The 72089-nt window shown below is 39.5% G+C and overlaps 3 protein-coding genes across 3 annotated transcripts; 1 reads left to right on the forward strand and 2 right to left on the reverse strand.

The window, feature by feature from the left end:
* Nucleotides 1-17676: 17676 nt before the first annotated feature.
* Nucleotides 17677-42845, reverse strand: LOC119731577 (F-box only protein 22-like). Its single transcript, XM_038204771.1, has 2 exons — nt 42763-42845; nt 17677-18115 (listed from the first exon to the last, which is right to left on the reverse strand). The coding sequence occupies exons 1-2, from the start codon at nt 42843-42845 to the stop codon at nt 17677-17679; spliced, it is 522 nt and encodes a 173-aa protein (XP_038060699.1).
* Nucleotides 42846-47596: 4751 nt separating this feature from the next.
* Nucleotides 47597-58537, reverse strand: LOC119731586 (F-box only protein 22-like). The gene is made up of 2 exons (XM_038204782.1): nt 58527-58537; nt 47597-48035 (listed from the first exon to the last, which is right to left on the reverse strand). The coding sequence occupies exons 1-2, from the start codon at nt 58535-58537 to the stop codon at nt 47597-47599; spliced, it is 450 nt and encodes a 149-aa protein (XP_038060710.1).
* An 8738-nt stretch (nt 58538-67275) lies between these two features.
* Nucleotides 67276-67976, forward strand: LOC119746009 (complement C1q and tumor necrosis factor-related protein 9-like; the record flags this gene model as incomplete). The annotated part of the gene is made up of 2 exons (XM_038223146.1): nt 67276-67360; nt 67448-67976. Coding segments are annotated over 2 exons (573 nt in total), but the record flags the coding sequence as incomplete, so codon positions are not given.
* Between the last annotated feature and the right edge of the window lie 4113 nt (nt 67977-72089).

Genomic DNA, 72089 nt, shown 5'->3' on the forward strand with positions numbered 1-72089 from the left:
TCCTTGTTCTATGAATTTTGTACAAATCACTTTTTACTCAATACTATATAGTTGTGCGTTAAGCATGACTGGCACCGCAAGCCTGTTAAATACTGACAGACAAAACAGAGATTATCGGCGCCAATATAGTTTTTTTGTAACACCGACAAAACTGCATTCCCAATTGAAGTCACGGTGTCCTTAAATCGTCCTTACTATTAAACAGAAACACAATCACACATAATGTCACACGATAAAATGATGGTGAAGAATTTACTGAAGTCAACTTTCAAGACACAAAAAAAATCGCACTCGGTTTCCAAACGAAAACTCAAGAAATAACTGTTGAATATGAAGAGGTATTGCTTGCCAATAGAAATAATATAACAACAAAACAAATTAGTGTGTTAAGCACGAAAAATACAAGACAAATTTAAGTCAATGTTCATAAGTCATAAACAATACCCTGTTTGTGGAGACAATAATTCAAGAAACATTTAAATTATATCTCTTGATAGGTCGTGATAGATAACACAACCCTTTGGAATGTGAAGAGGAATCAGGAAGCATCAAACAATAAAATTATACTCATCCAGAAAACGTAGTGTGTTTAACGCAAAAAATAACTGGCAATTTTTAGTCAACTTTCACCAGGCAAAAACAACACACTCGGTTTCCAAAAGATAACTGAAGAAATATCTGTTGCATTAAATTAGAATGTATTCCGGGATCCCTTTGCCTGCAGCTTTCCAGCAACTTTGAAGCAATTTAGATTTTGTGTTTTATCCTCAATGAAAAAAAAGACAAGGGGTAAAGCCTTATTTTTTTTAAATTCAATTAGGCCAAAACAATTAATTTTCTCCAAAACAATTAATGCAAACATTCCTTAGAAAGTAGGAGAAGCTTCGTTCAACATTCAAAGAACCATTTTTGTTTTAATATCAACCACATATAGCCTTATATGGTTAGGAATTATTTTGTTTCCCCTCTTTTTCCTGCGCAATTTTATCAAAAGAAAAGAAACGTTTTCTGATTTTGCAATCTACCTGAAACGAAGGCAAGGGCGGATCCAGAAGACAATTTGGGGGGGGCAAAAAAAATTTGGTCCCCCCAAAAAGTAGGTCAAAAAATTACGGCGTGGGTTCGGGGCCCGCTTAAGGGCCCTGAAGATTTTTTGGATTCTAGATGCTCTGTGGTGCGATCTGAGGCAATTTCTGACCACTTTAACCAATGTTTTTTTTAGGAAAAGATGGTGGTGTACTCATTGCCTGCCTTTATTGCGATTATTTTTTTTTTGGGGGGGGGGGGGGCATGGCCCCCTTTGCCCCCCCTGGATCCGCCCTTGAACGAAGGCTGGTCATTTTGTTCGTTGTGCAATTTTCCAAACGACATAGACACATTGGTTGCGCAATGCATTCCAAACGACGAGGATACGTCTTGAGACCATGATCATGTGCACCAAGTATAAAACATTTTATACGAATTTTAATAAGAATGTCTTTTATTTCATGTCACTACCACTAGAGCGGGTATGTAAACATGCATTTGGGAACAGTGCCCTCAATAGTCAGGTAGCGTCTAGCCCAACCCCCTCCACCCCAGCTTTTCAAACTTGCCTAGTTGGTGGTTCCGCAAATATTAACAAGAGATTCCCGCTGCTGGTCAAGAGGCCTAACTGTAGCCTTTTCACAAGGTCACCCTGACTAGCGCCGGTAGTTAACTGAGTGGCGACACAGCGAGGCGTTTTGAAGGGAGACTAGACACACGTCGAGTGAGCTGCAAGCGAGGTTTCCAAATCCCAGCTTCATTCCAATACTGGATCCAGCTCTATTGCAAAACTGCATGTCCGAAGCCGGTATACGGAACGAAACCGGAGTTTGGGAAACCCCGGTCTGTCTCTTGACTTCGGTCGTTTTGTAAACATAGACTTCGTGCCCGGCTTCGGAACAAGGCCATGTAAGGCCCCTAATCAGACAAGCGGCTTTGTCATTTTGTTTTCTCACTGGTATTGGGGGGGGGGGGGGGGGGGGGAAAGTTGGGGGTATGTGGTCGTTCAACTATCCCCCCCCCCCCCTCATCGTCGCTACGTCATTGCTTCAAAGATTATTATAAATTGTGGTGGTTCGCAATAATTACAGAATGGCACATTCTGGTGTGATTTGTTTGTCCGGATATCACCAGGGCTAGTTCAGGGTGAATCGTACGCGTTATGCGGAGGCCACCAACTAGCAAATGTAGGAAATCTGGTCGTTCCATACAAGCCTTTCTCGTTGATATGGGGGGATCTTAAATCATTGTACATGCTATATTGGAACTGTATCATTACTTTAGGTAGTGAATGTTTGCTTTTTATGTCCATCATCACCGGTCATACATTGAACATTTCTGAATGAATCAAGAGGGAGATATTCAAGTGTAAAAAAACCTTTTTCACATTTAGAAGGCTACAATTATACACGGGCCGTATATGATGCGTAAAGTTCATGGAAGTTTATTTAACTGTATTTATTTCCTCAAAGTCCCAATCAAGGAGCAAAGTCTACCTCAGGGGCATAACTACGGGGGACACGGGGCACATGTACCCCCACCCCCAGTGGAAGCTGCCCCCCCCCCCCCGCTCCGCTCCATTTTGAAAACCTGAATTAAAACATTCACTGTTGTAATGATACTTTAGTTTTGCATTTAGTGCAGCCTTTGAAAAAAATAACGCACCCCAGGTGCCCTACCCAAGTTAAACCCAAGTTTCTCCGCTGGCTGGAGTACGATTTAATTCCTCATATAATCCCGGATATATCCACGCAATTTAATAGACTGAAGCGCCAACTGTACATTGAATGAATCACGGCCAGTGTATACGTCACTTGTCTATCCACCAATCACAGTTTGTCGGTGACAAGTCGGTGACCACAAGTCGGTGACCACAAATGAGTGGTCTGTGACTGACAGGTTGCGCGTGTCAATCACAAATTCCATGTTTGGATGTGTCACCGACATCCATACAATATCCACCAATAAGAAGCGGCCATTTCAATGTCGGTGACTAGTTTTTTATGGTGAGTATATATAGCCTCAACGACATTAACATTGCTCTCGTATCATTAATATGAAGCGAGTCGGTGATGTGTGATTGACAGCGCATAGGGGCCATGCAATCACAAACCAGGTCCGAGTTTTTAGTCACTGCTCAGGAAATCGATGGCACTATTTAAGACATGTGGGGCCGTCCACCCCTCACAGCAAACATAGCTTATCGCCATCTTCGGACGACAACCAGAGAGAGAACTGATGACAACAAGAACTCGGTGAGTGTTTAAAACAATCATTTTTCCTCGGAAGAAATTTGTTGTCTTTTGCACAATGTGTTTGAATCAATGCGGGATTCAGATTTTGTTGAATGTTGCTGATTCAATGATTTTTCAAACAACGAGCTCGGTAGTAGGCTTGATATTTCCCCGTCTTTGTGCGTGTTTGTAAAATGTGGTAGCTTGAGGACTGATTTTTTTTTTTTAATAAGAACAAATGTTCAATTTCTTTTTTTACTATGACTCTGATACACGTTTGCTAGCAGCAAAGCCAGCGTGCTAATTCCGATCCAGAAGTTGTGCCTTTTCCCAACGACTACTTTGGAGTTCATAAAGTATCTCGATTATTTACAAATGTGTTTGAAATTAACTTGTTCAGACGGGCTTTGTTTGTGCATAACATGCACTAAACAAAGCCCGTCTGAAAGAGTTAATTTCAAATACTTTTGTAAATTATCGAGCTATTTTATTTCAGCTCTTAATGTAAACAGTTGTTGCGGATGCAGACCACGGTTTTGCGAGTTCAAATTTCAAGGTAATAAAAATGAGGAATTCCTGTAAGGCAATATTTCCGCTACTACTTGCATTGTGCACTCTCAAAAATATATTGTCCAAATACTGACTGGTTTCTTTACTCTTTGAAAAAAAATCGTTTGGATTCTTGTAAAGTCACATGGACTTTTGAATTTTTATTTAGGTTCGACTGTTAGGTTGGACTGTTTTCTGACCGCAGTTTATCGCAAGTTCCCTGCTGTGATTCAGAACAGTAAAGATTTATCATTATACCTGCTTATTTAAAATAATATTTCAGAGGGACTACAAATCGGTGTTTCACATTTCGGTTTCAAAAACAAATCTCGCAAAACCTGGATTCGTTATAACCTGGCCAATATTTTTGGCATGATCAAGCACACTCTTATTTTTTGCCTCCTTTTTTTCCTATTGACTTTATCATTTCAATTTTCAAACATGAAATCCTAGTGCAATGTACTCACATTATTTCCGGATATCACTCAAACTCAATCTGGATGAAAAGTTATGCGGAAGTTGGTCACGGAAGAACGTATACAGGTATCCGGACATCTCAAAATACCGGTCTTATTTGTGTTATTATCAATGTGGATATTCTCAGTACCTTTGAACTTTGTTGTTGAACTGTGTCATTTCGCTGCAGTTCACAGTGCGCCATTCCGGTTTCATCAAGTTACTTTTAAGCATCGCAGGATGAAAGTGTCACTGGTCAGAATAGACTAGAGGGCGCAAATACAAACGCACTGGATCATGATGATGCACACAATTTTATACAAGTTCAATAGCTGGATTCATTTTGTAGAATTCATGGATAGATTTGGTTTTTGGAGAACGCATTTGAGATAAATAGTCAACCCAAATTACATTTTCAACTGTACGGACTTTTTTTGGCGGTATTGTGCTTGTGGAATTCAGCTATGCCTCCCCACCAGACTCCAAGTTATCTCCTAGAGGATTTTTAATGACTCATATTTTTGTTGGTATTTTTTTTCAGCCAGCAATTCGTTCGAGTGTTGAGGAGTGCTTCCGCGATAGAAATCAAGAACTGTGCTTAGGTGAGTGTCTGTTTGACATTTTTTTCATTCAAGCATCGTAATAAAGCGGTGATTTGGTGGGAGACTGTATCTCATTTTTCTATTCATTTACATGTATAAAGTTTTTGGTCACAGTTATAAACAGAAAACGTCATTCGAAAAAAAAAGAAGTGTACAAATCTACACTCACTGTACAACTGTGCCTTACATTTTGGCCAATCGCTGCTATGAACAAACCTTTTTGAACCGTAGCCTTTTTGTTCGTGGTCTTTGAATCGACATGCGATTCAGTTTCAAACTAACTTCCGTTCGATGACGTCACAATGCTGAATTGTCGCCAAGACGTTTGTGGTAATTCAAAGAATGTCTATGGCTGCAGACCAGCAAATAAACTGCCATGGACCTCAGTGATAAATACCCCACTTGTAAAGATCAGGACAAATACTCACAGCTCACCAAGGTGTTTGAAACACCCTTCGAATTAAAGCTTATTTCATCATCTTTCATTGTCTGTTCAATGTTAGCGGGATAATCCGATGACCTTTTTGGAACAAAAATTCCACCCAAATATGATGACCCTGTAGTCCTGTAGCCCATCGCCCAAGGCACAATCTGCCACTTCACAAAACAATGAACACTCATAGATCAGATTTATTAGGACAAAAGATATTGCTCAAACAGGGGCGGATCCAGGAATTTTTGTAGGGGGCGGGTCAGGCTCCTAAAAAAAAATATGTCAGATTGTTGTGACAGGCGAATGGGTTATTATTATTACTATAATTGTGATATATTTTTGTGTGTGTTTCACAGCGGTGGCGAACCCCCCCCCCCCCCGGATCCGCGCCTGTCGAACTATTTTGTCAAATTTTGACCTGGTATGATTGTAATTTGATGTATGAAGACGTCATGATGACGTCGCTAAAATATCCACATTTTCACACTAAGGTTCATGTTTATACCAGGTTTCATCCTTCTGCGGCTTCTCTTTGCATTTTAAATTCACCTAAATTTGACCTACCGGTAACCCCGGTAGGAAAGGTCAGACGACTTTACCTTCGAATATCAAAAATGTTTATCAATGTATAGCCAATCAGATTTCAAAGTGTGAACATGATTGTTCATTTTGTTCATGAGTTTTTGCAGTGAAATCGATTGTAATAAGATACCCAAGACGTCATTATGACGTCAGAGTATACAAAAGGTACACCAGTGTTGATGTTCGTTCAAGGTTTGAAGTGTATACCATGTACTGTACGGTTCAGTAGAAAAGTCGCAGATAGTTATTGTCAGAAAAAATAAACAAGAAAGAAAGAAAGAAATTTCTGAACATTTCCAACCAATGATCGGGTAGTACCCGATCACCCAAATATATCAGGGTTTTGTTGTTCAGAATGAGGAATTCCTGTCTGACATTATTGCCGCCTCTACTTTCATTTCGCACGCTTCAAACTAAATTATTGTTCACATACTGACTGGTTTAGTTTTTGATAAAGTTGAAATCTTGTCACTATATGGATAGCACACTGCACATTCACGGAAAGTTGTATTGTCAAAACAAAGGCTATCAGGTAGGACATTTCTGATTGCAGTTTTGAGAAGAGTTTAAAACATCAAGTTCAGTGCTGATTTCAGAATAGTTTCAACTGATTGTGATTAATGCTAAAACAAATTCACGCACTTTTAATACTTAAAAAAAAGTTTATGTCTTTGGTTTAAAGAAGACATATTGCGAAAGCTCCATCCTTTATAAATAACCTCACCCATAAAATCAGTATGATCAACCACCCCTTATTTTCTTCCTCATTTTGCCATTTAAATTTCATCACTTTGATTTTAAAACATGAAATCCCGGTGCGATGTACTCACATTGTTTCCCGGCAATCACTGAAACTAATTCAGGATCAACAGTTATGGGGAAGTTGGTCACGGAAGAACGTTTATCAGGAAATCCGGACATCAAAAACATGCCTGTCTTATTTTGTGTTATTGCTCAAGCAGTACCCTTTCAACTTTGTCATTTCGCTAGAGTTCACAGTGCGCTTTGATCATCAAGTTACATTCAGGCATTGCAGGATGAACGTGTCACTGAATATAGAGGGCGCAAATACAAACAGACCGGATCGTGATGATGCACACAGTTTGATACAAGTTCAAATTGCTTTATTTAACTGGATGAATTTGTAGAAATCCTGTATAGAGTTGATGTTTGTACAAATTACTCAGGCTTTCTGTTCGCCTGAAGAGATTGAAGCAAAGCTCTCGATGAATTCACTCATGTATTTGCATGTAGGGTTCCACTCAGCATTCCACTGAGATTCTGTTGGATACTTGGACAAACAGCGATATTGGTATTTGGCTTATTTTTCGAAAGTTGATTGGTACAGATTTTCACAAATTTGACAAATGTTGTGAGACACGTTTCAGTTGACAAACAGATGGTGGCTTATAGCCAAATCGGTGCGCTGATTTCCCATCCGGAAAATAAATCTGTATGTAATGACTGTAACTTGACTGCGGTAGTCCAGCTGCAATGTTTCCGCCACTACTTCCTTGGTATGAGATCGATTTCCCTCATTAATGCAGAAACTGTATGCTCATTGTGATTCCTATAACCACAAGTTCAAGCAACTTTGAACCAGTTAGAGGAACAAAGGAGCAATTGCTCACAATCTTAAGTATGATGCAGCACAACTAACTTTTGAACTTTTAGCTCAGTTGATGCTATTCATTATTTTGACCTAAACAGATAAATTAAAGGGATTTTTTTTTTGGTTCTTGTCACTGAATTTCGTTGCCCACCGGCACACTATTTCGAAAACGTCTTCAGCTTTTTAAGACGATAATCTTGTCTGATATAACACTATACATTCACGAAATAATTTAGTGTCAAAAACAAGGTTGTTCAGATTCGACTGGTTTTGAATCAAATTTTGGATCCATTTTTTTTCAAGAGCTCATTACATCAATATAGGTATGATCAACCACCCCCTTATTTTCCGCCTAGTTTTTTCCTGTTTAATTTATCATTTTAATATTTAAACATGAAATCCTGATGCGATGTACTCACATTGTATTCCGGCAATCACTCAAACTAATTCAGGATGAAGAGTTATGGGGAAGTTGGTCACGGAAGAACGTTTATCAGGAAATCCTGACAACTCAAACGTGCCTGTCTTATTTTGTGTTATCATTTATGTGGATACTCAGTACCCTTTGAACTTTGTTGTTAAATTGTGTCATTTCGCTAGAGTTCACAGTGCGCCATTCCGGTTTGATCATCAAGTTATATTCAATCACTGCAGAATGAACGTGTCACTGAATATAGAGGGCGCAAATACAAACAGACCGAATCGTGATGATGCACACAGTTTCATTCAAGTTCAAACTGCTTTCTCTAGTTGGATTCATTTGTAGAAATCATTTATAGCGTTGATGTCAGTACAAATTATTCGTCCCTTCTGTTCTGCTGTCAAGAGCGGATCCAGAACACCATTTTTTTTGGGGGGGGGGGAGCCCAAAAATAATTTTGTCCCCCCAAAGTGGGTCCAAAATATTACGGCGTGAGGTTTAGGGCCCGCTTAAGGGCCCCGAATGTTTTTTTCTTCTTTTGTTTGATTCTAAATGCTCTGTGGTGCGATCTCAGGCAGTTTTTGAACACTTTAACCAAATTTTTTGAGTACACAAATAATGAAAAAAAATATGGGACATTATTCAGTTAACAAACAGATGGTGGCTGATGCTAATAGCCAAACCGGTGCGCTGATATCCGATCCGAAAGATAATTATTTTTTTTTAACGACCGTACCTTGACTGCGGTGTCCACCTGATTTCCGCCACTACTTCCTTGGTATGAGATCGATTTTTCTTGATAATGCAGAAAATGTATGCTCATTGTGATTCCCACAATCTCAAATGCAAGCAATTTTGAAAAGCATAGGATCATTTGCTTTTGATGCATTTTTTTTCGTGAGAAGCAACAAAATGGCTTAAAAACTAAGAAGGTCGCAACTAACTTGTTAAAGTTTCAGCTCAGTGGATACTATCATTGAGAAAAGTAGAGAAAACGTATGCACTCTTTTGTTGGATCTCGTAACTTGATTCCGTTGCTTTATAACACCTTAAACTATTTTTTTTTAAATTTTAAAAACACCTTCAAAGTTTTCAAAGGATATATCAGGCGAAATAATTTCACCGGGTATTTCACCAGCATTGCAAGGTTTCTGTCATCAAATCGCCATATATGTACTTTTCCGAGCAGTTGCAAATGATCCTACGTGGCCTTAAATTCTTTTTGCATACAGTTTTCTCTCAGAAAATCTGGGTATTTGCTTTGGTAGTTACTGCGTTTGATTCGAAAATATTAAATCCTTCAAAGAAGACATGAATATTGTTGCTCGTGCGTGGGTCTGTTCAGGGCCGTTGCATGCAGGACGCATATATATAACAATCCAGATCACATTTCGCCCGACAGAGATTTTGATCTGGGGGTGTTTTACTTGTGAAATTCAGCTATGCCTCCCCCAACAGCCCCCAAGATATCTCCCAGCGGATTCTCAATGACTCATTTTCGTTGGTATTATTTCCAGCTCCCAATCTGCTGAGTGCTGAGGATTCCCTTCGTGATAGAATTCAAGAACGTTACATCGAGGTGAGTGTCTGTTATTTGACACTTTCCTCACTTAATCATCAGAACAGAGCAGTGATTTTGGTGGAAGACTGTATTTTTTTCTCTATATTTATACACCTTTTGGTCAAAATTTTAACAGAAAACATCGCTCGAGTGATATTCCCTCCGCAGAACTACGCCAGACATTTTGGCCTGCAGTCTTTGCAAATTCCTCGTTAACTCATCAGGGTGCCTCGAACTTATAGCGGAAACGCGCTGAAATTTCCTTCACATTTTTTTTATGGACGTATATCAGTTTGTCAAAAAAGGGAACTAAGATGAAAACAAATATTGATCACACCAATATTTAGTTGCTGTGTAATCAGATTCTTTGGAATTTGTCTTCTTTTATTTATTTTTTAAATCGGAATGTCCTAATTCTTTCTTGAGTCACGTTGTAATTCGTTTGTTTTTGTTTATCACCTTATTGATTCTATCAGGACCGGGGAAGGGGCAAGATGTGTGCCCCCTACCCCTAAAAATACTACAGCTCCGGAACGCTTTGCCCTATCGGAATGCAATTTAGTGACCTTTCCTAACTTTTCTTGGCGGGTGAAATAAAAAGAAAATCGATTCGATGGGTTGCCATGGTTGCCTTGACCCCTCATACGCCACTGTTATATAACAAAGAAAACATTCTTTGAACAATGATTCCTCCAATCTCATGTTTTTGGGGTTTTTTTCCTGCAAATCTGACGGCGGATTGTCATTAATTTTAGACTACTTCTCCTGTTTATCAAACCTCAATATTTTTCTCTACTCGAGTCCCGTTTTTAAAAACTATTTTATTGAAAAACAAATTCTCACCTGATTTGTTTCAGTTTCATGCTTTGTTTCTGTACAGAATGAAGATCTGCGTGGCAACCGTTCTTTCAATCGCCCTCCTTCTGGGTAACTCCGTCAACCTCCGAGCTTCCGTTACTGGGCCAGTTCCCTCGGACGGTGATGGTCCTACGTCTCAGGCGTGTCCGATGTGCTGCCAGGGGGCGGCTGCAATTCCCGGCATACCAGGTCTGCCTGGGTCCCTGGGTCAGCCAGGGTCAAAGGGCGAGCCAGGTCAAAAGGGTGATATTGGACCGATTGGACCTATGGGTGAGCGTGGAGCAGCTGGGCCTCAATGGGACGAAGGCATAGGCCAGCCCGGAAAAATAGGTCCAAGAGGTGTCCCAGGTGTTGTAGGGCCAACGGGGGAAACTGGTGTCAAAGGTCAAAAGGGTGAGCCAGGGGAGACACCAGACGACTCCAACCAGCGGGTAGCATTCACCGTGGTGAGGACGAGCCCCTCGGATACCTCTACGAGTTACGACACCCGTTTGCCCTTCCAGGAGACCGAGACGCTTCTGCCGGGTACCAGCTTCGATCTCGAGACCGGCATGTTCACGTGTGGTGTGCCGGGCACCTACGTGTTCATGTTTTCTGTGTATAAGTATCCCGGCACCCTGAACGTTCATCTCCGGAAGAACGGCGACGTGGTTGTCTCTGGCCATAGCACTGATCCAAGTCACTATGAGCAGGTGTCTGGGAGCGCGGTGGTGGTTCTGCAGCGTGGAGATACGATGTATCTCACAATGTACGGTAGGGCGAATAGTAATTCCAATCACTACACCTCATTCAGTGGCTTCCTCCTTTACCCCGAATAAACAAATCCAACACATAAAGATACACTAGCATATCGTGTTGCTGATTTTTTTAAGCGCTTTCCATTTTGCCGAAACAATAACTAAGGCCGAATAAAAAATACCCATGTTTCTCGTCCGGGTTTTTGAAAAAAAGGAGGAAGCGGGGCTTTTTATTTTTTGTTTGTTTCAAGATGGCCGCCAATTAAACATTTCCTGCAACTGTTGGTGTTTCCACTTTTCAAAGACACTTTTTAAATGAAAGATAAGTTGGACAAGAGAACTGAACATATTTACAGTGTCATTTAGACTTGTATTGGTCTACAATTTATTTTCCCATGAATTTGTGGACATTTTCGGTGTTTTTTACTGCATTTTTCAAAAATAAAAAATAATAAAAAAATCCAGGCGACCTTCAAAAAGGAAGCGGGCGGGGACGAGAAACATGTTTTTTTTTTTTTACTTCGCCTAATGAATTAAAAGCAATAATTTTCCATGCCACAAAAATAAAACAACATTTTTGGCATTGCGCATGCGCATATCTGTATACAATAGATAACTTTTTTGGAGTGCATGTATTTAGCTTTATGTGCGAGTATTGCATGAGATAATAGTGAAATGTGCGCTTTAAGTTTGTTGACAATGATACTGTGTTGTATCCGCCGTAGAGTGATGCATTTTTAATGGAATATTTTTCTTAAAAGCAAGATAGTTATTTTTTTCTTCAAAACAAAACCACGTTTGCAATAAAGCAGTGCCATCAGAATGTTTACAACTAAAACAAAATGTTAACGATAAACGAACCTTCCTGGAATTATTTAGGCCAAATTGCCGACCGCCAACTGTTTATTTCCATATTAGGCCAAAAATATCACATAATTTTGTTCCTGAAAATAAGTGCGATTTTTTTGTGTTATTGGGTAATTAATTAATAAAATGAGGTTGATTAAACAGAATACCTATATATAGGTATCCTAACGTAAACAAATAAAGTTTTAAAAGACATACCGACAAACAAACAAAATATTTGCCTGCCTACCTACCTGGATAATTTTAGGGCTTACTGTAAACACACACATTTTTTTCTTTGCCTTATGTTCCCTGTATGCCCAGCACGGATGATGTCAATTAAATCAATCCCATGCATGTATCAATTTTTATTTCATGTCACGAAAAAAGTCTCGAGGGATTGAATCAGATTTTCTTATAGACTTAATGCTTGGCATTTGGATTAACAATTGTTTGAAATAATCTAATGCTATTCACAGCAATTAGAATACACTGGTTTTTATTAAAAATTGCATTTATTTTAAACGTTATAATATGTGAAAATTATGTATAAGTAACAATTGACTGGCTATGAAAACAGTATGCATAAAACCTCATTCTGAGGATTACCAAAAGTACCACCATTGTTGATAAATACTTTTTTTTTTTTGCTTGGCTTCGTTATGAAAAAAAAACCATGATTTTAATTACTTTCAGTTGAAACAGAAACGTGCCCACAGTAATGAAAAAAGTGGAGTTGGCTGTTGTTTTTAAAGCCTGTAAAAATGCGACAAGTGTTTCTTGATTAAAAGACTCAAAATTATTTGCAGACTTTTATTGTTCTTAATCAGTATTACTTGATTGCATTCAAGAAACTCACTTTAAAAACATCAGTGAAAGTGTGAGCCCGTTAGATGGTAAAGAAACAATCTCAACGAAATCAATTAACACAAAGCACAAATTCTATTAAAGTGAGGAGGGTCTTTCAACTGGCAAAAATTGTCCTTTGTCCTTAAGCTGCCATCAGATGGGATCACTTTATGGTATTTCATGTGAAATTCTTTGTATTGACTTTTATTTGGATACCATATTTGGTCAGGAGATGCAATTAAGTCCCCTGCTGACAGCATATCCTTGGATAAGGATATGTCTCCAGCCAGCACATGTACATGTAAGCTGCACAAGTACGCTTCCTGGGAATAGGTAGACTCCTGCAAGGAATCAAAGAAAAGGTTATAATGGACCCTTCCTGCATGTCAATCAACAGTGCACATTGGCCAATCAGATCACCACTTTTGATCAGGTGACCGCAGTAGCTCAGTCAGACTGGGTCACAAGCACTGTTGGATCTATTGCTCACCCCGCCCCCATTTTTTTGCACCAGTTGTTAACACCCCCCAGATTATTTTGTAAAGAGTGCCCTTTTTACACAAGTGACCTTTTAGTTTTTACACAAGTGTCCTTAGTTTTGCATAATAAAAGTTTCTTGTTTCACCAGCAGCTTTTTAAGAATTTTTAGAATTGTACAACACGCGTGTTGTACGCACATGTGTGTGCATGTAATGCAGAGCATGTGCATACATGTGGTGCAAAAGTTAGCAATTGCTGCATCACATAAAAATAACATGTACAGTGAACATGCACGGTTTTAACATGTTGGTCTGGATTTGACGCATGAGGGCGCGTTGTGGTACGGTGTGTACAGTGTACGTATGCGTATATGCGCACATTTAGATACAGAGCGCAACCCAGACTTGGCCAAGTCTAGGGAATTTCCAACACTACAAGAAATTTGTGATTGACAGTAAGAAATTAAAGCTTTTGCAAAAGTGTAAATAATCAGTTACAGAGGATTACTTCTGTGCTTACAGGGATAGCGCAGATTTTCTGTGCTAGCATGCTGAAAGCCCAGAATGAGGATCATAAGCACAGAATTGTGTGCTTAAACCATGAAATTGAGTCTATTGAGTTAGTAGTGGCTTTGTGTAACTTACATGACAATGAGCTGAGCCTTCTGAGAATGTTGGAGAAGCAATTCACGGATCTGTCTCTGTCTGTTGGTCTGAAAGTAAAAAAAAAAAAAAGATTTTAGGTGGAAAATGGACTGGTATATTGATGTTTAATATGTCGATTGCCACTTGGCAAATTAAATGAACTGAGAGTTGTTCAATTTGCATTGAAAGTGATCAATTCTCATTTTTGAAAAATCACCCACCAGAATGTCAAAGGTTGGACACAATTAACAGATGTTGCAAGATTGGACTTAATATCACAAAAACCAGGGACTAACGTAAAGTGGATACTGGGAAGAGCTTTAAGTGTATTGTCTCCATGCATGGACAAAAGAGGGCGCTTTATAGCCGAACAAGCAGAAGCCGAAATGAAGGACAGTACACTGGTTCACTCACGCTGGCTACCGTGTATATAATGTATGGGTACCAGCATTTACAAGCCACGATGGCGCCCTCGCTTAAAGTTTCCGCTGTATGGGGGTGTTTGAGCGCAAGAAGGAGATTCTACCTTCTCTTTGAGAGTAGTGACTCCTCCTTGCTGATCTTCCAAGAAAACTTCTCCGTGGTCTCTACTACTTCCTCATCCAGCATCCAGGGTTTACAGCTCCTTGAACCGTCTCAAGCTCTCCCCGCCGGGAAGGGGGGGGGGAGGCAAGGTGCCCCCTGCCCCCCCCTCCTCTCTCTGGATACGCCACTGCTGCATGGTGAAGTATTGAATTTTATGTTTTTCAAGTTGAGACAAACGAAAAGTGTCGCTGAGATTTGTAACAGCATTGAAACGCTTAATATGGCCTGATAATGTGGCCAGGTGTGCTTCAATGTGACCGTGCAGTTTCTAAAACTCCGCGCAGGCCACAAAATCCCCACAAACCGCGTTTGATGTGGCGGTACTTGTGGAGCCGTTGACGGTTCAATTTCAACGGGACACACTGAAAACACAGCACAACTTATCAATGTTGATACAAAACACTCACAACTTACAAGTGTTTTTAATGCAATCTATAAAAATGCACCTTCGTGTCCCATTTAAACCTATTTTCAATTTTTGTTTTGCGATTTTTCAAGGGTATTTTGGTTAATTTTTGTTTATGCTGTTGTGAATTTTCATATTCATGAACAAAAGTGTGATGTCATTACAAGCAATAAACCACAATGTCACAGCTACGTCAGCACCAAATGTTGCCAGAATTTGGGATATGTAATCGCTGTCATCTTTTGTTTTCTTTTCTTTGGTGATTTGTTGATGTGTCAGTACATGGCAGTAAGCCAATGAGCAAACTTTCTCACAAATGTTTTTCATGAACAAAGTTTTGGGTTCAAAACTGAAAAAGTGTCTTCCTTATAATTATGACATCACAGCAACAGTGCCCTCAGTTGTCTGGAAAAGCATGGACAATGTTAAAGAAGTGCACTTTATAATAAAATTAACCAAAAAGGGATCTCAAATAATTTCCATATATTTAAGAGGAGTGGAAAGTTGCACAAAATATGTTCCTTAGAACAATTCACTTCATGGAACTTTTAAGTAAAAGTATTGCTGCACGATTCTGAAAAAAAAAGTCGGACAACAGCATTTTCAAACTAATGGGCGGAGGTGATTCAACAGCTGTTTCATGAACGAACAAAATCATACACAAACAGCCGTTGTAAATACTGTTATTATTATCCTCGTCCAAGATGTTTAGGTTTAAAATGTTGCGCAGCTCTGCCAAGTTTTGTGAATCGTTTTGTTAAGTTTATTGCGCAGCTGTGCTATTGTGTACGTCCTACGCATGGCATAAGTTACGCACTGTTTCGTGAAATGGACTGCTGGGTGCAGACCAGTAAATCGGTCCGAAATTGCCTGCGCCGGCCAAATCACGATTTGCATCCCTCAAAATCTTCGGTATTTGAGCATGCTGTGGGCCATGAACTTGAGGGTTTGTAAAAAATATGGGTGGAAACCGTGCACAGGACTGGGATCTTGCAGTTCTGTGTAATTTTGATGTAATTTGGACCCTAAAAGCGCTCTACTTTGCAATGGAGTGTAGGCATCGTTTTTCAAAATGGCGATGGGCTTCAGGACTATTTTCAGGGGTGATCATCTTCAGATAGAAATTTCTCCTAAAAGTCATCAGTTGACCCCCCAAAAATTGAAAAGAAAATGAAAGATGATGAAATAAGCTTTAATTTGATGTGTGTCTCGAACACCTTGGAGAGTTGTGAGTATTTTTCCCGAATTTTTGAAGTGGGAGCATTTACCATTGGGGTCTATGGAAGTTTATTTACTGGTCTGCTACTATAGTTTCAAAATGGCGCCTTCCACCGTTTGTTGTCAAATGTTTGCGGAGTGTTTTTTTTTTCAGGGGGCGAAACCTGGGGGGGGGGGGCAGAGTTTTAAAAGGGGTCACCAATGGCGGTTCCGCGACAAATGCGCCCAAAATCTGAATAGGGCCGATGGACCGTCCTCCGATCACAGCAATTTCGAGCGAACAAGGGGGGGGGGGGAATTTGGGGTCGGAAGGAGCAAAAACTCAATTAACGCCCGTTGGGGGCGCCCTACAGTAAGGTAGCCGCAAACAGAGGGCTTGTTTTCAGGCCAGAAATAGCGGTCAGAAATTTTTTTCTCGCAATTTTTTGATGAAATATGAGTCATCCATCCTTCCTCGTGCCGTACAAGTGGTTTGGAGAAATTTTTCAAAACCTCGCTTCTTTATAGTTTCAAAATGGCGCCTTCCACCGTTTGTTGTCAAATGTTTGCGGAGTGTTTTTTTTTTTTTTTCAGGGGGGGGGCGGAACCTGGGGAGGGGGCAGAGTTTCAAAAGGGGTCACCAATGGCGGTTCCGCGACAAATGCGCCCAAAATCTGAATAGGACCGATGGACCGTCCTCCGATCACAGCAATTTCGAGCGAACAAGGGGGGGGGGGGGGGGTAATTTGGGGTCGGAAGGAGCAAAAACTCAATTAACGCCCGTTGGGGGCGCCCTACAGTAAGGTAGCCGCAAACAGAGGGCTTGTTTTCAGGCCAAAAATCGCAGTCAGAATTTTGTTTTCTCGCAATTTTTTGATGAAATATGAGTCATCCATCCTTCCTCGTGCCGTACAAGTGGTTTGGAGAAATTTTTCAAAACCTCGCTTCTTTATAGGGTGCAGACCAATAAATCGGTCCGAAATTGCCTGCGCCGGCCAAATCACGATTTGCATCCCTCAAAATCTTCGGTATTTGAGCATGCTGTGGGCCATGAACTTGAGGGTTTGTAAAAAATATGGGTGGAAACCGTGCACAGAACTGGGATCTTGCAGTTCTGTGTAATTTTGATGTAATTTGGACCCTAAAAGCGCTTTACTTTGCAATGGAGTGTAGGCATCGTTTTTTCAAAATGGCGATGGGCTTCAGGACTTTTTTCAGGGGTGATCATCTTCAGATGGAAATTTCTCCTAAAAGTCATCAGTTGACCCCCAAAAATTGAAGAGAAAATGAAAGATGATGAAATAAGCTTTAATTTGATGTGTGTCTCGAACACCTTGGAGAGTTGTGAATATTTTTCCCGAATTTTTGAAGTGGGAGCATTTACCAATGGGGTCTATGGAAGTTTATTTACTGGTCTGCTACCTGCTGGTCCTTCCTTAATCACTCCCTGTTTGTAGCCAAGCGAGGGGGCACTTCCGCACAGAGTCCATAGTAACAGTGTCTCAAGTCTGGAGAGTTTAAAGTTCAAATGTCAACAAGACAGTGGACCAGTTATTTCAAGTGCAAATTAAAGAGATCACTCACTAATGCCTCACTGTTCAGCCAAATGACAGCAAGCATACTACACAAGTGAACGACTTCTCCAAATTCTGCAGTTTCTTCAGCGCATTCCTGCGCCTGAGGTCTGCCGAGTCTCGGTCTGCACTCTCCTGCACCGATCTCCCAAGGGTGAAGTTATCACAGCCGTACTCCCCGCCCCCAAAGAACCCCACAAGGGGCGTGTCGGGAAAGACCTCGTGAAAGGCTCCACTTTCCACATCCTCGGCCTGGTAGAAATGGCGCCCTCTCCCAACGCAGCTGAACAAGAAAGCCAGGCTGTGTTTCGCTGGCAATCCCAACTTCTTGAGTTCCTGGAATTTCGAGCGAGCTTTGTCCCTGGTGGTGACGCTGTTACCAAGAACCACAAATGCTGCCCTCACGTTGGGTCCGGAGAATCTGACTGTCAGACAACTGGGCAGTTTCTTGGAGTTTGTTCCCCTGAAAAGAATGCAATTTGACATTATTTAATCCAGCAATACCCATGATGATACTAACCATGGTCGGCTACCGTATATCTGGAATCTGCAAAGTATGTCTCTCCAGAAACATGTTCTAAGTGAGACATGTCCAAGTCTGCATGTTTGACGTTGTTTTTGTTTTCTTTTCTGGTCCCAGAGAGCCAGCTTATAGTCCTCTTTTTGTAACTCACTGACTGACTGTCACTTATGAGCCGGGCAGTGCTATTGTATAGGATTACCCCGTAACCCCAATGACTTTCCAAAATCCGGCCCATTGTGCAGATTGATGCATGAAAAGACTTCTAGTATAAAATAGCCATTCCAACCAACCTCTTGAAAATTGGACGACCAACTTTCTGCCTATGGACAGATTCAGTTGTTTGGAATGACTCCAGAGGCTAGTCAATGGAAATTTAATGCATGTTGTCATTTGAAACCAAGATCCATTTGGAGGTCAGTGAAAAACTATGCCTGAGTTAGTATATTAAAATATTAGGTTGCATTTGAATTGTAGTTTTTTACTCCTCAGTTCTTTTCACTTCAATTTTTAATCAGTTTATTCTTGATTTGCATATTACTGATTGCTTTTCCTATCTGATCAAAATTTATGGCTTTGTAAAAGGTTAAAAACAGAGCAAGAGTGCAACAGCTTTTAAAATGATTGAGAAGTCTATGTTTTTTAATAACAGGATCATTGTACTTATACAAATCTGTAAACAAGTCACAATACTGAATGGCAATATTTAATTGATGTATTTCTTTGAAACACTCCATTTGTAATAGATAAATTTAATGTTTAAAAACAATACCTTTAAAGTCGAAATCCACCTGTGACCTTCAGGCTATTGTACAAGTGAAGAGCTCATTTGCAAAAACGGTTATATGATCCATTTTTTTTCACCTTTTGAGAAACTGTGCTTAAAAACAACATAGAACATTACTTGTGCACAAATGTGGACTGCCCATTACATAATGTCAAACTCTTGTCTATTTGTATTTGAAAAGTAATTTTAGGTGTTCAGGGAAAATATTATGTTTTCTTTTTAAATTTTGTAAAATTGGCTCTTATCTGCTTTTGCAAATGTACTCTTCAAATGCTTTGCCTGCTCGACTTACAAATGAAAAACTATCAAGAAAACACATTGCATTGATTTGAAATTGCGTCTAATAATTTTTCTGGATATAGGACTCAACAATTCGAAAATCGACGGGAACCATTAAAGAATAAATTTAATATGATTTCAAGAAAAACAGTGTACTTATCGCAAAAAATTCAACTCGAATTCGAGTCACTTTAAGTGGGACAAAAATAAAGCACTCTTTGTGGCGACGATAACTCCAGACAAAAAAATTGCACTGATTTGAAATTGCGTCCCATAATTGACTGTGATATATGACACAATTATTTGAAATTCGACAGAAACTGTTGAAGAAAAAAATTAATACAACAAAAATCCAAAAGGACAGTGCGCAAGACCACTCCCTTACATTTTGCCAACATCAATTTCTTCCAACAGAGGGCGCGCTACACAAGTACTGGTCACCACCGTAAAGACTTCTGTCAACGTGGATCACGATCTGCCCAAACGAAGTCGGCATTTAGTGAACACTTAAACACACTTTGTGGAGAAGATAACTCAAGAACAATACAGCGCACTGAATTGAAAATTCGTTCAAAAATTATTCGGAATATAGGACACAACTGGTTTGAAAATCGACGGGAACCATTGAAGAATAAATAATATGATTTAAGGAAATACTGTGTACTAATCGCGACAAATTCAACTCGAATTTGAGTCACTTTTATTGGAACAAAAAATAGCACTCTTTGTGGAGACGATAACTCAAGAACAACGCAGTGCACTTAATTGAAATTTCGTTCCCTAATTGTTCGGGGTATAGGTCACAAATGGTTTGAAAATCGACGGGAACCATTACAGAATAAATTTAATATGATTTAAAGAAATACAGCGTACTAATTGCGAAAAATTCAATTCGAATTCGAGTCACTTTTAATGGAACAAAAATAAAGCACGCTTTGTGGAGACGATAACTCGAGGACAACACAGCGCACTGATTTGAAATTGTGTCCCATAATTGACTGTGATATACGACACAATATATTTGAAATTCGACAGAAACCGTTGAAGAAAAAAAAATTAATACAACAAAAACCAAAAGGACGGTGTGTAAGAGGACCCCCGTACATTTTATCAACATCAATTTCCTCCAAAAGAGGGCGCGCTACACAAGTACTGGTAAAGACTTCTGTCAACGTGGATCACGATCTGCCCAAACGAAGTCGGCATTTAGTGAACACTTAAACACACTTTGTGGAGACGATAACTCAAGAACAACGCAACGCACCGAATTGAAATTTCGTTCAATAATTGTTCGGAATATAGGACACAAATGGTTTGAAAATCGACAGGAACCATTGAAGAATAGATTAAATATGATTTAAAGAAATACAGTGTACTAATCGCAAAAAATTCAATTCGAATTCGAGTCACTTTCAATGGAACAAAAAATAGCACTCTTTGTGGAGACGATAACTCAAAAACAACGCAGTGCACTGAATTGAAATTTTGTTCAATAATTGTTTGGGATATAGGACACTAATGGTTTGAAAATCGACGGGAACCATTGAAGAATAAATATAATATGATTTAATGAAATACAGTGTACTAATCGCGATAAATTCAATTCGAATTCGAGTCACCTTTATTGGAACAAAAAACAACACTCATTGTGGAGACGATAACTCAAGAACAACGCAGTGCACTGAATTGAAATTTTGTTCAATATTTGTTCGGAGTATAGGACACAAATGGTTTGAAAATCAACGGGAACCATCAAAGAATACAGTTAATATGATTTAAAGAAATAAGCGTACTAATCGCGAAAAATTCGATTCCAATTCGAGTCACTTTTGACAAAAATAAAGCACTCTTTGAGGAGACCGGGAGACGATAACTCAAGAAAAAACACATTGCACTGATTTGAAATTGCGTCCCATAATTGACTGTGATATACGACACTGAAATTCGACAGAAATCGTTGAAGAAAAAAAAATAAAGAACAAAACAAAAACTACAGTATAAGGAGGGCTCTCCCGTACATTTTTACAAACAGCAATATCTTCCAAAAGAGGGCGCGCTACAAAAATACTGGTCGCCACCATAAAGACTTCTGTCGACGTGGCTCACGATCTGCCCAAACAAAGTCGGCATGAAGTGAAAAAAAATCAAACACAATCAGTTGTCCAAGCTTAATTCAATGCGTCACTTAAGTTTTGAGATGTCCAGCTGGACTATCGTTTCTGTGCAAAAGTGAGGAAATGTTCTGTTTGGACTGTAACTGCAGCCTATTGGCAGGTTTTTCTCATTGTTGACACAAGACACTGTTGAGGGAGAGAAAAACAATATTTTGTCTCAATCTTCTGTCTTGTTTGTCTACGTTTTCATGACCAATTATCTGGCCAGAATTCAATGTGTCACCTAATTTTTGAGATAACGTGGCTACCTTGACTATCGTTTCTATGCAAAAGTGAGCGGGATTTTCTCCGACACTGTTGAGGGAGAGAAAAACAATATTTTGCCTCAATATTCTGTCTTGTTTTTTTCATGACCAATTATCTGGCTAGAATTCAATTCAATGCGTCACTTAATTTTTGCGTCACTTAATTTAATTAACATTATTGGATTTAGGGATAACAGTTTTCAGCCATTTCCAATTGGTTAATTATCAACGTTAAAAATGCGCTGCACAAACACAAGAATAGCTGCCTTAAATTTGAAACAATGTCCGAAAGCAGGTTTTTTGGTCACCACAACATTTGTTTGTCTTATTAATAATTTATAGAGTGAATAAAAAGTCTATTGACTCACTTTATCGAGCTGTCTGCTGCGCTAGTCGGACAATAATGGAAAGTATCATCAAACAACAGGCGGCGCCCTTCACAATTAACGGTGTCAAGTGACAATCTCATAACCCATTAATTCCCCGCATTATCTAAGCAAAAGAAAAACGGATCACGAAACCCACTTCCCAATTCCCTAAGCAAAAAGAAAAACGGATAACAAAACCAATTCCCATTTCCTAAGCAAAAAGAAAAACGGATGACGGACTTCGAATTCAAAATCCATTCTCGACAGCAAAACGGATAACGAATAACGATTCCCACTTTCCTATTCTACAGCCAAACGGAAAACGAATAACGATTCTCAAGAGGAAGATCAAATAAGACAACGAAAATCAAGTCAGAAGAGAGGAAAATCAAGTAAGAAGTGGAAAATCACGTCAGAGTAAGAAGAGGAAATCAAGTTACAACAAGTGGTGGTAAGGTTAAGGTACGGTTGTAAGGGGAGATGGGACGCCGTTTTAGAAGAGGAAAATCAAGCACGAATCAAGTCAGCAGAGCAAAATCAAGTTAGAAGAGGAAAATCAAGTGAGAAGAGGAAGATCAAGTCAGAAGAGGAAAATCAAATTAGAAGAGGAAAATCACTTTCCAAGAGGAACATTAAGTTACAATTAGAAAATCAAGTCAGACAAGGAAAATCAAGCCCCAAGAACAACATCAAGTTAGACAAGGAAAATCGAATTACAAGTGGTGGTAAGGGAAGGCTGTAAGGGAAGATGGGAGGCCGTTTCAGAAGAAGAAAATCAAGCACAAATCAAGTCAGAAGAGGAAAATCAAGTTTAAAGAGGAAAGTCATATCAAAAGAAAAAAAATCAAGCCCCAAGAGGAAGATCCAATCAGGCAACAAAAATCAAGTCAGAAGAGAGGAAAATCAAGTAAGAAGTGGAAAATCACGTCAGTGTAAGAAGAGGAAATCAAGTTACAACAAGTGGTGGTAAGGTACGGCTGTAAGGGGAGATGGGAGGCCGTTTTAGAAGAGGAAAATCAAGCACGAATTAAGTCAGAAGAGGAAAATCAAGTTAGAAGAAGAAAATCAAGTGAGAAGAGGAAGATCAAGTCAGAAGAGGAAAATCACGTCGGAGTAAGAAGAGGAAATCAAGTTACAACAGTGGTGGTAAGGTACTTTTGTAAGGGGAGATGGGAAGCCGTTTTAAAAGAGGAAAATCAAGCACGAATCAAGTCAGAAGAGGAAAATCAAGTGAGAAGAGGAAAATCAAGTGAGAAGAGGAAGAACAAGTCAGAAGAGGAAAATCAAGTTAGAAGAAGAAAATCAAGTGAGATGAAGAAGAACAAGTCAGAAGAGGAAAATCAAGTTAGAAGAGGAAAATCACTTTCCAAGAGGAACATTAAGTAACAAGTGAAAAATCAAGTCAGACGAGGAAAATCAAGTTACAAGAGGAAAATCAAGCCCCAAGAGGAAGATTAAGTTTCCAGAGGAAGATCAAGTAAGAAGATGAAGTTACAACAATGTGTGGTAAGGGACGGCTGTAAGGGGAGATGGGAGGCCGTTTCAGAAGAGGAAAGTCAAGCACGAATCAAGTCAGAAGAGTACAATCAAGTTAGAAGAGAAAACTCAAGTTAGAGAAGAGGAAGATCAAGTATGAAGTGGAAAATCACGTCAGAGGAAGCAGTTGAAATCAAGTTACAACAAGTGGTGGTAAGGTACGGCTGTAAGGGGATATGGGACGCCGTTTTAGAAGAGGAAAATCAAGCACGAATCAAGTCAGAAGAGGAAAATCAAGTGAGAAGAAGAAAATCAAGTGAGAAGAGGAACATCAAGTTACAATTGGAAAATCAAGTAAGACGAGAAAAATCAAGTTACAAGAGGAAGATTAAGTTTCAAGAGGGAGATCAAGTAAGAAGATGAAATCAAGTTACAACAATGTGTGGTAAGGGACGGATGTAAGGGGAGATGGGAGGCCGTTTCAGAAGAGGAAAGTTAAGCACGAATCAAGTCAGAAGAGGAACATCAAGTGAGAAGAGGAAAATCAATGGACAAGAGTAGTTCAAGTCAGAAAAGGAAAATCAAGTTAGAAGAGGAAAATCAAGTGAGAAGAGGAAAATCAAGTCAGAAGAGGAAAATCAAGTTAGGAGAGGAAAATCACTTTCCAAGAGGAACATTAAGTAACAAGTGAAAAATCAAGTCCGACCAGGAAAATCAAGTAACAAGAGGAATATCAAGCCCCAAGAGGAAGCTTAAGTTTCAAGAAGAAGATCAAGTAAGAAGAGGAAAATCAAGTTACAACAATTGGAGATAAGGGACGGCTGTTAGGGGAGTTGGGAGGCCGTTAGAGAAGAGGAAAATCAAGCACGAATCAAGTCAGAAGAGTACAATCAAGTTAGAAGAGAAAAATCAATTTACAAGAAGAAGATCAAGTAAGAAACGGAAAATCACGTCAGAGTAAGAAGAGGAAATCAAGTTACAACAATTGGTGGTAAGGTACGGCTGTAAGGGGAGATGGGACGCCGTTTGAGAAGAGGAAAATCAAGCACGAGTCAAGTCAGAAGAAGAAAATCAAGTGAGAAAAGATCAAGTGAGAAGAGGAAAATCAAATGAGAAGAGGAAAATCACTTTCCAAGAGGAACATTAAGTTACAAGTTGAAAATCAAGTCAGACAGGGAAAATCAAGTTACAAGAGGAAAATTAAGCCCCAAGAGGAAGATTAAGTTACAAAAGAAAATTCAAGTAAGAAGTGGAAAATCACGTCAGAGTAAGAAGCTACAACAATTGGTGGTAAAGCGACGGCTGTAAGGGGAGATGGGAGGCCGTTTCAGAAGAGGAAAGTCAAGCACGAATCAAGTCAGAAGAGTACAATCAAGTTAGAAGAGAAAAATCAAGTGAGAAGAGGAAGAACAAGTCAGAAGAGAAAAATCAAGTTAGAAGAGAAAAATCACTTTCCAACTGGAACATTAAGTAACAAGTACAAGTGACGTATACACTGGCCGTGATTCATTCAATGTACAGTTGGCGCTTCAGTCTATTAAATTATGTGGATATATCCGGGATTATATGAGGAATTAAATCGTACTCCAGCCAGCGGAGAAACTTGGGTTTAACTTGGGTAGGGCACCTGGGGTGCGTTATTTTTTTCAAAGGCTGCACTAAATGCAAAACTAAAGTATCATTACAACAGTGAATGTTTTAATTCAGGTTTTCAAAATGGAGCGGAGCGGGGGGGGGGGGGGGCAGCTTCCACTGGGGGTGGGGGTACATGTGCCCCGTGTCCCCCGTAGTTATGCCCCTGAGGTAGGCTTTGCTCCTTGATTGGGACTTTGAGGAAATAAAATACAGTTAAATAAACTTCCATGAACTTTACGCATCATATACGGCCCCTGTATAATTGTAGCCTTCTAAATGTGAAAAAGGTTTTTTACACTTGAATATCTCCCTCTTGAATATTCATTCAGAAATGTTCCATGTATGACCGGTGATGATGGACCTAAAAAGCAAACGTTCACTACCTAAAGTAATGATACAGTTCCAAAATAGCATGTACAGTGATTTAAGATCCCCCCATATCAACGAGAAAGGCTTGTATGGAACGACCAGATTTCCTACATTTGCTAGTTGGTGGCCTCCGCATAACGCGTACGATTCATCCTGAACTAGCCCTGGTGATATCCGGACAAACAAATCACTCCAGAATTTGCCATTCTGTATTGCGAACCACCACGATTTATAATAATCTTTGAAGCAATGACGTAGCGACGATGAGGGTGGGGGATAGTTGAACGACCACATACCCCCAACTTCCCCTCCCCCCCCCCCCCCCCAATACCAGTGAAAAAACAAAATGACAAAGCCGCTTGTCTGATTAGGGGCCTTACGTGGCCTTGTTCCGAAGCCGGGCACGAAGTCTATGTTTGCAAAACGACCGAAGTCAAGAGACAGACCGGGGTTTCCCAAACTCCGGTTTCGTTCCGCATACCGGCTTCGGACATACAGTTTTGCAATAGAGCTGGATACAGTATTTGAATGAAGCTGGGATTTGGAAACCTCGCTTGCAGCACTCGACGTGTGTCTAGTCTCCGTTCAAAACGCCTCGCTGTTTCGCCACTCGGTAACTACCGGCGCTAGTCAGGGTGACCTTGTGAAAAGGCTACCGTTAGGCCTCTTGACCAGCAGCGGGAATCTCTTGTAAATATTTGCGGAACCACCAACTTGGAAAGTTTGAAAAGCTGGGGTGGAGGGGGTTGGGCTAGACGCTACCTGACTATTGAGGGCACTGTTCCCAAAAGCACGTTTACATACCCGCCCTAGTGGTAGTGACATGAAATAAAAGACATTCTTATTAAAATTCTTATAAAATGTTTTATACTTGGTGGTGCACATGATCATGGTCTCAAGACGTATCCTCGTCGTTTGGAATAAATTGTGCAACCAATGTGTCTATGTCGTTTGGAAAATTGCACAACGAACAAAACGTCCAGCCTTCGTTTCAGGTAGATTGCAAAATCAGAAAACGTTTCTTTTCTTTTGAAAATATTGCGCAAGAAAAAGAGGGGAAACAAAATAATTCCTAACCATATAAGGCTATATGTGGTTGATAATAAAAACAAAAATGGTTCTATGAATGTTGATCGAAGCTTCTCCTACTTTCTAAGGAATGTTTGCATTAATTGTTTTGGAGAAAAGTTATTTTTTGGCCTACTTGAATTTTAAAAAAATAAGGCTTTACCCCTTGTCTTTTTTTTTATTGAGGATAAAACACAAAATCTAAATTGCTTCAAAGTTGCTGGAAAGCTGCAGGCAAAGGGATCCCGGAATACATTTTAATTTAATGCAACAGATATTTCTTCAGTAATCTTTTGGAAACCGAATGTGTTGTTTTTGCCTCGTGAAAGTTAACTAAAAATTGCCAGTTATTTTTTGCGTTAAACACACTACGTTTTCTGGATGGGTATATTAATTTTATTGTTCGATGCTTCCTGATTCCTCTTCACATTCGAAAGGGTTGTGTTATCTATCACGACCTATCAAGAGAGATAATTGAAATGTTTCTTGAGTTATTGTCTCCACAAACAGGGTATTGTTTATGACTTATGAACATTGACTTAAATTTGTCTTGTATTTTTCGTGCTTAACATACTAATTTGTTTTGTTGTTATATTATTTCTATTGGCAAGCAATACCTCTTCATATTCAACAGTTATTTCTTGAGTTTTCGTTTGGAAACCGAGTGCGATTTTTTTTGTGTCTTGAAAGTTGACTTCAGTAAATTCTTCACCATCATTTTATCGTGTGACATTATGTGTGATTGTGTTTCTGTTTAATAGTAAGGACGATTTAAGGACACCGTGACTTCAATTGGGAATGCAGTTTTGTCGGTGTTACAAAAAAACTATATTGGCGCCGATAATCTCTGTTTTGTCTGTCAGTATTTAACAGGCTTGCGGTGCCAGTCTTGCTTAACGTACAACTATATAGTATTGAGTAAAAAGTGATTTGTACAAAATTCATAGAACAAGAAAGAAAATGAGATCGAAACAATTTAATGTTTAAAACGTGAACAATATTATCCAAATGAAGCAACGTTCATGGCAAAAAAAGTCACAACTCCTATTAGAGAAGAAAAGAAATTCCCAAAGGTTCCGTTGTTTCCTCTTTTTCAAGGGCATTATCCAAACTCTTTCCAACTACTCTTTGCTTTCTGATTGTCTCGTACAGAGACAGCTGTACCCAGCGGTTTTATCTTTCAATAGAGGGCGCACCACATGCACAGTGGTCGCTACTGCTAACACGCACAGTCAACACGAACTGGTAGTGAATAAAAAGAAGACACTTATGGCTCGGGCAATATCTCATGTAATACTGAATGTATCAACTCAGTATTTCTTTGAGTAATTGTTCATAATGTGTTACGATCGCCAGTACAATTTCAAGTGAATTCGTCAAAGAACAAAAATAATGTGAGCGAAACAACTTAGTGTGTTAAACCTAAAAAATACATTCGAATGAACATCATCGTAAATGACAGAAAATACTATATGGTTCGGTTGATAAGTCACAATTTACAAATTGTTTTTTAGTGAAATTCCGACCAATGATTCGTCATAATGTATCACATTCAGGAGTTTATTTTTATGGGAATTCGTTGAACAAGATCAAAACAAGATAGTGGGCTGAAGTCGGTGCACGGTGAGCGGTGTTTGTTTAGCGCGATAAAAATAACACAAAGTGTCCTCACAATGCAATTTCCTTCAATTGTTTTACATTCATTCGTTGGCAGTTCCTCTTCTGACTTGATTCTCACTTGATTCTCCTCTTCTAACTTGATTTTGCTCTTCTGACTTGATTCGTACTTGATTTTCCTCCTCTAAAACGGCCTCCTTTTTCAACTTAATGTTCCTCTTGGCAAGTGATTTTCCTCTTCTAACTTGATTTTCCTCTTCTGACTTGATCTTCCTCTTCTCACTTGATTTTCCTCTTCTAACTTGATTTTCCTCTTCTGACTTGATTCGCGCTTGATTTTCCTCTTTTAAAACGGCCTCCCATCTCCCCTTACAGCCGTCCCTTATCACCAATTGTTGTAACTTGATTTCATCTTCTTACTTGATCTTCCTCTTGAAACTTAATCTTCCTCTTGGGGCTTGATTTTCCTCTTGTAACTTGATTTTCCTCGTCTGACTTGATTTTTCACTTGTTACTTAATGTTCCTCTTGGAACGTGATTTTCCTCTTCTAACTTGATTTCCCTCTTCTCACTTGATCTTCCTCTTCTCACTTGATTTTCCTCTTCTAACTTGATTTTCCTTTTCTGACTTGAACTTCCTCTTCTCCATTGGTAAATCAAGTCAGCAGAGGAAAATTAAGTTAGAAGAAGTAAATCAAGTGAGAAGAGGAAGAACAAGTGAGAAGAGGAAAATCAAGTTACAAGAGGAGAATCAAACCCCAAAAAGAAGATTAAGTTTCAAGAGGAAGATGCAAGTAAGAATATGAAATCAAGTTACAACAATTGGTGGTAAGGGACGGCTGTAAGGGGAGATGGGAGGCCGTTTTAGTAGAGGAAAATCAAGCACAAATCAAGTCAGAAGGAGTACAATCAAGTTAGAAGAGAAAAATCAATGGACAAGAGTAGTTCAAGTCAGAAATGGAAAATAAAGTTAGAAGAGGAAAATCAAGTGAGAAGAGGAAGATCAAGTCAGAAGAGGAAAATCAAGTTAGGAGAGGAAAATCACTTTCCAAGAGGAACATTAAGTAACAAGTGAGAAATCAAGTCAGACGAGGAAAATCAAGTTACAAGAGGAAAATCAAGCCCCAAGAGAAAGATTAAGTTTCAAGAGGAAGATCAAGTAAGAAGATGAAATCAAGTTACAACAATTGGTGGGAAGGGACGGCTGTAAGGGGAGATGGGAGGCCGTTTCAGAAGAGAAAAGTCAAGCACAAATCAAGTCAGAAGAGTACAATCAAGTTAGAAGAGAAAAATCACGTTAGAAGAGAAAATTCAAGTAAGAAGTGGAAATTCACGTCAAAGTAAGAAGATGAAATCAAGTTACAACAATTGGTGGTAAGGGACGGCTGTAAGGGGGGATGGGAGGCCGTTTCAGAAGAGGAAAGTCAGGCAAGAGAAAAATCAAGTTAGAAGAGAAAATTCAAGTAAGAAGTGGAAAATCACGTCAGAGTTAGAAGAAGAAATCAAGTTACAACAAGTGGTGGTAAGGTACGGCTGTAAGGGGAGATGGGAGGCCGTTTTAGAAGAGGAAAATCAAGCACGAATCAAGTCAGAAGAGGAAAATCAAGTTAGAAGAAGAAAATCAAGTGAGAAGAGGAAGATCAAGTCAGAAGAGGAAAATCACGTCGGAGTAAGAAGAGGAAATCAATTTACAACAGTGGTGGTAAGGTACTTTTGTAAGGGGAGATGGGAAGTCGTTTTAAAAGAGGAAAATCAAGCACGAATCAAGTTAGAAGAGGAAAATCAAGTGAGAAGAGGAAGATCAAGTGAGAAGAGGAAGATCAAGTGAGAAGAGGAAGATCAAGTCAGAAGAGGAAGATCAAGTCAGAAGAGGAAAATCAAGTTACAAGAGGAAAATCAAGCCCCAAGAGGAAGATTAAGTTTCAAGAGGAAGATCAATTAAGAAGAGGAAATCAAGTTACAACAATTGGTGGTAAGGGACGGCTGTAAGGGGAGATGGGAGGCCGTTTCAGAAGAGGAAAGTCAAGCACGAATCAAGTCAGAAGAGTACAATCAAGTTGGAAGAGAAAAAATCAAGTTAGAAGAGAAAATTCAAGTAAGAAGAGGAAAATCACGTCAGAGTAAGAGTAAATTCTCTTTCCAAGAGGAACATTAAGTTACAATTGGAAAATCAAGTAAGACGAGAAAAATCAAGTTACAAGAGGAAGATTAAGTTTCAAGAGGAAGATCAAGTAAGAAGATGAAATCAAGTTACAACAATTGGTGGGAAGGGACGGCTGTAAGGGGAGATGGAAGGCGGTTTCAGAAGAGGAAAGTCAAGCACGAATCAAGTCAGAAGAGGAACATCAAGTGAGAAGAGGAAAATCAATGGAGAAGAGGAAGTTCAAGTCAGAAAAGGAAAATCAAGTCAGAAGAGGAAAATCAAGTTAGCAGAGGAAAATCACGATGAGAGGCCGTTTCAGTAGAGGAAAATCAAGCAAAAATCAAGTCAGCAGAGGATAATCAAGTTAGAAGAGAAAAAAACAAGGTAGAAGAGAAAGAACAAGTAAGAAGTGGAAAATCACGTCAGTATAAGAAGAGGAAATCAAGTTACAACAAGTGGTGGTAAGGTACGGCTGTAAGGGGGAGATGGGAGGCCGTTTTAAGAGAGGAAAATCAAGCACGAAACAAGTCAGCAGAGGAAAATCAAGTGAGAAGAAGAAAATCAAGTGAGAAGAGGAAGAACAAGTCAGAAGAGGAAAATCAAGTTAGAAGAGGAAAATCTATGGAGAAGAGGAAGTTCAAGTCAGAAAAGGAAAATCAAGTTAGAAGAGGAAAATCAAGTGAGAAGAGGAAGATCAAGTGAGAAGAGGGAAATCAAGTTAGAAGAGGAAAATCACGTTCCAAGAGGAACATTAAGTAACAAGTGAAAAATCAAGTCAGACGAGGAAAATCAAGTTACAAGAGGAAAATCAAGCCCCAAGAGGAAGATTAAGTTTCAAGAGGAAGATCAAGTAAGAAGATGAAATCAAGTTACAACAATTGGTGATAAGGGACGGCTGTAAGGGGAGATGGGAGGCCGTTTTAAAAGAGGAAAATCAAGCGCGAATCAAGTCAGAAGAGGAAAATCAAGTTAGAAGAGGAAAATCAAGTGAGAAGAGGAAGATCAAGTCAGAAGAGGAAAATCAAGTTAGAAGAGGAAAATCACTTGCCAAGAGGAACATTAAGTTGAAAAAGGAGGCCGTTTTAGAGGAGGAAAATCAAGTACGAATCAAGTCAGAAGAGCAAAATCAAGTTAGAAGAGGAGAATCAAGTGAGAATCAAGTCAGAAGAGGAACTGCCAACGAATGAATGTAAAACAATTGAAGGAAATTGCATTGTGAGGACACTTTGTGTTATTTTTATCGCGCTAAACAAACACCGCTCACCGTGCACCGACTTCAGCCCACTATCTTGTTTTGATCTTGTTCAACGAATTCCCATAAAAATAAACTCCTGAATGTGATACATTATGACGAATCATTGGTCGGAATTTCACTAAAAAACAATTTGTAAATTGTGACTTATCAACCGAACCATATAGTATTTTCTGTCATTTACGATGATGTTCATTCGAATGTATTTTTTAGGTTTAACACACTAAGTTGTTTCGCTCACATTATTTTTGTTCTTTGACGAATTCACTTGAAATTGTACTGGCGATCGTAACACATTATGAACAATTACTCAAAGAAATACTGAGTTGATACATTCAGTATTACATGAGATATTGCCCGAACCATAAGTGTCTTCTTTTTATTCACTACCAGTTCGTGTTGACTGTGCGTGTTAGCAGTAGCGACCACTGTGCATGTGGTGCGCCCTCTATTGAAAGATAAAACCGCTGGGTACAGCTGTCTCTGTACGAGACAATCAGAAAGCAAAGAGTAGTTGGAAAGAGTTTGGATAATGCCCTTGAAAAAGAGGAAACAACGGAACCTTTTGGGAATTTCTTTTCTTCTCTAATAGGAGTTGTGACTTTTTTTGCCATGAACGTTGCTTCATTTGGATAATATTGTTCACGTTTTAAACATTAAATTGTTTCGATCTCATTTTCTTTCTTGTTCTATGAATTTTGTACAAATCACTTTTTACTCAATACTATATAGTTGTACGTTAAGCAAGACTGGCACCGCAAGCCTGTTAAATACTGACAGACAAAACAGAGATTATCGGCGCCAATATAGTTTTTTTGTAACACCGACAAAACTGCATTCCCAATTGAAGTCACGGTGTCCTTAAATCGTCCTTACTATTAAACAGAAACACAATCACACATAATGTCACACGATAAAATGATGGTGAAGAATTTACTGAAGTCAACTTTCAAGACACAAAAAAAATCGCACTCGGTTTCCAAACGAAAACTCAAGAAATAACTGTTGAATATGAAGAGGTATTGCTTGCCAATAGAAATAATATAACAACAAAACAAATTAGTATGTTAAGCACGAAAAATACAAGACAAATTTAAGTCAATGTTCATAAGTCATAAACAATACCCTGTTTGTGGAGACAATAACTCAAGAAACATTTCAATTATCTCTCTTGATAGGTCGTGATAGATAACACAACCCTTTCGAATGTGAAGAGGAATCAGGAAGCATCGAACAATAAAATTAATATACCCATCCAGAAAACGTAGTGTGTTTAACGCAAAAAATAACTGGCAATTTTTAGTTAACTTTCACGAGGCAAAAACAACACATTCGGTTTCCAAAAGATTACTGAAGAAATATCTGTTGCATTAAATTAAAATGTATTCCGGGATCCCTTTGCCTGCAGCTTTCCAGCAACTTTGAAGCAATTTAGATTTTGTGTTTTATCCTCAATAAAAAAAAAGACAAGGGGTAAAGCCTTATTTTTTTAAAATTCAAGTAGGCCAAAAAATAACTTTTCTCCAAAACAATTAATGCAAACATTCCTTAGAAAGTAGGAGAAGCTTCGATCAACATTCATAGAACCATTTTTGTTTTTATTATCAACCACATATAGCCTTATATGGTTAGGAATTATTTTGTTTCCCCTCTTTTTCTTGCGCAATATTTTCAAAAGAAAAGAAACGTTTTCTGATTTTGCAATCTACCTGAAACGAAGGCTGGACGTTTTGTTCGTTGTGCAATTTTCCAAACGACATAGACACATTGGTTGCACAATTTATTCCAAACGACGAGGATACGTCTTGAGACCATGATCATGTGCACCACCAAGTATAAAACATTTTATAAGAATTTTAATAAGAATGTCTTTTATTTCATGTCACTACCACTAGGGCGGGTATGTAAACGTGCTTTTGGGAACAGTGCCCTCAATAGTCAGGTAGCGTCTAGCCCAACCCCCTCCACCCCAGCTTTTCAAACTTTCCAAGTTGGTGGTTCCGCAAATATTTACAAGAGATTCCCGCTGCTGGTCAAGAGGCCTAACGGTAGCCTTTTCACAAGGTCACCCTGACTAGCGCCGGTAGTTACCGAGTGGCGAAACAGCGAGGCGTTTTGAACGGAGACTAGACACACGTCGAGTGCTGCAAGCGAGGTTTCCAAATCCCAGCTTCATTCAAATACTGTATCCAGCTCTATTGCAAAACTGTATGTCCGAAGCCGGTATGCGGAACGAAACCGGAGTTTGGGAAACCCCGGTCTGTCTCTTGACTTCGGTCGTTTTGCAAACATAGACTTCGTGCCCGGCTTCGGAACAAGGCCACGTAAGGCCCCTAATCAGACAAGCGGCTTTGTCATTTTGTTTTTTCACTGGTATTGGGGGGGGGGGAGGGGAAGTTGGGGGTATGTGGTCGTTCAACTATCCCCCACCCTCATCGTCGCTACGTCATTGCTTCAAAGATTATTATAAATCGTGGTGGTTCGCAATACAGAATGGCAAATTCTGGTGTGATTTGTTTGTCCGGATATCACCAGGGCTAGTTCAGGGTGAATCGTACGCGTTATGCGGAGGCCACCAACTAGCAAATGTAGGAAATCTGGTCGTTCCATACAAGCCTTTCTCGTTGATATGGGGGGATCTTAAATCACTGTACATGCTATTTTGGAACTGTATCATTACTTTAGGTAGTGAACGTTTGCTTTTTAGGTCCATCATCACCGGTCATACATGGAACATTTCTGAATGAATATTCAAGAGGGAGATATTCAAGTGTAAAAAACCTTTTTCACATTTAGAAGGCTACAATTATACAGGGGCCGTATATGATGCGTAAAGTTCATGGAAGTTTATTTAACTGTATTTTATTTCCTCAAAGTCCCAATCAAGGAGCAAAGCCTACCTCAGGGGCATAACTACGGGGGACACGGGGCACATGTACCCCCACCCCCAGTGGAAGCTGCCCCCCCCCCCCCCCCCCCCGCTCCGCTCCATTTTGAAAACCTGAATTAAAACATTCACTGTTGTAATGATACTTTAGTTTTGCATTTAGTGCAGCCTTTGAAAAAAATAACGCACCCCAGGTGCCCTACCCAAGTTAAACCCAAGTTTCTCCGCTGGCTGGAGTACGATTTAATTCCTCATATAATCCCGGATATATCCACATAATTTAATAGACTGAAGCGCCAACTGTACATTGAATGAATCACGGCCAGTGTATACGTCACTTGTCTATCCACCAATCACGGTTTGTCGGTGACAAGTCGGTGACCACAAGTTGGTGACCACAAATGAGTGGTCTGTGACTGACAGGTTGCACGTGTCAATCACAAATTCCATTTTTGGATGTGTCACCGACATCCATACAATATCCACCAATAAGAAGCTGCCATTTCAATGTCGGTGACTAGTTTTTTATGGTGAGTATATAGCCTCAACGACATTAACATTGCTCTCGTATCATTAATATGAAGCGAGTCGGTGATGTGTGATTGACAGCGCATAGGGGCCATGGAATCACAAACCAGGTCCAAGTTTTTAGTCACTGCTCAGGAAATCGATGGCACTATTTAAGACATGTGGGGCCGTCCACCCCTCACAGCAAACATAGCTTATCGCCATCTTCGGACGACAACCAGAGAGAGAACTGATGACTACAATAACTCGGTGAGTGTTTAAAACAATCATTTTTCCTCGGAAGAAATTTGTTGTCTTTTGCACAATGTGTTTGAATCAATGCGGGATTCAGATTTTGTTGAATGTTGCTGATTCAATGAGTTTTCAAACAACGAGCTCGGTAGTAGGCTTGATATTTCCCCGTCTTTGTGTGTTTGTAAAATGTGGTAGCTTGAGGACTGAAAAAAAAATTTTTTAAGAACAAATGTTCAATTTCTTTTTTACTATGACTCTGATACACGTTTGCTAGCAGCAAAGCCAGCGTGCTAATTCCGATCCAGAAGTTGTGCCTTTTCCCAACGACCCCTTTGGAGTTGATAAAGATCGCGATAATTTACAAATGTGTTTGAAATTAACTTGTTCAGACGGGCTTTGTTTGTGCATAACATGCACTAATCAAAGCCCGTATGAAAGAGTTAATTTCAAATACGTTTGTAAATTATCGAGCTATTTTATTTCAGCTCTTAATGTAAACAGTTGTTGCGGATGCAGACCACGGTTTTGCGAGTTCAAATTTCAAGGCAATAAAAATTAGGAATTCCTGTAAGGCAATATTTCCGCTACTACTTGCATTGTGCACTCTCAAAAATAAATTGTCAAAATACTGACTGGTTTCTTTACTCTTTGAAAAAAATCATTTGGATTCTTGTAAAGTCACATGGACCTTTTTTATATTAAGGTTCGACTGTTAGGTTGGACTGTTTTCTGACCGCAGTTTTCCGCAAGTTCCCTGCTGTGATTCAGAACAGTAATTATTTATTATTATACCTGCTTATTCAAAATAATATTTCAGAGGGACTTCAAATCGGTGTTTCACATTTCGGTTTCAAAAACAAATCTCACAAAACCTGGATTCGTTATAACTTGGCCAATATTTTTGACATGATCAAGCACACTTATTTTTTGCCTCCTTTTTTCCTATAGACTTTATCATTTCAATTTTCAAACATGAAATCCTAGTGCAATGTACTCACATTTTTTCCGGATATCACTCAAACTCAATCAGGATGAAAAGTTATGCGGAAGTTGGCCTAGGAAGAACGTATACAGGTATCCGGACATCTCAAAATACCGGTCTTATTTGTGTTATTATTAATGTGGATATTCTCAGTGCCTTTGAACTTTGTTGTTGAACTGTGTCATTTCGCTATAGTTCACAGTGCGCCATTCCGGTTTCATCAAGTTACTTTTAAGCATTGCAGGATAAAAGTGTCACTGGTCAGAATAGACTAGAGGGCGCAAATACAAACGCACTGGATCATGATGATGCACACAATTTTATACAAGTTCAATAGCTGGATTCATTTTGTCGAATTCATGGATAGATTTGGTTTTTGGAGAACGCATTTGAGATAAATAGTCAACCCAAATTACATTTCCAACTGTACGGACTTTTTTTGGCGGTATTGTGCTTGTGGAATTCAGCTATGCCTCCCCACCAGACTCCAAGTTATCTCCTAGAGGATTTTTAATGACTCATATTTTTGTTGGTATTTTTTTCAGCCAGCAATTCGTTCGAATGTTGAGGAGTGCTTCCGCGATAGAAATCAAGAACTGTGCTTAGGTGAGTGTCTGTTTGACATTTTCTTCATTCAAGCATCGTAATCAAGCGGTGATTTGGTGGGAGACTGTATCTTTTTTTCTATTCATTTACATGTAGAAAGTTTTTGGTCACAGTTATAAACAGAAAACGTCATTCGAACAAAAGAAGTGTACAAATCTACACTCACTGTACAACTGTGCCTTACATTTTGGCCAATCGCTGCTATGAACAAACCTTTTTGAACCGTAGCCTTTTTGTTCGTGGTCTTTGAATCAACATGCGATTCAGTTTCAAACTAACTTCCGTTCGATGACGTCACAATGCTGAATTGTCGCAAAGACGTTTGTGGTAATTCAAAGAATGTCTATGGCTGCAGACCAGCAAATAAACTGCCATGGACCTCAGTGATAAATACCCCCACTTGTAAAGATCAGGACAAATACTCACAGCTCTCCAAGGTGTTTGAAACACCCTTCGAATTAAAGCTTATTTCATCATCTTCCATTGTCTGTTCAATGTTAGCGGGATAATCCGATGACCTTTTTAAAACAAAAATTCCACCCAAATATGATGACCCTGTAGCCCATCGCCCAAGGCACAATATGCCACTTCACAAAACAATGAACACTCAGATTTATTAGGACAAAAGATATTGCTCAAACAGGGGCGGATCCAGGAATTTTGCAGGGGGAGGGTCAGGCTCCTAAAAAAAAATATGTCAGATTGTTGTGACAGGCGAATGGGTTATTATTATTACTATAATTGTGATATATTTTTGTGTGTGTTTCACAGCGGGGGCTGGGGGGGGGCGAACCCCCCCCCCCCCGGATCCGCGCCTGTCAAACTATTTTGTCAAATTTTAACCTGATATGATTGTAATTTGATGTATGAAGGCGTCATGATGACGTCGCTAAAATATCCACATCTTCACACTAAGGTTCATGTTTATACCAGGTTTCATCCTTCTGCGGCTTCTCTTTGCATTTTGAATTCACCTAAATTTGACCTACCGGTAACCCCGGTAGGAAAGGTCAGACGACTTTACCTTCGAATATCAAAAATGTCTATCAATGTATAGTCAATCAGATTTCAAAGTGTGAACATGATTGTTCATTTTGTTCATGAGTTTTTGCAGTGAAATCGCTTGTAATAAGATACCCGATGACGTCATTATGACGTCAGAGTATACAAAAGGTACACCAGTGTTGATGTTCGTTCAAGATTTGAAGTGTATACCATGTACTGTACGGTTTAGTAGAAAAGTCGCAGATAGTTATTGTCCGAAAAAAAAGAAAGAAATTTCTGAACATTTCCAACCAATGATCGGGTAGTACCCGATCACCCAAATATATCAGGGTTTTGTTGTTCAGAATGAGGAATTCCTGTCTGACATTATTGCTGCCTCTACTTTCATTTCGCACGCTTCAAACTAAATTATTGTTCACATACTGACTGGTTTAGTTTTTGATAAAGTTGAAATCTTGTCACTATATGGATAGCACACTGTACATTCACGGAAAGTTGTATTGTCAAAACAAAGGCTATCAGGTAGGACTTTTTTCTAGTCATTTCTGATTGCAGTTTTGAGAAGAGTTTAAAACATCAAGTTCCCTGCTGATTTCAGAATAGTTTCAACTGATTGTGATTAATGCTTAAACAAATTCACGCACTTTTAATACTTAAAACAAGTTTATGTCTTTGGTTTAAAGAAGACATATTGCGAAAGCTCCATCCTTTATAAATAACCTCACCCATAAAATCAGTATGATCAACCACTCCTTATTTTCTTCCTCATTTTGCCATTTTAATTTTATCACTTTAATTTTAAAACATGAAATCCCGGTGCGATGTACTCACATTGTTTCCCGGCAATCACTCAAACTAATTCAGGATCAACAGTTATGGGGAAGTTGGTCACGGAAGAAAGTTTATCAGGAAATCCGGACATCAAAAACATGCCTGTCTTATTTTGTGTTATTGCTCAAGCAGTACCCTTTCAACTTTGTCATTTTGCTAGAGTTCACAGTGCGCTTTGATCATCAAGTTACATTCAGGCATTGCAGGATGAACGTGTCATGAATATAGAGGGCGCAAATACAAACAGACCGGATCGTGATGATGCACACAGTTTTATACCAGTTCAAACTGCTTTATTTAACTGGATGAATTTGTAGAAATCATGTGTAGAGTTGATGTTTGTACAAATTACTCAGGCTTTCTGTTCGCCTGAAGAGATTGAAGCAAAAGCTGTCGATGAATTTACTCATGTATTTGCATGTAGGGTTTCACTCAGCATGCCACTGAGATTCTGTTGGATACTTGGACAAACAGCGATATTGGTTTTTGGCTTATTTTTCGAAAGTTTTTGGTGATTGGTACAGATTTGCACAAATTTGAGAAATGTTGTGAGACACGTTTCAGTTGACAAACAGATGGTGGCTTATAGCCAAACCGGTGCTCTGATTTCCCATCCGGAAAATAAATCTTTATGTAACGACTGTAACTTGACTGCGGTAGTCCAGCTGTATTCCTTGGTATGAGATCGATTTCCCTCATTAATGCAGAAACTGTATGCTCATTGTGATTCCTATAACCACAAGTTCAAGCAACTTTGAACCAGTTAGAGGAACAAAGGAGCAATTGCTCACAATCTTAAGTATGATGCAGCACAACTAACTTTTGAACTTTTAGCTCAGTTGATGCTATACATTTGACCAAAACAGATAAATTAAAGCGAATATTTTTTTTGGTTCTTGTCACTGAATTTCAATGCCCACCGGCACACTATTTCGAAAACGTCTTCAGTTTGTTTAAGACATATATCTTGTCTGATATAACACTATACATTCACGAAATAATTTAGTGTCAAAAACAAGGTTGTTCAGATTCGACTGGTTTTGATTCAAATTTTGGATCCATTTTTTTTCAAGAGCTCATTACATCGATATAGGTATGATCAACCCACCCCTCTTATTTTCTGCCTCGTTTTTTCCCTGTTTAATTTATCATTTTAATATTTAAACATGAAATCCTGATGCGATGTACTCACATTGTATTCCGGCTAATTCAGGATGAAGAGTTATGGGGAAGTTGGTCACGAAGAACGTTTATCAGGAAATCCAGACAACTCAAACATGCCTGTCGTATTTTGTGTTATCATTTATGTCGATACATGTATTCTCAGTACCTTTTGAACTTTGTTGTTAAACTGTGTCATTTTGCTAGAGTTCACAGTGCGCCATTCCGGCTTCATCATCAAGCTATATTCAATCACTGCAGGATGAACGTGTCACTGAATATAGAGGGCGCACATATACAAACGGACCGGATCGTGATGATGCACACAGTTTTATTGAAGTTCAAATTGCTTTATCTAGTTGGATTCATTTGTAGAAATCATGTATAGCGTTGATGTCTGTACAAATTATTCGTCCCTTCTGTTCTACTGTCAAGAGCGGATCCAGAACACCTTTTTTTTGGGGGGGGGAGCCCAAAAATAATTTTGTCCCCCCATTGTCCCCCCAAAGTGGGTCTAAAAAATTACGGCGTGAGGTTCAGGGCCCGCTTAAGGGCCCCGAATGTTTTTTTTTTCTTTTGTTTTATTCTAAATGCTCTGTGGTGCGATCTGAGGCAATTTATGACCACTTTAACCAAATTTTTTGAGTGCACAATTAAAAAAATAAAATAAAATATGGGACATTATTCAGATAACAAACAGATGGTGGCTGATGCTAATAGCCAAACTGGTGCGCTGATTTCCGATCCGGAAGATAATTATTTTTTTATAACGACCGTACCTTGACTGCGGTGTCCACCTGTATATTTCCGCTATACTTCCTTGGTATGAGATCGATTTTTCTTGATAATGCAGAAAATGTATGCTCATTGTGATTCTCACAATCTCAAATGCAAGCAATTTTGAAAAGCATAGGATCATTTTCTTTTGATGCATTTTTTTTGTGTGAGAAGCAACAAAATGGCTTAAAAACTAAGAAGGTCGCAACTAACTTGTTAAAGTTTCAGCTCAGTGGATACTATCATTGAGAAAAAGCAGAGAAAACGTATGCACTATTTTGTTGGATCTCGTAACTTGATTCCGTTGCTTTATAACACCTTAAACTATTTTTTTTTAAATTTTAAAAACACCTTCAAAGTTTTCAAAGGATCTATCAGGCGAAATAATTTCACCGGGTATTTCACCAGCATTGCAAGGTTTCTGTCATCAAATCGCCATATATGTACTTTTCCGGGCAGTTGCAAATGATCCTACGTGGCCTTAAATTCTTTTTGCATACAGTTTTCTCTCAGAAAATCTGGGTATTTGCTTTGGTAGTTACTGCGTTTGATTCGAAAATATTAAATCCTTCAAAGAAGACATGAATATTGTTGCTCGTGCGTGGGTCTGTTCATGGCCGTTGCATGCAGGACGCATTCCGCTTAAAAAGCATATATATATATAACAATCCAGATCACATTTCGCCCGACAGAGATTATGATCTGGGGGTGTTTTATTGTGAAATTCAGCTATGCCTCCCCAACAGCCCCCAAGATATCTCCCAGCGGATTCTCAACGACTCATTTTCGTTGGTATTATTTCCAGCTTGCAATCTGCTGAGTCCTGAGGATTCCCTTCGTGATAGAATTCAAGAACGTTACATCGAGGTGAGTGTCTGTTATTTGACACTTTCCTCACTCAATCATCAGAACAGAGCAGTGATTTTGGTGGAAGACTGTATTTTTTCCTCTATATTTCCACCTTTTGGTCAACATTTTTAAAGAAAACAACGCTCGAGTGATATTCCCTCCCTATAAAACCCACCGCAGAACTACGCCAGACATTTTGGCCTGCAGTCTTTGCAAATTCCTCGTCACAACTCATCAGGGTGCCTCGAACTTGTAGCGGAAACGCGCTGAAATTTCCTTCACATTTTTTTATCGACGTATATCAGTTTGTCAAAAAAGGGAACTTAGATGAAAACAAATATTGATCACACCAATATTTAGTTGCTGTGTAATCAGATTCTTTGGAATTCGTCTTCATTTAATTTATTTTTTAAATCGGAATGTCCTAATTCTTTCTTGAGTCACGTTGTAATTCGTTTGTTTTTGTTTATCACCTTAATGATTCTATCAGGACCGGGGAAGGGGCAAGATGTGTGCCCCCTCCCCCTAAAACAAAGAAAACATTCCTTGAACAATGATTCCTCCAATCTCATGGGGTTTTTTTGGGGGGGGGGGGTCTGCAAATCTGACGGCGGATTGTCATTAATTTTAGACGAGTTCTCCTGTTTATCAAACCTCAATATTTTTTTCTCTACTCTTCCCGTTTTTAAAAACTATTTTATTGAAAAAAAATTCTCACCTGATTTGTTTCAGTTTCATGCTTTGTTTCTGTACAGAATGAAGATCTGCGTGGCAACCGTTCTTTCAATCGCCCTCCTTCTGGGTAACTCCGTCAACCTCCGAGCTTCCGTTTATACTGGGCCGGTTCCCTCGGACGGTGATGGTCCTGCGTCTCAGGCGTGTCCGATGTGCTGCCAGGGGTCGGCTGCAATTCCCGGCATACCAGGTTTGCCTGGGTCCCTAGGTCAGCCAGGGTCAAAGGGCGAGCCAGGTCAAAAGGGTGATATTGGACCGATTGGACCTATGGGTGAGCGTGGAGCAGCTGGGCCTCAAGGGGACGAAGGCATAGGCCAGCCCGGAAAAATTGGTCCAAGAGGTGTCCCAGGTGTTGTAGGGCCAACGGGGGAAACTGGTGTCAAAGGTCAAAAGGGTGAGCCAGGGGAGACACCAGACGACTCCAACCAGCAGGTAGCATTCACCGTGGTGAGGACGAGCCCCTCGGATACCTCTACGAGTCAGGACACCCGTTTGCCCTTCCAGGAGACCGAGACGCTTCTGCCGGGTACCAGCTTCGATCTCGAGACCGGCATGTTCACGTGTGGTGTGCCGGGCACCTACGTGTTCATGTTTTCTATCAGGAAGTATCCCGGCCCCTGTACGTTCATCTCCGGAAGAACGGCGACGTGGTTGTCTCTGGCCATAGCGCTGATTCAAGTCAAAATGAGCAGGTGTCTGGGAGCGCGGTGGTGGTTCTGCAGCGTGGAGATACAATGTATCTCACAATGTACGGTAGGGCGGCTAGTAATTCCAATCACTACACCTCATTCAGTGGCTTCCTCCTTTACCCCGAATAAACAAATCCAACACATAAGATACACGAGCATATCGTGTTGCTGATTTTTTTAAGCGCTTTCCATTTTGCCAAGAGAACTGGACATATTTACAGTGTCATTTAGTCTTGTATTGGTCTACAATTTATTTTCCCATGAATTTGTGGAAATTTTCGGTGTTTTTTACTGCATTTTTCAAAAATAAAAAATAATAACAAAATCCAGGCGGCCTCCAAAAAGGAAGCGGGCGGGGACGAGAAACATGTTTTATTTTTTTACTTCGCCTAATGAATAAAAAGCAATAATTTTCCATGCCACAAAAATAAAACAACATTTTTGGCTTTGCGCATTTGCATATCTGTATACAATAGATAACTTTTTTGGAGTGCATGTATTTAGCTTTATGTGCGAGTATTGCATGAGATAATAGTGAAATGTGCGCTTTAAGTTTGTTGACAATGATAATGTGTTGTATCCGCCGTAGAGTGATGCATTTTTAATGGAATATTTTTCTTAAAAGCAAGATAGTTATTTTTTTCTTCAAAACAAAACCACGTTTGCAATAAAGCAGTGCCATCAGAATGTTTACAACTAAAACAAAATGTTAACGATAACCGAACCTTCCTGGAATTATTTAGGCCAAATTGCCGACCGCCAACTGTTTATTGCCATATTAGGCCAAAAATATAACATAATTTTATTCCTGAAAATAAGTGCGATTTTTTTGTGTTATTGGGTAATTAATTAATGAAATGAGGTTGATTAAACAGAGTACCTATATATAGGTATCCTAACGTAAACAAATAAAGTTTTAAAAGACATACCGACACACAAACAAAATATTTGCCTGCCTACCTACCTGGATAATTTTAGGGCGTACTGTAAACCCACACATTTCTTTCTTTGCCATATGTTCCCTGTATGCCCAGCACAGATGATGTCAATTAAATCAATCCCATGTATGTATCAATTTTTATTTCATGTCACGAAAAAAGTCTCGAGTGATTGCATCAGATTTTCTTATAGACTTTAAAGCTTGGCATTTGGATAAACAATTGTTTGAAATAATCTAATGCTATTCACAGCAATTAGAATACACTGGTTTTTATTAAATGATTGCATTTATTTTAAACTTTATAATATGTGAGAATTATGTAAAAGTAACAATTGACTGGCTATGAAAACAGTATGCATAAAACCTCATTCTGAGGATTACCAAAAGCACCACCATTGTTGATAAATACTCTCTTTTTTTCGCTTGGCTTCGTTATGAAAAAAACCCATGATTTTAATTACTTTCAGTTGAAACAGAAACGTGCCCACAGTAATGAAAAAAGTGGAGTTGGCTGTTGTTTTTAAAGCCCGTAAAAGTGCGACAAGTGTTTCTCGATTAAAAGACTCTAAATTATTTGCAGACTTTTATTGTTCTTAATCAGTATTACTTGAGTGCATTCAAGAAACTCACTTTGAAAACATCAGTGAAAGTGTGAGCCCGTTAGATGGTAAAGAAACAATCTTAACGAAATCAATTAACACAAAGCACAAATTCTATTAAAGTGAGGAGGGTCTTTCAACTGGCAAGAATTTTCCTTTGTCCCTAAGCTGCCATCAGATGGGATCACTTTATGGTATTTCATGTGAAATTCTCTGTATTGACCTTTATTTGGATACCATATTTGGTCAGGTGATGTAATAAGTCCCCTGCTGACAGCATATCCTTGGATAATGTCTCCAGCCAGCACATGTACATGTAAGCTGCACAAGTATGCTTCCTGGGAATAGGTAGACTCCTGCAAGGAATCAAAGAAAAGGTTATAATGGACCCTTCCTGCATGTCAATCAACAGTGCACATTGGCCAATCAGATCACCACTTTTGATCAGGTGACCACAGTAGCTCAGTCAGACTGGGTCACAAGCACTGTTGGATCTATTGCTCACCCCGCCCCCATTTTTTGCACCAGTGGTTAACACCCCCCCCCCCCCGATAATTTTGTAAAGAGTGCCCTTTTTACACAAGTGACCTTTTTAGTTTTTACACAAGTGTCCTTAGTTTTGCTTAAAAAAAAGTTTCTTGTTTCACCAGCAGCTTTTTACAGAATTTTTAGAATTGTACAACACGCGTGTTATACGTACATGTGTGTGCATGTTATGCAGAGCATGTGCATACATGTGGTGCAAAAGTTAGCAATTGCTGCATCACATAAAAATAACATGTACAGTGAACATGCACGGTTTTAACATGTTGGTCTGGATTTGATGCATGAGGGCGCGTTGTGGTACGGTGTGTACAGTGTACGTATGCGTATATGCGCACATTTAGAAACAGAGCGCAACCCAGACTTGGCCAAGTCTAGGGAATTGCCAACACTCCAAGAAATTTGTGATTGACAGTAAGAAATTAAAGCTTTTGCAAAAGTGTAAATAATCAGTTACAGAGGATTACTTCTGTGCTTACAGGGATAGCGCAGATTTTCTGTGCTAGCATGCTGAAAGCCCCGGAGAATGAGGATCATAAGCACAGAATTGTGTGCTTAAACCATGAAATTGAGTTTATTGAGTTAGTAGTGGCTAAATTTGTGTACTTACATGACAATGAGCTGAGCCTCCTGAGAATGTTGGAAAAGCAATTCACGGATCTGTATCTGTCTTTTGGTCTGAAAGGAAAAACACAAAGATTTTAGGTGGAAAATGGACTGGTATATTGATGTTTAATATGTCGATTGCCACTTGGCAAATAAAATGAACTGAGAGTTGTTCAATTTGCATTGAAAGTGATCAATCCTCATTTTAATCACCCACCAGAATGTCCAAGGTGGGACACAATTAACAGATGTTGCAAGATTGGACTTAATATCACAAAAACCAGGGACTAACGTAAAGTGGATACTGGGAAGAGCTTTAAGTGTATTGTCTCCATGCATGGACAAAAGAGGGCGCTTTATAGCCGAACAAGCAGAAGCCGAAATGAAGGACAGTACACTGGTTCACTCACGCTGGCTACCGTGTATATAATGTAGGGTACCAGCATTTACAAGCCATGATGGCGCCTAAATGGCCCTCGTTTATAGTTTCCACTGTATGGGGGTGCTTGAGCGCAAGAAGGAGATTCTACCTTCTCTTTGAGCGTAGTGACTCCTTCCTTGCTGATCTTCCAAGAAAACCTCTCCGTGGTCTTTCCTACGTCCTCATCCAGCATCCAGGGTTTACAGCTCTTTGAACCGTCTCAAGCTCTCCCCGCCGGGAAGGGGGGGGGAGGCAAGGTGCCCCTCGCCCCCCCCCCCCCCCCCTCCTCTCTCTGGATACGCCACTGCTGCATGGTGAAGTATTGAATTTTATGTTTTTCACGTTGAGACAAACGAAAAGTGTCGCTGAGATTTGGAACAGCATTGAAACGCTTAATATGGCCTGATAATGTGGCCACGTGTGCTTCAATGTGACCGTGCAGTTTTCTAAAACACCGCGCAGGCCATAAAATCCCCTCAAACCTCGTTTGCTGAGGGCCTGATTCGGCGGTACTTGTGGAGCCGTTGACGGTTCAATTTCGACGGGACACACTGAAAACACAGCACAACTTATCAATGTTGATACAAGACACTCGCAACTTATTTACAAGTGTGTTTTTAATGCAATCTTTAAAAATGCACCTTCGTGTCCCATTTAAACCTATTTTCAATTTTTGTTTTGCGATTTTTCAAGGGTATTTTGGTTAATTTTTGTTTATGCTGTTGTGAATTTTCATATTCATGAACAAAAGTGTAATGTCATTACAAGCAATAAATTACAATGCCACAGCTACGTCAGCACCAAAATAATGTTGCCAGAATTTGGGATATTTAATCGCTGTCATCTTTTTTTCTTTTCTTTGGTGATTTGTTGATGTGTCAGTACATGGCAGTAAGCCAATGAGCAAACTTTCTCACAAATGTTTTTCATGAACAAAGCTTTGGGTTCAAAACTGAAAAGTGTCTTCCTAATATGACATCACAGCAACATTGCCCTCAGTTGTCTGGAAAAGCATGGACAATGTTAAAGAAGTGCACTTTATAATACAATAAACCAAAAAGGGATCTCAAATAATTTTCATATATTTAAGAGGAGTGGAAAGTTGCACAAAATATGTTCCTTAGAACAATTCACTTCATGGAACTTTTAAGTAAAAGTATTGCCGCACGATTCTGAACAAAAAAAGTCGGACAACAGCATTTTCAAACTAATGGGCGGAGGTGATTCAACAGCTGTTTCATGAACGAACAAAATCATACTCAAACAGTCGTTGTAAATACTGTTATTATTATCCTCGTCCAAGATGTTTAGGTTTAAAATGTTGCGCAGCTCTGCCAAGTTTTGTGAATCGTTTTGTTAAGTTTATTGCGCAGCTGTGCCATTGATTACGTCCTACGCATGGCATAAGTTACGCACTGTTTCGTGAAATGGACTGCTGGTCCTTCCTTACTCCCTGTTTGTAGCCAAGCGAGGGGGCACTTCCGCACAGAGTCCATAGCAACAGTGTCTCAAGTCTGGAGAGTTTAAAGTTCAAAATGTCAACAAGTCAGTGGACCAGTTATTTTCCTAATTTCAAGCGCAAATTAAAGAGATCACTCACTATATAATGCATCACTGTTCAGCCAAATGACAGCAAGCATACTACACAAGTGAACGACTTCTCCAAATTCTGCAGTTTCTTCAGCGCATTCCTGCGCCTGAGGTCTGCCGAGTCCCGGTCTGCACTCTCCTGCACCGATCTCCTAAGGGTGAAGTTATCACAGCCGTACTCCCCGCCCCGGAAGAACCCCACAAGGGGCGTGTCGGGAAAGACCTCGTGAAAGGCTCCGCTTTCCACATCCTCGGCCTGGTAGAAATGGCGCCCTCTCCCAACGCAGCTGAACAAGAAAGCCAGGCTGTGTTTCGCTGGCAATCCCAACTCTTTGAGTGCCTGGAATTTCGAGCGAGCTTTGTCCCTGGTGGTGACGCTGTTGTCTAGAACCACAGATGCTGCCCTCACGTTGGGTCCGGAGAAAGTCACTGTCAGACAACTGGGTAGTTTCTTGGAGTTTGTTCCCCTGCAAAGAATGCAATTTGACAATATTTAATCCAGCAATACCCATGATGATACTAACCATGGTCAGCTACCGTATATCTGGAATCTGCAAAGTATGTCTCTCCAGAAACATGTTCTAAGTGAGACATGTCCAAGTCTGCATGTTTGACGTTGTTTTTGCTTTCTTTTCTGGTCCCAGAGAGCCAGCTTATAGTCCTCTTTTTGTAACTCACTGACTGACTGTCACTTATGAGCCGGGCAGTGCTATTGTATAGGATTACCCCGTAACCCCAATGACTTTCCAAAATCCGGCCCATTGTGCAGATTGATGCATGAAAAGACTTCTAGTATAAACTAGCCATTCGAATCAACCTCTTGAAAATTGGACCACCAACTTTCTGCCTATGGACAGATTCAGTTGTTTGGAATGACTCCAGAGGCTAGTCAATGGAAATTTAATGCATGTTATCATTTGAAGCCAAGATCCATTTGGGGTCAATGATAAACTATGCCTGAGTTAGTATATTAAAATATTAAGTTGCATTTGAATTGCAGTTTTTTTACTCCTCAGTTCTTTTCACTTCAAATTTTAATCAGTTTATTCTTGATTTGCATATTACTGATTGCTTTTCCTATCTGATCAAAATTTATGGCGTTGTAAAAGGTTAAAAACAGAGCAAGAGTGCAACAGCTTTTAAAATGATTGAGAAGTCTATGTTTTTTAATAACAGGATCATTGTACTTATTCAAATCTGTAAACAAGTCACAATACTGAATGGCAATATTTAATAGATGTATTTCTTTGAAACACTCCATTTGAAATAGATAAATTTAATGTTTAAAAACGATACCTTTAAAGTGGAAATCCACGTGTGACCTTCAGGCTATTGTACAAGTGAAGAGCTCATTTGCAAAAACAGTTATATGGTCCATTTTTTTCACCTTTTGAGAAAATGTGCTTTAAAACAATACCGAGAACATTACTTGTGCACAAATGTGGACTGCCCATTACATCACATCGAACTCTTGTCTATTTGTATTTGAAAAGTAATTTTAGGTGTTCAGGGAAAATATTAAGTTTCTTTCTCCAATTTTGTAAAATTGGCTCTTATCTGCTTATGCAAATGTACTCTTCAAATGCTTTGCCTACTCGACTTACAAATGAAAAACTATCAAGAAAACACATGCACTGATTTGCAATTGCGTCTAATACTTTTTCTGGATATAGGACTCAACAATTCGAAAATCGACGGGAACCATTAAAGAATAAATTTATTATGATTTCAAGAAAAACAGTGTACTTATCGCGAAAAATTCAACTCGAATTCGAGTCACTTTGAGTGGGACAAAAATAAAGCACTCTTTGTGGCGACGATAACTCCAGGCAAAAAATTGCACTGATTTGAAATTGTGTCCCATAATTGACTGTGATATATGACACAATTATTTGAATTCGACAGAAACCGTTGAAGAAAAAAATTAATTCAACAAAAACCAAAAGGACAGTGCGCAAGACCACTCCCGTACATTTTGCCAACATCAATTTCTTCCAAAAGAGGGCGCGCTACACAAGTACTGGTCACCACCGTAAAGACTTCTGTTAACGTGGATCACGATCTGCCCAAAACGAAGTCGGCATTTAGTGAACACTTAAACACACTTTGTGGAGACGATAACTCAAGAACAACGCAGTGCACTTAATTGAAATTTCGTCCCATAACTGACTGTGATATATGACACAATATATATGAAATTCGACAGAAACCGTTGAAGAAAAAAATTAATACAACAAAAACCAAAAGGACGGTGTGTAAGAGGACCCCCGTACATTTTATCAACATCAATTTCCTCCAAAAGAGGGCGCGCTACACAAGTACTGGTAAAGATTTCTGTCAACGTGGATCAGGATCTGCCCAAACGAAGTCGGCATTAAGTGAACACTTGAACATACTTTGTGGAGACGATAACTCAAGAACAACGCAACGCACTGAATTGAAATTTCGTTCATTAATTGTTCGGAATATAGGACACAAATGGTTTGAAAATCGACAGGAACCATTGAAGATTAAATTAAATATGATTTAAAGAAATAAAGTGTACTAATCGCGAAAAATTCAATTCGAATTCGAATCACTTTCAATGGAACAAAAAATAGCACTCTTTGTGGAGACGATAACTCGAGAACAACGCAGTGCACTGAATTGAAATTTCGTTCAATAATTGTTCGGGATATAGGACACAAATGGTTTGAAAATCGACGGGAACCATTGAAGAATAAATATAATATGATTTAATGAACTACAGTGTACTAATTGCGACAAATTCAATTCGAATTCGAGTCACTTTTATAGGAACAAAAAACAACACTCACTGTGGAGAAGATAACTCAAGAACAACGCAATGCACTGAATTGAAATTTCGTTCAATATTTGTTTGGGGTATAGGACACAAATGATTTGAAAATCGACGGGAACTATCAAAAAATACAGTAAATATATTTTAAAGAAAATAAGCGTACTAATCGCGAAAAATTCGATTCCAATTCGAGTCACTTTTGACAAAAATAAAGCACTCTTTGAGGAGACCAGGAGACGATAACTAAAAAAAAAACACATTGCACTGATTTGAAATTGCGTCCTATAATTGACTGTGATATACGACACTGAAATTCCACAGAAATCGTTGAAGAAAAAAAAGTAAAGAACAAAACAAAAACTACAGTATAAGGAGGGCTATCCCGTACATTTTACATACATCAATATCTTCCAAAAGAGGGCGCGCTACAAAAATACTGATCACCACCATATAGACTTCTGTCGACATGGATCACGATCTGCTCAAACGAAGTGAAGTGAACAAAAATAAAACACAATCAGCTGGCCAAGCTTAATTCAATGCGTCACTTAAGTTTTGAGATGTCCAGCTGGACTATCGTTTCTGTGCAAAAGCGAAGAAATGTTCTGTTTGGACTGTAACTGCAGCCTATCGCCAAGTTTTTCTCATTGTTGACACAAGACACTGTTGAGGGAGAGAAAAACAATATTTTGTCTAAATCTTCTGTCTTGTTTGTCTATTTGTCATAACCAATTATCTGGCCAGAATTCAATTCAAGGCGTCACTTATTTTTTGAGATAACGTGGCTACCTTGACTATCGTTTCTGTGCAAAAGTGAGGCAAGATTTTCTCCGACACTGTTGAGGGAGAGAATAACAATATTTCGTCTCAATCTTCTGTCTTGTTTGTTCATGACCAATTATCTGGCTAGAATTCAATTCAATGCGTCACTTAATTTTTGCGTCACTTAATTTAATTAACATTATTGGATCTAGGGATAACAGTTTTCAGCCATTTCCAATTGGTTAATTATCAACCTTACATTTTTAATAAAATTTGGTCAAAAACTTCACTTTCCTCCAAACAATTCATCCTAGCTTTTCATTTACACGACTTTCAAAATATTTATTAAAAAAATACCCCAAAATGCGCTGCACAAACACAAGAATAGCTGCCTTAAATTTGAAACAATGTCCAAAAGCAGGTATTTTGGTCACCACAATATTTGTTTGTCTTATTAATAATTTATAGTGTGAATAAAAAGTCTATAGACTCACGTTATCGAGCTGTCTGCTGCGCTAGTCGGACAATAATGGGAAGTATCATCAAACAACAGGCGGGGCCCTTCACAATTAACGGTGTCAAGTGACAATCTCATAACCCATTAATTCCCGCATTAACTAAGCAAAAAGAAAAACGGATAACGAAACCATTTCCCAATTCCTAAGCGAAAAGAAAAAGCGGATAACGAAACCCACTTCCCCAATTCCTAAGCGAAGAGAAAAACGGATAACGGACTTCGAATCCAAAATCCATTCTCGACAGCAAAACGGATAACAAATAACGATTCCCAAGAGGAAGATCAAATCAGACAACGAAAATCAAGTCAGAAGTGGAAAATCACGTCAGAGTAAGAAGAGGAAATCAAGTTACAACAAGTGCTGGTAAGGTACGGCTGTAAGGGGAGATGGGATGCCGTTTTAAAAGAGGAAAATCAAGCACGAATCAAGTCAAAAGAGGAAAATCAAGTTAGAAGAGAAAAATCAAGTGATAAGAGGAAGATAAAGTCAGAAGAGGAAAATCAAGTTAGAAGAGGAAAATCACTTTCCAAGAGGAACATTAAGTTACAAGTAGAAAATCAAGTTACAAGTGGTGGTAAGGGACGGCTGTAAGGGGAGATGGGAGGCAGGTTCAGAAGAAGAAAATCAACCACAAATCAAGTCAGAAGAGGAATATCAAGTTAGAAGAGGAAAATCAAGTTTAAAGAGGAAAGTCATATCAAATAGGAAAACCAAGCCCCAAGAGGAAGATCAAGTAAGACAACGAAAATCAAGTCAGAAGAGAGGAAAATCAAGTAAGAAGTGGAAATTCACGTCAGATTAAGAAGAGGAAATCAAGTTACAACAAGTGCTGGTAAGGTACGGCTGTAAGGGGAGATGGGAGGCCGCTTTAGAAGAGGGAAATCAAGCACGAATCAAGTCAGAAGAGGAAGATCAAGTTACAAGAAGAAAATCAAGTGAGAAGAGGAAGAACAAGTCAGAAGAGGAAAATGAAGTCAGACGAGGAAAATCAAGTTACAAGAGAAAAATCAAGCCCCATGAGGAAGATTAAGTTTCAAGAGGAAGATCAAGTAAGAACATGAAATTAAATTACAACAATTGGTGGTAAGGGACGGCTGTAAGGGGAGATGGGAGGCCGTTTCAGAAGAGGAAAGTCAAGCACGAATCAAGTCAGAAGAGTACAATCAAGTTAGAAGAGAAAAATCAAGTTAGAAGAGGAAGATCAAGTAAGAAGTGGAAAATCACGTCAGCGTAAGAAGACGAAATCAAGTTACAACAAGTGGTGGTAAGGTACGGCTGTAAGGCGAGATGGGACGCCGTTTTAGAAGAGGAAAATCAAGCACGAATCAAGTCAGCAGAGGAAAATCAAGTTAAAAGAAGAAAATCAAGTGAGAAGAGGAAGAACAAGTCAGAAGAGGAAAATGAAGTCAGACGAGGAAAATCAAGTTAAAAGAGAAAAATCAAGCCCCATGAGGAAGATTAAGTTTCAAGAGGAAGATCAAGTAAGAACATGAAATCAAATTACAACAATTGGTGGTAAGGGACGGCTGTAAGGGGAGATGGGAGGCCGTTTCAGAAGAGGAAAGTCAAGCACGAATCAAGTCAGAAGAGTACAATCAAGTTAGAAGAGAAAAATCAAGTTAGAAGAGGAAGATCAAGTAAGAAGTGGAAAATCACGTCAGCGTAAGAAGACGAAATCAAGTTACAACAAGTGGTGGTAAGGTACGGCTGTAAGGCGAGATGGGACGCCGTTTTAGAAGAGGAAAATCAAGCACGAATCAAGTCAGCAGAGGAAAATCAAGTTAACCCTAAAGGGGCCGGGTTATTTTGACCATCTCTCAGCCGGGGGGGGGCGGATTCCGCCCCCCCCCCTAAGATCTCGGCCATCGAGTGACGAAAATTTTTGAAACTCACTACATGCATAGAACAACTCTTCCTCAACATGCCCAAGAAATTTCATGACTATAGGTCAAAGGGTTTTGGAATTATGGCTAATTAATTATTCATATGTATGAATGCCAATTCTGCTCGGTGTACACGACCTATATGGGAAAATTCAGTTTTCACGGCGCGTAGCGCCGGAAAATTTTTCGCTACGTGCAAACCCGTGGTCCGATTTTTATGTTTTTGGTATCAAAAGATGCGCAAAGCTCGAGGCTAAAAAGTCATAATAGCTCGGGTCGCGAAAAAATTTTTTTTAGAAGCTATCGCGGAAAATGTTGAGGGGGGGGGCGGATTCCGCCCCCCCCCCCCCCTTTTAGGGTTAAAAGAAGAAAATCAAGTGAGAAGAGGAAGAACAAGTCAGAAGAGGAAAATGAAGTCAGACGAGGAAAATCAAGTTAAAAGAGAAAAATCAAGCCCCATGAGGAAGATTAAGTTTCAAGATGAAGATCAAGTAAGAACATGAAATCAAATTACAACAATTGGTGGGAAGGGACGGCTGTAAGGGGAGATGGGAGGCCGTTTCAGAAGAGGAAAATCAAGCACGAATCAGTCGGAAGAGTTCAATCAAGTTAGAAGAGAAAAAACAAGCTAGAAGAGGAAGATCAAGTAAGAAGTGGAAAATCACGTCAGAGTAAGAAGAGGAAATCAAGTTACAACAAGTGGTGGTAAGGTACGGCTGTAAGGGGATACGGGACGCCGTTTTAGAAGAGGAAAATCAGGTACGAATCAAGTCAGCAGAGGAAAATCAAGTTAGAAGAAGAAAATCAAGTGAGAAGAGGAAGAACAAGTCAGAAGAAGAAAATCTAAGTTAGAAGAGGAAAATCACTTTCCAAGAGGAACATTAAGTAACAAGTGAAAAATCAAGTCAGACGAGGAAAATCAAGTTACAAGTGGAAATCAAGTTACAACAAGTGGTGGTAAGGTACGGCTGTAAGGGGAGATGGGACACCGTTTTAGAAGAGGAAAATCAAGGACGAGGAAAATCAAGTTTCAAGAGGAAAATCAAGCCCCAAGAGGAAGATTAACTTTCAAGAGGAAGACCAAGTAAGAAGATGAAATCAAGTTACAACAATTGGTGGTAAGGTACGTCTGTAAGGGGAGATGGGAGGCCGTTTTAGAAGAGGAAAATCAAGCACGAATCAAGTCAGCAGAGGAAAATCAAGTTAGAAGAAGAAAATCAAGTGAGAAGAGGAAGAACAAGTCAGAAGAGGAAAATCAAGTCAGACGAGGAAAATCAAGTTACAAGAGGAAAATCAAGCCCCAAGAGGAAGATTAAGTTTCAAGAGGAAGATCAAGTAAGAAGATGAAATCAAGTTACAACAATTGATGGTAAGGGACGGCTGTAAGGGGAGATGGGAGGCCGTTTTAAAAGAGGAAAATCAAGCACGATTCAAGTCAGAAGAGGAAAATCAAGTTAGAAGAGAAAAATCAAGTGAGAAGAGGAAGATCAAGTCAGAAGAGGAAAATCAAGTTAGAAGAGGAAAATCATTTTCCAAGAGGAACATTAAGTTTAAAAAGGAGGCCGTTTTAAAAGAGGAAAATCAAGTACGAATCAAGTCAGAAGAGCAAAATCAAGTTAGAAGAAGAAAATCAAGTGAGAATCAAGTCAGAAGAGGAACCGCCAACGAATGAATGTAAAACAATTAAAGGAAATGGCATTGTGAGGACACTTTGTGTTTTTATTTTTATCGTCATGCATCAATTTCTTCCAAAAGAGGGCGCGCTAAACAAACACCGCTCACCTCGCACCGTCTTCAGCCCACTATCTTGTTTCGATCTTGTCCAACGAATTCCCATAAAAATATACTCCTGAATGTGATACATTATGACGAATTATTGGTCGGAATTTCACTAAAAAACAATTTGTAAATTGTGACTTATCAACCGAACCATATAGTATTTTCTGTTATTTACGATGATGTTCATTCGAATGTATTTTTTTTGTTCTTTGACGAATTCACTTGAAATTGTACTGGCGATCGTAACACATTATGAACAATTACTCAAAGAAATACTGAGTTGATACATTCAGTAGTACATGAGATATTGCCCGAACCATAAGTGTCTTCCTTTTATTCACTACCAGTTCGTGTTGACTGTGCGTGTTAGCAGTAGCGACCACTGTGCATGTGGTGCGCCCTCTATTGGAAGATTAAACCGCTGGGTACAGCTGTCTCTGTGCGAGACAATCAGAAAGCAAAGAGTAGTTGGAAAGAGTTTGGATAATGCCCTTGAAAAAGAGGAAACAACGGAACCTCTTGGGAATTTCTTTTCTTCTCTAATAGGAGTTGTGACTTTTTTTTGCCATGAACGTTGCTTCGTTTGGATAATATTTTTCACGTTTGAAACATTAAATTGTTTTGATCTCGTTTTCTTTCTTGTTCTATGAATTTTGTACAAATCACTTTTTACTCAATACTATATAGTTGTACGTTAAACATGACTGGCACCGCAAGCCTGTTAAATACTGACAGACAAAATAGAGATTATCGGCGCCAATATAGTTTTTTGTAACACCGACAAAACTGCATTCCCAATTGAAGTCACGGTGTCCTTAAAATCGTCCTTACTATTAAACAGAAACACAATCACACATAATGTCACACGATAACATGATGGTGAAGATTTTACTGAAGTCAACTTTCAAGACACAAACAAAAATCGCACTCGGTTTCCAAACGAAAACTCAAGAAATAACTGTTGCAGTGAATTGAAATGTCGTATATTAAATAAATAAGAAAGATTGCAACAATCTGTTGAATATGAAGAGGTATTGCTTGCCAATAGAAATAATATAACAACAAAACAAACTAGTGTGTTAAGCACGAAAAATACAAGACAAATTTAAGTCAATGTTCATTAATCATAAACAATACCCTGTTTGTGGGGACAATAACTCAAGAAACATTTAAATTATCTCTCTTGATAGGTCGTGATAGATAACATAACCCTTTCGAATGTGAAGAGGAATCAGGAAACATCAAACAATAAAATTAATATACCCATCGCCAAAAATAACTGGCAATTTTTAGTTAACTTTCCCGAGGCAAAAACAACACACTAGGTTTCCAAAAGATACTGAAGAAATATCTGTTGCATTAAATTAGAATGTATTCCGGGATCCCTTTGCCTGCAGCTTTCCAGCAACTTTGAAGCAATTTAGATTTTGTGTTTTATCCTCAAAAAAAAAATACAAGGGGTAAAGCCTTATTTTTTTTAAATTCAATTAGGCCCAAAAAATAAATTTTCTCCAAAACAATTAATGCAAACATGCCTTAGAAAGTAGGAGAAGCTTCGTTCAACATTCATAGAACCATTTTTGTTTTAATATCAACCCAATATAGCCTTATATGGTTAGGAATGATTTTGTTTCCCCTCTTTTTCCTGCGCAATTTTATCAAAAAAAAGAAACGTTTTCTGATTTTGCAATCTACCTGAAACGAAGGCAAGGGCGGATCAAGAAGACAATTTGGGGGGGCCAAAAAAAATTTGGTCCCCCCCAAAAAGTGGGTCAAAAAATTACGGCGTGGGGTTCGGGGCCCGCTTAAGGGCCCCGAAAATTTTTTGGATTCTAGATGCTCTGTGGTGCGATCTGAGGCAATTTCTGACCACTTTAACCAATGTTTTTTTTAGGAAAAGATTGTGGTGTACTCATTGCCTGCCTTTATTGCGACGTCACATTAAAAAAAAAAAAATTGGTTTCGGTTTTTTTGGGGGGGGGGGGCCATGGCCCCCTTTGCCCCCCCCCCCCCCCCCGATCCGCCCTTGAACGAAGGCTGGACATTTTGTTCGTTGTGCAATTTTCCAAACGACATAGACACATTGGTTGCGCAATGCATTCCAAACGACGATGATACGTCTTGAGACCATGATCATGTGCACCAAGTATAAAACATTTTATAAGAATTTTAATAAGAATGTCTTTTATTTCATGTCACTACCACTAGAGCGGGTATGTAAACATGCATTTGGGAACAGTGCCCTCAATAGTCAGGTAGCGTCTAGCCCAACCCCCTCCACCCCAGCTTTTCAAACTTTCCAAGTTGGTGGTTCCGCAAATATTGAAAAGAGATTCCCGCTGCTGGTCAAGAGGCCTAACGGTAGCCTTTTCACAAGGTCACCCTGACTAGCGCCGGTAGTTAACCAAGTGGCGAAACAGCGAGGCGTTTTGAACGGAGACTAGACACACGTCGAGTGAGCTGCAAGCGAGGTTTCCAAATCCCGGCTTCATTCCAATACTGGATCCAGCTCTATTGCAAAACTGCATGTCCGAAGGCGGTATACGGAACGAAACCGGAGTTTGGGAAACCCCGGTCTGTCGCTTGACTTCGGTCGTTTTGTAAACATAGACTTCGTGTTCGGCTTCGGAACAAGGCCATGTAAGGCCCCTAATCAGACAAGCGGCTTTGTCATTTTGTTTTCTCACTGGTATTGGGGGGGGGGGGAAGTTGGGGGTATGTGATCGTTCAACTATCCCCCCCCCCCACCCCCATCGTCGCTACGTCATTGCTTCAAAGATTATTATAAATCGTGGTGGTTCGCAATACAGAATGGCAAATTCTGGTGTGATTTGTTGTCCGGATATCACCAGGGCTAGTTCAGGGTGAATCGTACGCGTTATGCGGAGGCCACCAACTAGCAAATGTAGGAAATCTGGTCGTTCCATACAAGCCTTTCTCGTTGATATGGGGGATCTTAAATCACTGTACATGCTATTTTGGAACTGTGTCATTACTTTAAGTAGTGAACGTTTGCTTTTTAGGTCCATCATCACCGGTCATACATTGAACATTTCTGAATGAATATTCAAGAGGGAGATATTCAAGTGTAAAAAAACTTTTTCACATTTAGAAGGCTACAATTATACACGGGCCGTATATGATGCGTAAAGTTCATGGAAGTTTATTTAACTGTATTTTATTTCCTCAAAGTCCCAATCACGGAGCAAAGCCTACCTCAGGGGCATAACTACGGGGGACACGGGGCACATGTACCCCCACCCCCAGTGGAAGCTGCCCCCCCCCCCCCCCGCTCCGCTCCATTTTGAAAACCTGAATTAAAACATTCACTGTTGTAATGATACTTTAGTTTTGCATTTAGTGCTGCCTTTGAAAAAAATAACGCACACCAGGTGCCCTACCCAAGTTAAACCCAAGTTTCTCCGCTGGCTTGAGTACGATTTAATTCCTCATATAATCCCGGATATATCCACACAATTTAATAGACTGAAGCGCCAACTGTACATTGAATCACGGCCAGTGTATACGTCACTTGTCTATCCACCAATCACAGTTTGTCGGTGACAAGTCGGTGACCACAAGTCGGTGACCACAAATGAGTGGTCTGTGACTGACAGGTTGCGTGTGTCAATCACAAATCTCAAGTTTGGATGTGTCACCGACATCCATACAATATCCACCAATAAGAAGCGGTCATTTCAATGTCGGTGACTAGTTTTTTATGGTGAGTTATATAGCCTCAACGACATTAACATTGCTCTCGTATCATTAATATGAAGCGAGTCGGTGATGTGTGACAGCGCATAGGGGCCATGCAATCACAAACCAGGTCCGAGTTTTTAGTCACTGCTCAGGAAATCGATGGCACTATTTAAGACATGTGGGGCCGTCCACCCCTCACAGCAAACATAGCTTATCGCCATCTTCGGACGACAACCAGAGAGAGAACTGATGACTACAAGAACTCGGTGAGTGTTTAAAACAATCATTATTCCTCGGAAGAAATTTGTTGTCTTTTGCACAATGTGTTTGAATCAATGCGGGATTTAGATTTTGTTGAATGTTGCTGATTCAATGATTTTTCAAACAACGAGCTCGGTAGTAGGCTTGATATTTCCCCGTCTTTGTGTGTTTGTAAAATGTGGTAGCTTGAGGACTGAAAAAAAAAAGATTTTACTATGACTCTGATACACGTTTACTAGCAGCAAAGCCAGCGTGCAAATTCCGATCCAGAAGTTGTGCCTTTTCCCAACGACCCCTTTGGAGTTGATAAAGATCGCAATAATTTACAAATGTGTTTGAAATTAACTTGTTCAGACGGGCTTTGTTTGTGCATAACATGCACTAATCAAAGCCCGTCTGAAAGAGTTAATTTCAAATACTTTTGTAAATTATCGAGCTATTTTATTTCAGCTCTTAATGTAAACAGTTGTTGCGGATGCAGACCACGGTTTTGCGAGTTCAAATTTCAAGGCAATAAAAATGAGGAATTCCTGTAAGGCAATATTTCCGCTACTACTTGCATTGTGCACTCTCAAAAATAAATTGTCCAAATACTGACTGGTTTCTTTACTCTTTGAAAAAAATCATTTGGATTCTTGTAAAGTCACATGGACCTTTTTTATATTTAGGTTCGACTGTTAGGTTGGCCTGTTTTCTGACCGCAGTTTTTCGCAAGTTCCCTGCTGTGATTCAGAACAGTAAAGATTTATTATTATACATGCTTATTCAAAACAATATTTCAGAGGGACTTCAAATCGGTGTTTCACATTTCGGTTTCAAAAACAAATCTCGCAAAACCTGGATTCGTTTTAACCTGGCCAATATTTTTGGCATGATCAAGCACACTTATTTTTTGCCTCCTTTTTTTCCTATAGACTTTATCATTTCAATTTTCAAACATGAAACCCTAGTACAATATACTCACATTATTTCCGGAAATCACTCAAACTCAATCAGGATGAAAAGTTATGCGGAAGTTGGCCACGGAAGAACGTTAACAGGTATCCGGACATCTCAAAATACCGGTCTTATTTGTGTTATTATTAATGTGGATATTCTCAGTGCCTTTGAACTTTGTTGTTGAACTGTGTCATTTCGCTTTAGTTCACAGTGCGCCATTCCGGTTTCATCAAGTTACTTTTAAGCATTGCAGGATAAAAGTGTCACTGGTCAGAATAGACTAGAGGGCGCAAATACAAACGCACTGGATCATGATGATGCACACAATTTTATACAAGTTCAATAGCTGGATTCATTTTGTCGAATTCATGGATGGATTTGGTTTTTGGAGAACGCATTTGAGATAAATAGTCAACCCAAATTACATTTTCAACTGTACGGACTTTTTTTGGCGGTATTGTACTTGTGGAATTCAGCTATGCCTCCCCACCAGACTCCAAGTTATCTCCTAGAGGATTTTTAATGACTCATATTTTTGTTGGTATTTTTTCAGCCAGCAATTCGTTCGAGTGTTGAGGAGTGCTTCCGCGATAGAATTCAAGAACTGTGCTTAGGTGAGTGTCAGTTTGACATTTTCTTCATTCAAGCATCGTAATCAAGCGGTGATTTGGTGGGAGACTGTATCTTTTTTTTCTATTCATTTACATGTATAAAGTTTTTGGTCAGTTATAAACAGAAAACGTCATTCGAACAAAAGAAGTGTACAATCTACACTCACTGTACAACTGTGCCTTACATTTTGGCCAATCGCTGCTATGAACAAACCTTTTTGAACCGTAGCCTTTTTGTTCGTGGTCTTTGAATCAACATGCGATTCAGTTTCAAACTAACTTCCGTTCGACGACGTCACAATGCTGAATTGTCGCAAAGACGTTTGAGGTAATTCAAAGAATGTCTATGGCTGCAGACCAGCAAATAAACTGCCATGGACCTCAGTGATAAATACCCCCACTTGTAAAGATCAGGACAAATACTCACAGCTCTCCAAGGTGTTTGAAACACCCTTCGAATTAAAGCTTATTTCATCATCTTTCATTGCCGGTTCAATGTTAGCGGGATAATCCGATGACCTTTTTGGAACAAAAATTCCACCCAAATATGATGACCCTGTAGTCCTGTAGCCCATCGCCCAAGGCACAATCTGCCACTTCACAAAACAATGAACACTCAGATTTATTAGGACAAAAGATATTGCTCAAACAGGGGCGGATCCAGGAATTTTTGCAGGGGGAGGGTCAGACTCCTAAAAAAAATATGTCAGATTGTTGTGACAGGCGAATGGGTTATTATTATTACTATAATTGTGATATATTTTTGTGTGTGTTTCACAGCGGGGGCTGGGTGGGGGGGGGGGGGCGAACCCCCCCCCCCCCCCCGATCCGCGCCTGTCGAAATATTTTGTCAAATTTTGACCTGATATGATTGTAATTTGATGTATGAAGACGTCATGATGACGTCGCTAAAATATCCACATCTTCACACTAAGGTTCATGTTTATACCAGGTTCCATTCTTCTGCGGCTTCTCTTTGCATTTTGAATTCACCTAAATTTGACCTACCGGTAACCCCGGTAGGAAAGGTCAGACGACTTTACCTTCGAATATCAAAAATGTTTATCAATGTATAGTCAATCAGATTTCAAAGTGTGAACATGATTGTTCATTTTGTTCATGAGTTTTTGCAGTGAAATCGATTGTAATAAGATACCCGATGACGTCATTATGACGTCAGAGTATACAAAAGGTACACCAGTGTTGATGTTCGTTCAAGGTTTGAAGTTTATACCGTGTACTGTACGGTTCAGTAGAAAAGTCGCAGATAGTTATTGTCAGAAAAAAAAAAAACAAGAAAGAAAGAAAGAAATTTCTGAACATTTCCAAACAATGATCGGGTAGTCGATCACCCAAATATATCAGGGTTTTGTTGTTCGGAATGAGGAATTCCTGTCTGACATTATTTCCGCCTCTACTTTACTTTCGCACGCTTCAAACTAAATTATTGTTCACATACTGACTGGTTTAGTTTTTGATTAAGTTGAAATCTTGTCACTATATGGATAGCACACTGTACATTCACGGAAAGTTGTATTGTCAAAACAAAGGCTATCAGGTAGAACTTTTTCTAGTCATTTCTGATTGCAGTTTTGAAAAGAGTTTAAAACATCAAGTTCCCTGCTGATTTCAGAATAGTTTCAACTGATTGTGATTAATGCTTAAACAAATTCACGCACTTTTAATACTTAAAAAAAGTTTATGTCTTTGGTTTAAAGAAGACATATTGCGAAAGCTCCATCCTTTATAAATAAACTCACCCATAAAATCAGTATGATCAACCACCCCTTATTTTGTTCCTCATTTTGCCATTTTAATTTTATCACTTTGACTTTAAAACATGAAATCCCGGTGCGATGTACTCACATTGTTTCCCGGCAATCACTGAAACTAATTCGGGATCAACAGTTATGGGAAAGTTGGTCATGGAAGAACGTTTATCAGGAAATCCTGACATAAAAAACATGCCTGTCTTATTTTGTGTTATTGCTCAAGCAGTACCCTTTCAACTTTGTCATTTCGCTAGAGTTCACAGTGCGCTTTGATCATCAAGTTACATTCAGGCATTGCAGGATGAACGTGTCATGAATATAGAGGGCGCAAATACAAACAGACCGGATCGTGATGATGCACACAGTTTTATACCAGTTCAAACTGCTTTATTTAACAAGATGAATTTGTAGAAATCCTGTATAGAGTTGATGTTTGTACAAATTACTCAGGCTTTCTGTTCGCCTGAAGAGATTGAAGCAAAAGCTCTCGGATGAATTCACTCGTGTATTTGCATGTAGGGTTCCACTCAGCATGCCACTGAGATTCTGTTGGATATTTGGACAAACAGCGATATTAGTTTTTGGCTTATTTTTCGAAAGTTTTTGGTGATTGGTACAGATTTTCACAAATTTGAGAAATGTTGTGAGACACGTTTCAGTTGACAAACAGATGGTGGCTTATAGCCAAACCGGTGCTCTGATTTCCCATCCGGAAAATAAATCTTTATGTAATGACTGTAACTTGACTGCGGTAGTCCAGCTGTAATGTTTGCGCCACTACTTCCTTGGTATGAGATCGATTTCCCTCATTAATGCAGAAACTGTTTGCTCATTGTGATTCCTATAACCACAAGTTCAAGCAACTTTGAACCAGTTAGAGGAACAAAGGATCAATTGCTCACAATCTTAAGTATGATGCAGCACAACTAACTTTTGAACTTTTAGCTCAGTTGATGCTATACATTTGACCAAAACAGATAGATTAAAGCGATTATTTTTTTGGGTTCTTGTCACTGAATTTCGTTGCCTAGACAGTACTAGTAGTAACGATTGCACGAGGAACAGCGTGCGCGCGAAGGTTTATTAGTCAGACCCTATTTATATCTAACAGAACGTCTAGATTCCAGACTAGGTGCTACAACTCCCCAGTTCATTAGGAATTTTACTGAAAGGTATGCGACAAGGTATGTAATAAAATTCACGACATTGCAAACAAATTCGCATACGTTTGCGCACATATTCGCGAATTGTTTCACGACATCGCATACGTGTGCGCACATATTCGCGATTAATTTCACGACATCGCATACGTGTGCGCATATATTCGCGATAAATTTCGCGACATCGCATACGTGTGCGCACATTTTCGCGATAAATTTCGCGACATCGCATACGTGTGCGCACACATTCGCGATAAATTTCGCGACATCGCATACGTATGCGCACACGTTTGCGATATGCGATGTCCCTTCAGGGCCACCATAATAATGTGTTACAGCTCCATGCTTCCGCCACCAAGGCTGAGCGTTGTGAGTTCGCTGCCCGCCACGTATAATTCAGTGTCGTGTTATAATTTCGGGGGCCTGTTTGGGGTCAACGAACTTAGGATCGACGCATTCACAAAAAAATCGACAAAAAAGTGTCCGACCCGGTGGAAGACACCCACATTTTTTCCACGGACGTGGAGCCATTTTGGTGTCGCGGGAGACCGCGGTCTCGGATCCTTTCAGGAGCAAACATTTCTCGGAGGCCGAGTAAAACTTGCTCTTATATAGATGGTTGAACCAACTTCAATACAAGTTAAATCGACTTTTTCCACGCAGACGGTCTCGCAAATTGTAAGAAGTTCAAGTTTACGTTTGTTGAAGAGTCCAACACTGAAACTTAATTATGACCTACCTCCATGATTCAGACCGTTTGTAATTTTATGGCAACACTCAACATTTTCGTTTCAAATGACACCTTTACGTTTTATTGCATTATGATTTATTGTCAAAACTGTACAATCAGCCTTCGCCTGTGTACTACGGTAACCTTTTCACTGCGTTTTCCAAATGCGACTGCCTCACAAAATGCCAATTTAACAGACAAACGGGAACATTTACAGACAGTTGCCATGGTACATAATTATCATGTGCGTAAATCGACGGGGGACAGGGGGAACCCCCCCCCCCCTTTTTAAAGCGGGGGACATTGTTTGGTCCCCCCCCCCACTTTTTCTTCCCCGAATAAAAATTGTAGCCTTCAACAATGATTGTGTTACTCAGAATGCATGTAGCTGATTCAATTACTCCAAACTCAAAACTTTAAAAGATGATCTTTTGCTGAAATTGGTTTTAGTGGTCAGAAATTGCCTCAGATCTCACCACAGAAATTGCTTTTCTATAACTGCATGTCTCCTTAACTATATCCCCATTTACATTTAACTCCAAATTTTCATCCCCAACACTACGCCCTACCCGATCAATGATCGGGTAAACCAGCTTGTCAAGATATATTCAATCACTGCAGGAGAACGTGTCACTGAATATAGAGGGCGCACATATACAAACGGGCCGGATCGTGATGATGCACACAGTTGTATTCAAGTTCAAATTGCTTTATCTAGTTGGATTCATAGAAGTCATGTAGATGTATAGCGTTGATGTCTGTACAAATTATTCGTCCCTTCTGTTCTGCTGTCAGGACCGGATCCAGAACACCTTTTTTTTTGGGGGGGGAGTCCAAAAATAATTGTGTACCCCCAAAGTGGGTCCAAAAAATTACGGCGTGAGGTTCAGGGCCCGCTTAAGGGCCCCGAATGGTTTTTTTTTCTTCTTTTGTTTGATTCTAAATGCTCTGTGGTGCGATCTGAGGTAATTTCTGACCACTTTAACCAAATTTTTGAGTACACAAATAATGAAAAAAAAGTATGTGACATTATTCAGTTAACAAACAGATGGTGGCTGATGCTAATAGCCAAACCGGTGCGCTGATTTCCGATCCGGAAAATAATTATTATTTTTGTAACGACCGTACCTTGACTGCAGTGTCCACCTGTAATATTTCCGCTATACTTCCTTGGTATGAGATCGATTTTTCTTGATAATGCAGAAAATGTATGCTCATTGTGATTCCCACAATCTCAAAAGCAAGCAATTTTGAAAAGCATAGGATCATTTGCTTTTGATTCCTTTTTTTTCGTGAGAAGCAACAAAATGGCTTAAAAACTAAGAAGGTCGCAACTAACTTGTTAAAGTTTCAGCTCAGTGGATACTATCATTGAGAAAAGCAAAGAAAACGTATGCACTCTTTTGTAGGATCTCGTAACTTGATTCCGTTGCTTTATAACACCTTGAACTATTTTTTTTAAATTTTAAAAATACCTTCAAAGTTTTCAAAGGATATATCAGGCGAAATAATTTCACCGGGTATTTCACCAGCATTGCAAGGTTTCTGTCATCAAATCGCCATATATGTACTTTTCCGAGCAGTTGCAAATGATCCTACGTGGCCTTAAATTCTTTTTGCATACAGTTTTCTCAAACAAAATATGGGTATTTACTTTGGTAGTTACTGCGTTTGATTCGAAAATATTAAATCCTTTAAAGAAGACATGAATATTGTTGCTCGTGCGTGGGTCTGTTCAGGGCCGTTGCATGCAGGACGCGTTCCGCTTAAAAAGCATATATATAACAATCCAGATCACATTTCGCCCGACAGAGATTTTGATCTGGGGGTGTTTTATTGTGAAATTCAGCTATGCCTCCCCCAACAGCCCCCAAGATATCTCCCAGCGGATTCTCAATGACTCATTTTCGTTGGTATTATTTCCAGCTTGCAATCTGCTGAGTGCTGAGGATTCCCTTCGTGATAGAATTCAAGAACGTTACATCGAGTGTCTGTTATTTTCCTCACTCAATCATCAGAACAGAGCAGTGATTTTGGTGGAAGACTGTATTCCTCGTTAACTCATCAGGGTGCCTCGAACTTACAGCGGAAACGCGCTGAAATTTCCTTCACATTTTTTTATCGACGTATATCAGTTTGTAGAAAAAGGGAACTTGGATGAAAACAAACATTGATCACACCAATATTTAGTTGCTGTGTAATCAGATTCTTTGGAATTTGTCTTCATTTAATTTATTTTTAAATCGGAATGTCCTAATTCTTTCTTGAGTCACGTTGTAATTCGTTTTGTTTATCACCTTAATGATTCTATCAGGACCGGGGAAGGGGCAAGATGTGTGCCCCCTACCCCTAAAAATACTACAGCTGCGGAACGCTTCGCCCTATCGGAATGCAATTTAGTGACCCTTCCTAACTTTCTTGTTAGCCCCTTGACCCCTCATACGACACTGTTATATAACAATGATTCCTCCAATCTCATGTTTTTGGGTTTTTTTTCTGCAAATCTGACGGCGGATTGTCATTAATTTTAGACTAGTTCTCCTGTTTATCAAACCTCAATATTTTTCTCTACTCTTCCCGTTTTTAAAAACTATTTTATTGAAAAAAAAGTTCTCACCTGATTTGTTTCAGTTTCATGCTTTGTTTCTGTACAGAATGAAGATCTGCGCGGCAACCGTTCTTTCAATCGCCCTCCTTCTGGGTAACTCCGTCAACCTCCGAGCTTCCGTTACTGGGCCGGTTCCCTCGGACGGTGATGGTCCTGCGTCTCAGGCGTGTCCGATGTGCTGCCAGGGGTCGGCTGCAATTCCCGGCATACCAGGTCTTCCGGGGTCCTTAGGTCAGCCAGGGTCAAAGGGCGAGCCAGGTCAAAAGGGTGATATTGGACAGAGTGGACCTATGGGTGAGCGTGGAGCAGCTGGGCCTACAGGGGACGAAGGCATAGGACAGCCCGGAAAAATAGGTCCAAGAGGTGTCCCAGGTGTTGTAGGGCCAACGGGGGAAACTGGTGTCAAAGGTCAAAAGGGTGAGCCAGGGGAGACACCAGACGACTCCAACCAGCGGGTAGCATTCACCGTGGTGAGGACGAGCAGCTCGGATACCTCGGCGCGTGACGACACCCGTTTGCCCTTCCAGGAGACCGAGACGCTTCTGCCGGGTACCAGCTTCGATCTCGAGACCGCCACGTTCACGTGTGGTGTGCCGGGCACCTACGTGTTCATGTTTTCTGTGTATAAGTATCCCGGCACCCTGACCGTTCATCTCCGGAAGAACGGCGACGCGGTTGTCGGTGGCGGTAGCAGTTATTCAAGTCACAATGACCAGGTGTCTGGGAGCGCGGTGGTGGTTCTGCAGCGTGGAGATACGATATATCTCACCATGCGCGGTAAGGCGTATAGTAATTCCAATCACTACACCTCGTTCAGTGGCTTCCTCCTTTACCCCGAATAAACAAATCCAACACATAAGATACACGAGCATATCGTGTTGCTGATTTTTTTTAAGCGCTTTCCATTTTGCCGAAACAATAACTAAGGCCGAATAAAAAAAAAACATGTTTCTCGTCCGGGTGTTTGAAAAAAAGGAGGAAGCGGGGCTTTTTATTTTTTATTCGTTTCAAGATGGCCGCCAATTAAAAATTTCCTGCAACTGTTGGTGTTTCCACTTTTCAAAGACACTTTTAAAATGAAAGATATGTTGGACAAGAGAACTGAACATATTTACAGTGTCATTTAGACTTGTATTGATCTACAATTTATTTTCCCATGAATTTGTGGACATTTTCGGTGTTTTTTTACTGCATTTTTCAAAAATAAAAAAATAATAAAAAAAATCCAGGCGGCCTCCAAAAAGGAAACGGGCGGGGACGAGCAACATGGGTTTTTTTTTTACTTCGCCTAATGAATTAACAGCAATAATTTTCCATGCCACAAAACTAAAACAACATTTTTTGCATTGCGCATGCGCATATCTGTAAACAATAGATTAGAGTGCATGTATTTAGCTTTATGTGCGAGTATTGCATGAGATAATAGTGAAATGTGCGCTTTAAGTTTGTTGACAATGATAATGTGTTGTATCCGCCGTAGAGTGACGCATTTTTAATGGAATATTTTTCTTAAAAGCAAGATAGTTATTTTTTTCTTCAAAACAAAACCACGTTTGCAATAAAGCAGTGCCATCGGAATGTTTACAACTAAAACAAAATGTTAACGATAAACGAACCTTCCTGAAATTATTTAGGCCAAATTGCCGACCGCCAACTGTTTATTGCCATATTAGACCAAAAATATAACATAATTTTGTTCCTGAAAATAAGTGCGATTATTTTGTGTTATTGGGTTATTAATTAATAAAATGAATTTGATTAAACAGAATACCTATATATAGGTATCCTAACGTAAACAAATACAGTTTTAAAAGACATACCGACAAACAAACAAAATATTTGCCTACCTACCTACCTGGATAATTTGAGGGCGTACTGTAAACACACACATTTCTTTCTTTGCCTTATGTTCCCTGTATGCCCAGCACAGATGATGTCAATTAAATCAATCCCATGTATGTATCAATTTTTATTTCATGTCACGAAAAAAGTCTCGAGTGATTGAATCAGATTTTCTTATAGACTGAAAGCTTGGCATTTGGATTAACAATTGTTTGAAATAATCTAATGCTATTCACAGCAATTAGAATACACTGGTTTTTATTAAATGATTGCATTCATTTTAAACGTTATAATATGTGAGAATTATGTAAAAGTAACAATTGACTGGCTATGAAAACAGTATGCATAAAACCTCATTCTGAGGATTACCAAAAGCACCACCATTGTTGATAAATACTCTCTTTCTTTCGCTTGGCTTCGTTATGAAAAAAAAACCATGATTTTAATTACTTTCAGTTTAAACAGAAACGTGCCCACAGTAATGAAAAAAGTAGAATTGGCTGTTGTTTTTAAAGCCCGTATAAGTGCGACAAGTGTTTCTTGATTAAAAGACTCCAAATTATTTGAAGACTTTTATTGTTCTTAATCAGTATTACTTGATTGCATTCAAGAAACTCACTTTGAAAACATCAGTGAAAGTGTGAGCCCGTCAGATGGTAAAGAAACGATCTTAACGAAATCAATTAACACAAAGCACAAATTCTATTAAAGTGAGGAGGGTCTTTCAACTGGCAAGAAATGTCCTTTGTCCCTATAAAGCTGCCATCAGATGGTATCACTTTATGGTATTTCATGTGAAATTCTTTGTATTGACTTTTATTTGGATACCATATTTGGTCAGGTGATGCAATTAGTCCCCTGCTATCAGCATATCCTTGGATAATGTCTCCAGCCAGCACATGTACATGTAAGCTGCACAAGTACGCTTCCTGGGAATAGGTAGACTCCTGCAAGGAATCAAAGAAAAGGTTATAATGGACCCTTCCTGCATGTCAATCAACAGTGCACATTGGCCAATCAGATCACCACTTTTGATCAGGTGACCGCAGTAGCTCAGTCAGACTGGGTCACAAGCACTGTTGGATCTATTGCTCACCCCGCCCCATTTTTTTGCACCAGTGGTTAACACCCCCCCAGATTATTTTGTAAAGAGTGCCCTTTTTACACAAGTGACCTTTTAGTTTTTACACAAGTGTCCTTAGTTTTGCTTAAAAAAGTTTCTTGTTTCACCAGCAGCTTTTAAAGAATTTTTAGAATTGTACAACACGCGTGTTATACGTACATGTGTGTGCATGTAATGCAGAGCTTGTGCATACATGTGGTGCAAAAGTTAGCAATTGCTGCATCACATAAAAATAACATGTACAGTGAACATGCACGGTTTTAACATGTTGGTCTGGATTTGACGCAAGCATTACAGACACACTCTCGCAAAATGTGGTACGGGTGCTTTCTTTACAAAAAACCTTTTTTACGTAAACCTTATCAGTCAGCCGATCACGCTCAATTGACTTCGGCCAAACCGCAGTCCCGTCATAAGAAATAAGTTAACAATGTTATCTGGACCATTTTTTTCCGAGAGTGTGTCTGTAAAGGTTGATGGGCTTTTAAAAAGAACTTTTGCAAATGGGAAAGATACTTTGGAAAAATCCAATCAGTTTGAATATGCTTCATGAATTTCTAAATAAACGAGCACATTTTTAACAGTATTTAATTACTATTATTTTTTTGGTGTGGTGGTGGGGGGGGGGGGGGGTGGCTGGCTGGGAGGGGGGGGGGTGCCAGACAGAAGATATATCAGAATGGCGCAATAAGACCGACAGCGGGCGCAATAGTTTTGATTAGGGTTTCAAAAATTTCTACGCGTCTGAGTCGTTAATTTGCATAAAAATTGCCCCCACAATTTTTTGTAAAAAACGAGACCGTCTAGTTTAAAAATCGGTGGAATCGTGCGAATACAGCCGAGGATCATCTCCCTAGCTTTTGGGCTATTATCTAAGATCAGATTTGATAAATTAGGGTCCAAAAATGGGTCCTATTTGCAGTAGGGATGCCACTGGTAACTTTGGCAGTATGCAGGCTCAGCATTACCGGCAGGCTTCAAGCATTACGGACACACTCTCGCAAAATGTGGTCCGGGTGCTTTCTATACAAAAACTTCGTTGGCTCGGGGTTTTGTACGTAAACCTTATCAGTCAGCCGATCACGCTCAATTGACTTCGGCCAAACCGCAGTCCCATCATAAGAAATAAGTTAACAATGTTATCTGGACCATTTTTTCCGAGATTGTGTATATAATGTGAGGGCGCGTTGTGGTACTCTGTGTACAGCGCACATTTAGATACAGAGCGCAACCCAGACTTGGCCAAGTCTAGGGAATTGCCAACACTACAAAAAAATTTGTGATTGACAGTAAGAAATTAAAGCTTTTGCAAAAGTGTAAACAATCAGTTACAGAGGATTACTTCTGTGCTTACAGGGATAGCGCAGATTTTCTGTGCTAGCATGCTGAAAGCCCAGAATGAGGATCATAAGGAGAGAATTGTGTGCTTAAACCATGAAATTGAGTCTATTGAGTAGTAGTGGCTTTGTGTACTTACATGACAATGAGCTGAGCCCCTAAGAATGTTGGAGAAGCAATTCACGGATCTGTATCTGTCTGTTGGTCTGAAAGGAAAAACACAAAGATTCTGGGTGGAAAATGGACTGGTATATTGATGTTTAATATGTTGATTGTCACTTGACAAATAAAATGAACTGAGAGTTGTTCAATTTGCATTGAAAGTGATCGATTCTCATTTTTGAAAAATCACCCACCAGAATGTCCCAGGTTGGACACAATTAACAGATGTTGCAAGACTGGACTTAATATCACAAAAACCAGGGACTAACGTAAAGTGGATACTGGGAAGAGCTTTAAGTGTATTGTCTCCATGCATGGACAAAAGAGGGCGCTTTATAGCCGAACAAGCAGAAGCCTAAATGATGGACAGTACACTGGTTCACTCACGCTGGCTACCGTGTATATAATGTATGGGTACCAGCATTTACAAGCCACGATGGCGCCTAAATGGCCCTCGTTTATAGTTTCCACTGTATGGGGGTGCTTGAGCGCAAGAAGGAGATTCTACCTTCTCTTTGAGCGTAGTGACTC

The sequence above is a fragment of the Patiria miniata genome, unplaced genomic scaffold, assembly GCF_015706575.1.
Source record: "Patiria miniata isolate m_02_andy unplaced genomic scaffold, ASM1570657v1 HiC_scaffold_1, whole genome shotgun sequence".
Classification (NCBI taxonomy): Eukaryota; Metazoa; Echinodermata; class Asteroidea; order Valvatida; family Asterinidae; genus Patiria; species Patiria miniata.

Bases quoted from the DNA above. Each gene is read 5' to 3' on its own strand.
- LOC119731577 (XM_038204771.1), bottom strand. From the start codon at position 42,845: ATGGCCAGAGACAACCACGTCGCCGTTCTTCCGGAGATGAACGTACAG. The intron at 18,116-42,762 runs GTAGGTGCCCGG...CATTCTTTTCAG, and splicing joins CTGATAGAAAACATGAACAC to GGGAACAAACTCCAAGAAAC.